The 72089-nt window shown below is 41.0% G+C and overlaps 1 long non-coding RNA gene across 1 annotated transcript; it reads right to left on the bottom strand.

Annotated features, from left to right (window-relative positions):
- Positions 1 to 22790: 22790 nt before the first annotated feature.
- LOC126961130 (uncharacterized) lies at positions 22791 to 43455 on the bottom strand. Its single transcript, XR_007728199.1, has 3 exons — positions 43376 to 43455; positions 32986 to 33085; positions 22791 to 22807 (listed from the first exon to the last, which is right to left on the bottom strand). It is a non-coding gene; the product is annotated as an uncharacterized LOC126961130 (long non-coding RNA).
- Between the last annotated feature and the right edge of the window lie 28634 nt (positions 43456 to 72089).

Raw genomic sequence — 72089 nt, 5'->3', positions numbered from 1 at the left:
AAAAGATGACACTTGGAAAAATCTGAAGTTTCAACTCTGGTTGAGCCAAGTCTTGCTGTGGTGCGACTATTTTCTTTTTGTGGCCGGTTATGATTCTTCCTCGTTGACAGGGGTCCACACATCCGGCTGGAGCTTTCCTCTGACAGGAAGTGATCGGCTTGCTCAGAAGGAGGCGGCTCCTTCAGCTCTTTCCGGGTCTCTGTCGGTCTTCCTGCACGCGCAGCGCTTCTGATGAGCGTGGCAGAGGTTTCCACACGCTTTGGACGTTTCTTTTCTGTTTCAAAGTGGAGAGCTCCCTCCTCAATGGATTTTCTGCAGGGTTGCATTACATGTTCCTCAAGGGGTGCAGGCAGCCTTTGAAGTTTCAGCTGAACCTCTGGACTCTCACTTTCAAGCTGTGAATTTTCAGACTGCAAAGATGCTCGCTGGGTTGGGAGACTTTTCATTTCACCTGCAGGCTCTTGGATCATTTGATTTTCTTCACACCTATGCAGAATATTTTTTAAATATGCCTTATTTATTTCCTTAACATTTTCTTAAAAAATGAATATGCTGTATTCCTAAGAGCAATTTTAGGTTTACAGAAAAGCCGAGCAAAATATCCTCCTTCACCCTAGACCCCTGTTACTAGCGCCCTGCATTGATGAAGCACGTGCCTACACTGATGAGCCTGTATTGATGCGTCATTGCTGCACATACTGTTAAAATGTAGCCAGAAGCGAGGTTTTCAATCTGTGGGTGCTGAGTCTCAGAGGGTCTCCCCAACATGCACAAGGCTGCCTAGTAAGCAATGGCCAAAACTATCTTGCAAATCCAGACCTCTCTGACTCCACAGCCTCTCTGCAGCATTTCCCACCAATCATCAGGAACCCCAGATATGGGGACAAGGAGCCGGCTTATACCAGCTTCTCCAGAGCCTGCTTACTGCTAGGGTTTCATTGAAGCTCTGTGTTCAGTAGTCCCATCTTGGTGGCTTGAATTTGGCCGTAGTGGGGATACGGTTGGCCCTTCATGTCCCTGGCTTCCCAATCCCTGGATCCAACCAACCTGGGATTGAAAAACATTCCCCAGAATAGTTACATCTGCTCTGAACACACACAGTTTTTTTCCATTGCCATTTTTCCCTAAACAACACAGTATGTCAACTCTTTACATATAATTTGCATAATGTATTCAAAGTACTTCAGAGATGATTTACAGTACACAGGAGGGTGTGTGTAGGCTCCATTCAAATATCATGCCATTTTTATATCAGGGATCTGAGCATTTTGGATTTTGGTATTCGAGAAAAGTCCTAGAAACCCTGTCTCATGGATATCGAGGGACACCTCTGTTTGTACCATGAAAACCGACACACACCTCAGAGCAGGGCCTCCCTCCCATTCAGAGCCTGTTACCTGCATGCTTCTGAGAGGAAGACTCAAGGGAAAGGTTTTATTTCCCATGAGGACCAAGAAAGAGGAAAATCTCCATGTGCATAAATTAGGATGTCCAGAAAAGACGAAAAGCACATACTTCTGGAAGGAATATAGATTAGTGGAGTTTTTCCGAAAACCAACAGCATTTGGTATCAATCAGTTCCAGAGTGTAGGAGGGGCCAGAACATTCACATCTGCATGAGGTCCGGCCATCCGTCTTCCACAGTGGAGGTGAGCGAGCTTGGCTCCCACCCCGATGAGGTCCAGCCATCCGTCTTCCACAGTGGAGGTGAGTGAGTTTGGCTCCCACCCTGATGAGGTCTGGCCATCCGTCTTCCACAGTGGAGATGAGCGAGCTTGGCTCCCACCCCATGAGGTCCAGCCACCTGTCTTCCACAGTGGAGGTGAGCGAGTTTGGCTCCCACGCTGATGAGGTCCAGTCATCCGTCTTCCACAGTGGAGGTGAGCGAGTTTGGCTCCCACCCTGATGAGGTCCGGCCGTCCTTCTTCCATAGCAGAGGTGAGCAAGTTTGGCTCCCAAGCCGATGAGGTCTGGCCATCGTCTTCCACAGCAGAGGTGAGCGAGTTTGGCTCCCACGCCAATGAGGTCTGGCCATCCGTCTTCCACAGTGTCTTCCATCCGGTCAGTTTCTCCCAATCTTCCACACAGCAGAGGTGAGCGAGTTTGGTGAGCGAGTTTGGCTCCCACGCTGATGAGATCCGGTCATCTATCTTCCACAGTGGAGGTGAGCGAGTTTGGCTCCCACCCCGATGAGGTCCGGCCACCTGTCCTCTGTAGTAGAGGTGAGCCAGTTTGGCTCCCACCCCATTCCCCAAAGAAACAGCAAGCAGATGGGAATTTCCTCTGTGGATACTCAATGAGTTCTCATCACTTATTTAAGAACTGTGTGCTGTGTGGCACAGGCTGAACCGGGCACAGAGGACAGAAGAGAGAAAGGCTCTGTCCTGCCTTCAAGAACCTGGGGTCTAAGACAAGTGGGAAAGTCTGTGTTAGAATTTAAGTCAAGGTCTGATCAAACCAGGCTCAGATTAGTTAGAAGTTTTGGTATGATATTTAAAAAATAATCTGAAAGAATTTTTGTGTTCAGACGGAACACACATTTCCAGCTGGGACAACTAGGCCTGCCTAGCATTTCCTCTCTCTACCCTTGGTTGCTTCACCTATCAAATTAGGACACTAATTCTGCCTGCCAGTCCCACAGTGCTGTGTGAAGATCAAGTAGGATTGTAAATGCATAGATACAAGTATTTAGTTCTCACACACATAGGCTGCATTCAGGATAATTCCTTTTGAAAGTCATAGTTCTCTTCTTTGGAAAGAGCTTCTATCCAGAGCTAGAGATTTTGTAAGTGCCTGGATTTAATTCATGCTTGTTTTAAGACAACTATCTCAGAATATTGGTTATAATCTCACAATTTCTTTTTGCAATTGAAATAATGAACCAGTGGCTTCTTTTATTTCCTATTTTCCCAACGCAGTGCTTTCCATGGAAGCCATAGCACTACGCCCATTCGTGATTTTAATTCCTGATGCTCTGGCTATCTTGCCTGGGCTTTGTGAAAATTAATGCCTCTTTAGTAATTTAAGTTTGTAATATTATTTGAGTTCCTTTGAGGAAAAGTTTTACATAAATGTCTTATAATGGTTGTAATAATAAGAAAGAAACCGAACGGTAATAAAACAATTAAAGCGAGACAAGGAGAGTCATTTTCTCTGTGAAACCTAAGTACACCAAACAACAAACAAAAAGGAATCCCTGAGGCAAAACCATCTATCGTACCTGAATCTAAAATGCCGCGAGTATCCCAATTCTCTTTCTAGCACAAGGACAACTATATGTTGATTTTATTTTAGGATGAAAAGAACATCAGATAAAGAATATCCATCATATCCACTTTATTTGGAATATGGCTTGTGGGAGAAATGTGTATTGTGAAATAATTGACAACTATGGGGAAATTAGAAAGACGTTATTCTAAGTATCATGTTCAGAGTATATCATGAAAAGTAAGAATTTGTGTGAGTAAAATGAACGTGTTCTTGTGGTCATTTAGTGTCCTTAACCTTGTCCAGAAGCATTTCCCTTGACCTCTCTTTGCCCGTATGCTGAAGGGACGTCGTGCTGACATCCCTCTGCCTAAGCCAGTAACTCCACACTCAGGGGCTCTCTGTGTGCACCGTTTTACTTGTTCCTTCCTGCTTGATTTCCATAAAGATTTGGCTTACTCTGCTACCATCACCAAAGAGTGAACAGTGGACGGATTCAGGGAGAGGCTTGACCCTCTGAAATAGTGCAAGCTGGTGAAAAATGAAGAGAAAAATAAAACACAAACCCTTGAGAGGAAAGATAATAGACACAGAGGACAAAAGATATAAAAAAGATCCATTTTGTCACCATTTTATTTAAATTCCTTATTTAACTTTTTCTCCACGTAAGCCTCACTATTTTTATTCTTTGTACATGTTCCTTCGGTGCCTGTCATTGTGTTTGAGGGAGGTATGGGCGGTTTTATTGCAAAAGTCCACTCTTTAGAGGTCCTCAGACACACACACACTGCCTCAGCACTGCCCCCTAAACACCTCAGGCGAGGAATCGAAAAGTAAAACAAGCTTACTATGAAAGTGTTCCTGAGACTTACCTATGACGGTTGGAAACTCCGTATCCACAGAGGACATAGCTCCCATGGGATGTGGCTCTTCCATCTTGCACAGCCTCTCCCATCCTGCAGGTCTCCATCCGGACGTGCCCTCTTCAGAGAGGTCCCCCTGCCCATCCGAGCCAAGGGATCCTCCTGCCGACCTTCCTTCCTCTCCCTCGCCCGTCCCCCTGTGTGTCCCTCACAGCCGCGTCTCCATCCAGGATTCTGCCTGTTGTCTGTCTTTCCTGCTTGAACAGATGCTGTGCGGTGGAGTGTCATCTTTTCCTTCTGGATCTGGGTGCTTGGTGCATAGTCAGTGTTCAGTAAACATTTAGCTAGTGAATAAAAATCAAGCTTGAGCATCCCAGATGTGATGGTCAATGTAACCAAATTGGTTAGTCTGTGATACCCAGTTTTTGGCCTAATGTCAGTCTAGATGGTCCTGTGGAGGCATTTGGTAAATGAGATTAGCACGGAAATTAATGGCTTTGAGTAAAGCCGACTTTGTGAGGGGCTCTCCGTGATGTGAGTGGCCCTCATCCAATCAGTTGAGGCCTTTACGAGAAAAAGACTGAGGTCCCTGAAGAGAATGTTCTGCTTCTAGCCTGTCTTCAGACGTGAGCTGCAACACCATCTCTGTCCTGGATCTGCCAGCCAGCTGTGCAGATTTTGGACTTGTTAGCCCACACAATTGCATGAATCAGTTCCTTAAAATTGCTGTCTATCTATCTATCTATCTATCTATCTATCTATCTATCTATCTACCTATCTATCTGCCTACCTATCTATCATCTATCTACCTGTCTGTCTGTCTATCTATCTATCTATCTATCTATCTATCTATCTATCTATCTATCTGCCTACTTATCTATCTATCTGCCTACTTATCTATCTGCCTACTTATCTATCTATCTATCTATCTATCATCTATCTTCTACCTATCTATCTGCCTATCAATCTATCTGTCATGTACTTATCTATCAATCATCTATCTACCTATCTGCCTATCTATCTATTATCTATCTACCTATCTGCCTACTTATTTGTCTATCTATCTACCTATCTATCGTCTACCTATCTATCTGCCTATCAATCTGTTATCTATCTATCTATCTATCTATCTATCTATCTATCTATCTCTATCATCTATCTGCCAATCTATCAATCATCTATCTACCTATCTATCTCCCTGTCTATCATCGATCTACCTATCTGCCTATCTATCTATGTGCCAATCTATCAATCATCTATCTACCTATCTATCTGCCTATCATCTATCTACCTATCTGCCTATCTCTCTATCTGCCTATCTATTTATCTACCGTCTAACTATCTATCTTCTACCTATTTGCCTATCTATCCATCTATCTGTCTATATCTATCTACTTGTCTATCTATCTATCTATCTATCTATCTATCTATCTATCTATCCACCTACCTACCTATATCTATATCTATCTACCCATCCATTCCTCAGGTTCTGTTTCTCTGGAGAGCCCTGCCTAATACAGCAGACCACAATGATCTGATCTTCTACTGCTTTTACTTGTTAACTCATTTTGCACTTACTCCACTACTGAGTCATTATCACTAAATATATGACCCACTTTTTCAACTAATCTTTAAGCTCCTAGGGGAAGGGTGTATCTTGGTTTCCTTTTCTATCCCCTGCTAGCCGTCTGCCTGCCTGGCTCTGGCATTTACTGTCAGATATGGACTCTAGGGTAATACCTGACTGCAGGGGTCTTGGAGCCAGCGGGAAGGCAAATCAGTGAATGCAGAAATAACTTTTGGAAAAGTAGCTGAAAAAAGGTTTCTCCAGGATTTTTCCTTATGTTTTAACATGGGGTTTCAGATTCAAAAACAATTTATATTCAAATTGATTAGACATTTTTACTTTAGAAGCAAACATTTTGTGAGGAATCTAAAAAATAAACTTGGGATATACTTTCAAATAATCAAGTTTTTTTCTCAGTCACAACCTCTAATGTTAGTTTATGATTTGATGAAGATTTTGCCATCTGAACTTGACCAATGATGAGTGAAATGTTTGAAATACATCTCCATTAATTGATTATTTTGGAGATAGTTAAAAGTTATATTAAAGTAAATATTCAAATATATTCCCTTCTAATCCTCAAACAGCAGGTGAAGAAAATGACCCAGAGAAAAAGAAATAAAAACTTGACAGAAAATGGTTGTGAAATTTGCTAACCAAGTGCCAATTTTGATCTATGTGAACACAAACCAGTAAAATATATGCAGAAGTTTCCTTAATTAAACACTTCAACAGAAAAAAAAAGAAAACTGCAATGTCTTATTCTTCACACCTCTCAGAGTAGGCTCGGAAAGTTCTAGAATACTCTACTGTTGGAAAATTGGTTAATAAAAAGAATAGATTCCAAAATTAGCTCCATCAGTTTCTCTTTCCAGAGGTGTCACTTAGCTCTTCTCCATCCTCAGTTCCATCTTTTAAAGTGGGATACACAGAACTCCTCACAAAGGTAACCTTCCTAGTGGCATATGCAGATTTGGAGGTGACAGCCCAGAGTTGGTGATGATTCACTGATCAGAACAGATCCGTGACGTGGCTGACGACGAACGCAGGCTGCAAGCAGCCCTGCTATCCTCTCAACTAGATCTGTGCAAGACACTCAATAAATTTCACAACATAAAGTCTTAAAAACATTGTTCTGGGGGAATCGATCTGAAATATTGTCCTCAATCCTCGTAAAGAAAAATGAAGTTATCTTCAAAGAGCATCTCAGGCGAGGTCTCAGGAAGACGCTGATATGTGGTCATCAGATCTGTTTCCTCCTTTTCCTGGGCACAAAGTAAGGGTAAGTTTCCAGCTTATTTAGCAGCCAGACATGGCCCACGGGCTGTGGTCAGAGCCCTGCAGTGGGGCTCCTGTGAGAGGCATCTGGGGCTGGGCCCGTACGCGTTCCTGTGTGACACCTGCATCCTTCCCCACCAGCTGTCTCGTTATTGATCCACAGGCCCCCTTGGAAACATGGGGTAAAGACAGGAAAACCATCAACCAGGGTCCCCCCACAACCACGGAGAGAGGCACCGCCACCCACACATACCAGCACACACATGACTGCAAGTGAGAAACCTTTATCAAGAAGGAATAATTTTTTTATTATTATTACAAATGTTAGCCTTATCTTAGCCAGTACAAGTTTTGGGGTCAGGATCTATCCAGCACGGTGTGGTGAGAGAAACAGAACCACAAAATGATGGATGTGTGCGCAGTTAAGAGGGCTGGTTAACTAGGATACAGGACCTTTAGGCTCCTATTTTTGCATCTGTATCGAAGCTTGAAGTCTGCAGAGCTCCCCGTCAGGGAGGAGAGATGGATCTGCAGTGAGAGAGAATGAGTGCAGATAGGACGGGGCCTTCCATGCATCCCACTTGTAGGATGTGGATATCCGGAAAGAGAAGGGGGTGCTTTCATCCTGGAAGTGAGTACAGGCATCTGGCCTCTGTACTGAAGAAGCAGAGGCAGCATCGGGCGGCGTCTGGGAGCTCAGGGTGCAGCGAGAGCCTCCCATGCTGGATTCAAGGGTGAGACAAAAGATGACCAACACGAAGCACCATGGAGCAGCCATGCCTGGTGCCTGTGCCTCCGCTCCGGCCTCTGAACTTAAAGGCCTGGATTGTATTTCATGTCCACCTTCCAAACACCATGTATTAAGCCTCCATCGCCTCCTGCTAACTCAGAAACTATGGTGTGGTGTTGGATTTCACATGTCAGCTTGGCCGGGCCCTGCTTCCCAACTCTCACTAATCCATAAATGCTCCTCTCAGTTGAGTTGGCTCAGCATAAAGCCCCCACACAGGGCTGCCCCGTCATGACTAGACTTAATACCTGCTAATAGGAACAAATCTCAGGTACTGGAAAAATGAAAGTGGGTCTAACACACATTCATTTTTAATCTCTTCAAATCCTTTTATTTAGCCTCTGGCAGGAATCACACAGGAAACCATACCTTTAAGGATTTGTCAGAATAAGCCTGCTCTGTGTCTACTTAAAAACCAAGTGGATTCGATTCTAATCAGGAATGTGGTCTTTTCTCTTTCCTCCTATAGACTCCAGAAAACATGTCAATACTTGCATAGGTTGAGGAATTGCTGTTCTTAACAGCTGTGTTTTAAAAAGCAGGGCTCTGAAACACAACAGGTTGATATTTTGAATTAGGAATAATTAAAAACAGTAATAATTCATTTCTTATGCTGTTTATAGATAACTTACACATACATAGCACAAGGTAGCATATATTAAAAGAGGAGTTAGAACAGATAAAAGGCAGGAGCTTAATAGCCCTTGGAATACATCTAAAATGCAGGCCACTATGATGTACAAAGTGTTTGAGTTGGCAGCACGTGTGGCTTCCAGGAAGGGTCAGTCAACGTTTCCATGAAGACTTCCCTCCCCACACAAACGCTCATGGTCAGTATCTGACTCAGCACAGCCTTCCTTCCACTCCAGTGTGGACTTAGAATCCCTCGTATCAGGCCGAGGCGGGTGGATTACGAGGTCAGGAGATCGAGACCATCCTGGCTAACACAGTGAAACCCCGTCTCTACTAAACATATAAAAAAATATTAGCCAGGCGAGGTGGCGGCGCCTGTGGTCCCAGCTACTCGGGAGGCTGAGGCAGGAGAATGGCGGGAACCCGGGAAGTGGAGCTTGCAGTGAGCCGAGATCGCGCCACTCACTCCAGCCTGGGCCACAGAGCGAGACTCCGAGTCAAAAAAAAAAAAAGCGAGATGGTGGTTGTGTTTCGGGTCAGCTGCTGCAGACTGCAGTTCTCCTCAGCTGTGTCTAATCTGTGGTTTATCCTATTTCTTGAACTGATTTTAGTTAGCATTTTATATTTCTAACTTACATACATGTTCTTGCTAATCCAATCTGAACAACCTCATCAAAAACTGTGGATTATTTTTATGATGGGATTTTATAGAATTACTACGACCAAAGAAAACATTATTTATTGCAGAAATCATAATATTTAAGATTCTAAATTTAGAAATGATTGTTTGGAATAATACTATTGTATTACATTTCGGAAATAAACTCATTTTCCTGCTTCACAAAATTGTTACTCAGTGTTTTCTGTAAATTTGGGTAAGTATGAAATTCACATAACATTACATAGAAAAATACATGTACAATCTTTTGAGCTCCTACTAAGTGTCAGAACCTATTCTAAAAGTCTCATTGATATTATCTAATTTAATCAAATAGCCATGAAACCAATTCATAGCAAAATTAGATTTAAGGTAATGTGATAAAACACAGAGGCATGCTGATTTCCTATTACACACTTTTATCACTTAAGTCATCATTTACATGTCTGTGTTATTTCAAAAGGGGTCTTGATAGTCATATTCAAGATCAAGCTATGAGACTGAACTTTGAAAGAGAAATGCCGTCCCCCAGCAAGAGTATTTCTGTTTTCCATGCACCCATCTGATCTCTGCATCAACCCTGAGGAAAAAGCTCTGTACTGTGAATAGGGAGACAAATTCATCGATTCTCGCTGTCAAGTAATAAACAGCACGGGGTTTCATGGTACCATCCGAAGCAATTTTTAAAATGTCACTTGGCGGAAGTTTGAAAATAAAGCTATAATTACTGTGGCAATGTCAAGGAAAGGGGCTTAGAGCTGTCAAGATAAGGCAGTGAGCTCTGGGCTGCAGGGGACTGAAGCAGCTTCTGTACGACTCTCAGGCTGCTGACCCGTCCTGGCCTGAGCCACGTCCTGGGCTCGGGGCCAGCGGCGGAGAGATGGCCCTGGCACAAGCAGGGCCTAGGAGTCCTCTTGGTAGAACTCCACTGTCTTCAGACTTTGGACAATCTCTTATATTCGTATGGATGGCATTTTCTATTGACTGCGTTCAGTGCCACTGGGAGGTAATTTCCGTACGAAGACATCACTGCATCAGAAGAGAAACGGTGCTGGAGTTCCCAAGAGAGCCCAAATGAAACCAGTTAAGGTGAAATACAAGCAGGAGTGTTCCTGATGCATATTTTTAGGGCAAGCTTTCCTCCTCAAAACACAATGAGGAATTGTGTTTTATAATTTTGCACTTAAAACTGTTGTTTCATACTGATCTGCTACTAAATATATTTACATTAATATCAGCATCTGCAGGGAAATTGCAATATCATGAACATGAAAAATTCATGACTCATGTCATTGCTAATAAAGAAAGACCCTATAACCACAATGCTGAAAATATTTACAATCGAGAAAATAAATTAATATTTTAATGAAAGCAGAGAGCGGGGGTACATTTGAGATCATGTTATAATCAGTGGTCATGTTTCATGTTTAGGTCGCAAAGTTTACAGTTGTCAAAACTTGCTCAAATAGTAAAGAAATGGATCTAATAATTGAATTTGACAATTTAAACTCAAGTGTAGTATATTAAAAAATTATTTCCAGGGAGGTCTTGAAAGATAGTTTGTGCCTCATAGGAAGGGTAGCATAATTTTAAATGATGGACAGAATACTTTAAAAATTATTATGCATGGGAAAATATTTAAATCACTAGGATTAAGAAACAGGCAGTCGAAATAGAATTTGGTTTAAATTATGGGCACATGAAATTTGAAATGCAAGGAGGGAAAAAGCTCATTTTTTATAGCCTGGTTTCTTAGGAATGGTTTTAAATAAGATTTATAGTCAACGTTTTCATTGTGAAATGTTAATAAAGCATCAGATATTCGAAAGATTTAATAGAAGACAAACGACGTGCCTTGTTTGTTGAGCCCACCAGTTAAAACTTTATGTTATTTCTGTTCGGTAAAGCTTTACGGAGTTCCTACTCTGTATGCAGCTTATGTCGCTGTGAGAATTCAAAGACAAGTGATCAGTTGTTCTCGGCCTCAAATCCCTCATAAGGCAGTGCAGGAGAGGACCCAGAATGGGGGCTGCAGAGGACAGGTGGGCGGACGGGGGCCATGGGCACTGGGAGGGGCACCTGGGGCTGTTGTCCACTGTGGTGGATAAGGGAAGGTGGGTCTCCGGGCATAGGTGATGGTGTGGAAAACCAACCCAATCATTCCATCTGGATACTTCCTTCAGTCCCCCATGGGGAGTCACTGATATTTATTCAAACAATCTGTGTGCCTGCTTCGCATGCCTGCTGTGAACGCTGCAGGTCTGCACACGGCTTGCTAAGAATGTGTGTTCTGCCTCAGAGAGGAGACTCCTTGGCATTGTGGATCGGTGTGCACGTGACTTCTCCACGTCAGCCTCACTCCTTCGCGTGGGGCAGCAGGACCTGGTGTCCAATCCAATCATGATGTTGGCTTTTGGGGGAGATTTAGGACAGAGATTGTGGTGTCAGCTTCATAGACAAAAAGCTGGGGTTCTAGGAGACTGTAGTGACAGAATCAGCATTCAGTAACAGTTTTCTGACCGCCTTTCCACCAATTTGTCCATTTGAGTTATGGAAGTCTGTTAAGGAAAGCATAAAGAAGGAATTGGAATAAAGTTCTCTATTGGAGTCCTGCACCCTTGCTGGTGGATAAACAAGCTTTATACTTTGAAGTGGCTGGAAAGGTAAACTCTCACTTTTGTAAACATTCCGTGTTGTTTTGTTTTGTCTTTTTCTCTCTCCCGCCTGTTACTGCTGTTGTGATCATTAGAACAGTACAACTGTTGCTCATGATCATTTCCCATCAGGAGAAATTTAGTGATGTCTGAACCTGGAAACTCTTGAGAACAAACCTCCAACAGCATGAAGTCTCAGGAAAACAGGCTGCTCTCTGCAAAGATGGAGAGAAGTCCCCCGGGGCTGCCTTGGGACTATGTGTGTCTCCATTCATGAAAACCAGAATGATTTAGAGCCAGAATGCGGGACACCCTCATGTGGCCCTCCCCTTTTGGCCCTGTCACAACCCACAGCCCCTTTGCTGGTTCCCACTGCACTCCTGTGGAAGGTTCCAGAACCCACAGTGCCTTGCCAGCAGTCCCGCCAGTGCCCACGGAGCTTCCTTGCTGCTGTTGCAGGGCTCCCTGGCACTGGCATCTTACCTCCACTGCCCTGCTCCTTCCCTGAAGCGTGCCCCAAATAGAGGCAAGAGGAAGCAGCCTTCCCCTCCACACTCTTACCCCAGCTCAGACCACAGAGGGTTTTGTCCTTTACCAAACACACCAGGATACTTTCTGCCTCTAGACCCCATTTTATCTTCTCTGTCTGTGGGATTTGTTTTCGAAACAGGCCTTTCATATCTGGGCAGCACAACTGTCTGCCTGACTCCGTCCCACCAGGGCGCTTGTCCCAGGAGGGCGCTTGTCCCAGGAGGGCGCTTGTTCCAGGAGGGAGCTTGTCCTAGGAGGGAGCACTTTGCTGGTTCGATGGGGACTGATGTCTCTCCTTCCTCCCAGCTGGGAAGCCACATGAGGGCAGCCTCTGCCGGAACGGGGTGCATTCCCAACGCCCACAACAGCACTGTCCTATGTGCTGGGCTCTGAAATTATTTGTTGAAGACATAGATATTTAAGTCAGATTTTTTTTTTTTTTTTTTTGAGGCGGAGTCTCGCTCTGTCCCCCAGGCTGGAGTGTGGTGGCCGGATCTAAGCTCACTGCAAGCTCCGCCTCCCGGGTTTACGCCATTCTCCTGCCTCAGCCTCCCGAGCCCGCCACCACGCCCAGCTAGTTTTTTGTATTTTTTTAGTAGAGACGGGGTTTCACCATGTTAGCCAGGATGGTCTCGATCTCCTGACCTCGTGATCCGTCCGTCTCGGCCTCCCAAAGTGCTGAGATTACAGGCTTGAGCCACCGAGCCCGGCCTTAAGTCAGATTTTTTAAAATGAAAGCTTAACAGAACACCATGGAGTACACTGTTAAAGTCCTTTAAGTCACCTGTTTAAAAATATGAGGGCCCCACATTGCTGGATGCCAATCCATAAAGACACATAGCACAGAAGTCAACGCAGGACTTTTTGGAGAGCTGCTGGCCTGGCCTCTGTCCTGCTTCCTCCCTCCTTGCCTGCCCGGCTTCTTTAAAGCAGAATGCACTAAATTTACAGACCAAGTGGAGCCCAGCTTCCCTGAAGGAGATTGCACCGAAGTCACAGATCAAGTGATGTCCAGCTTCCATGAAGGTGATTGCATGGAGTTCACAGAACGAGTGGTGCTGATTTCCCTGAGGAGAATGGAAAGAGGTCACAGACTGAAAGGAGCCTGGTTTCTCTGAAGGACATTGCACCAAGTTCACACACCAAGTGGTGCCTGGGTTCTCTGAGTAGATTGCCCCGACCGAGATCACAGACTGAGTGGTGTCCAGCATTTCTGAGTGGAATACACCAAGGTCACAGACCAAGTGGAGCCCGGCTTCCCTGAAGGAGATTACATGGAGTTCACAGAGTGAGTGGTACCCGGCTTCTCTGAGGAGATTGCACCAAGGTCACAGACTGAGTGGTGTCCAGCATTTCTGAGGAGATTGCACTGAGGTCACAGACTAAGTGGTGTCCGGCTTTCCTGAAGGAGACTGCATGGAGTTCACAGAGCGAATGGTACCCGGCTTCTCTGAGGAGAATGCACCGAATTCACACACCGAGAGGTGAGGGCTTCTCTGGGGAGATTGCACTCAGGTCACAGACTGAGTGGTGTCTAGCTTCCATTAAGGAAAATGCACTGAGATCATAGACCAATTGGCGTCTGGCTTTCCTGAAGGAGTTGGCACTGAGGTCACAGAGCGAGTGGTGCCGGCTTCTCTGAGGAGAATGCACCGAATTCATACATGGAGTGGTGCCTGGCTTCACTGAGGAGAATACGCTGAAGTCACAGACCGCATGGTGCTGGGTTCTGCAAGGAGGTTGCACCGAGGTCACAGACCAAGTGGTGTCCGGCTTTCCTGAAGGAGACTGTATGGAGTTCACAGAACAAGTGGTGTCCAGCTTCCCTGAGGAGAATGCACCAAGGTCACACACTGAGTGGAACCTGGCTTCTCTGAAGAGATTGTACCAAAGTCACAGTCCAAGTGGTGACAGCGTCCCTGAGGAGAATGCATGGAGTTCACAGATCAAATGGTGCTGGCTTCCCTGAGGAGATGGTACTGAGGTCACAGACCGAGTGGTGCTCGGCTTCCACGAAGGTGATTGCATGGAGTTCACAGAGTGAGTGGTGCTGGCTTCTCTGAGGAGAATGAACTGAAATCATAGAACCAGTGTTGGCTGACTTCCCTGAAGGAGATTGCACGGAAGTCACAGGCTGAGTGTTGGCTGGCTTCCCTGAGGAGAATGCAGCCAGGTCACAGACCAAGTGGAGCCCAGCTTCTCTGAGGAGAATGCACTGAATTCACCCCAAGTGGTGCCCAGCTTCTCTAAGGAGATTGCACTGAGGTCACAGACACAGTGGTGTCCAGCATTTCTGAGGGGAATGTACCCAGATCATAGACTGAGTGGAACTAGGCTTTCCTGAAGGAGATTACACGGAGTTCACAGAGCGAGTGGTGTCCGGCTTCTCTGAGGAGATTGTACCGAATTCACACAGTGAATGTTGCTGGGCTTCACTGAGGAGATTGCACTGAGGTAACAGACCAAGTGGAGCCCGGCTTCACTGAGGAGATTGCACCGAGGTAACAGACCAAGTGGAGACCAGCTTCACTGAGGAGATCGCACCGAGGTAACAGACCAAGTGGAGCCCGGCTTCACTGAGGAGATTGCACTGAAATCACAGACCGAGTGGTGCCAGCTTCTCTGAGGAGAATGCACCGAGGTCACAGACGGGGTGATGTCTAGCTTCTCTGAAGGAGATTGCTTGGAGTTCACAGACGGAGTTGTGCTGGCTTCTCTGAGGAGAATTCACTGAGGTCACAGACCAAGTGGTGCCGGCTTTTCTAAAGGAGATTGCAGGGAAGTCACAGGCTGAGTGCTGGCTGGCTTCCCTGAGGAAAATGTAACCAGGTCACAGAGGGAGTGGTGTCCAGCTTTCCTGAAAGGGATTGCACCGAGTTCACAGACCGAGTGGTGTCGGGTTCTCTGAGGAGATTCCACAAAAGTCACGGACCTAGTGGTGCACAGCTTGACTGAGGAGACTGCACCGAGGTCACAGACGGAGTGGTACCTAGCTTCCCTGAAGGAGATTGCACCGAAGTCACAGAGCAAGTGGTGTCGGCTTCCCTGAAGGAGATTGTGCTGCGGTCACAGGCTGAGTGATGTTCAGCTTTTCTGAGGAGAGTGCACCGAGGTGATGGACCGAGTGGTGTCCGACTTCCCCTGGGGGAGAATGTGCTGAGTTCACACACTGAGTAGTGTCTGGCTTCTCTGAAGGAGAATGCACCGACGTCACAGACCTAGTGGTGCTTTTCGTATCCCTGTCTGCTGGTGATTCTTCGCCTGTCTGTAGCATTCTCACTGCCCTTTCTGCCTGGCAAACTCCTACTTATTCTCAGCTCATACTCAACTTCTCTGCGGAAGCTTCCAGTTCCTTATCCCTCTGCCAAAGTTACTTGTTCTCTTCTCTGAGCTGTTTTGCACTTTGTTCATGCTCTGGGTGGTAGTTTTGAAGCCGGTCCTCCCATGGTGACTTCTTCAGGGCAGCCTGTGCACCATGTGTTTTTAATTCCATGGTGGTCCGGGTACCCCTAGCGCAGGGGTCCCCAGCCCCCGGAGCCAGGGACCAGTATCAGTCCCTGGCCTATTAGGAGTTGAGTTGCACAGCAGGAGGTGAGCGGTGGAGGGCGAGCAAGTGACGCTTCCTCTGTATTTACGACCGCACCCCATCAATCATATTAACGCCTGAGCTCTGCCTCCTGTCAGATCAGCAGTGACACCAGATTCTGATAGGAGCTCAAACCCTACTGTGAACTATGTATGTACGAGATCCAGATTGTGCACTCCTGATGAGAATCTAATCCCTGATGATCTACCACTGTCCCCCATCACCCCCAGATGATACCATCTAGTTGCAGGAAAACAAGCTCAGAACTCCCACTGATTCTGCTTGACAGTGAGTTGCATAATTATTTTATTATATCTTACAATGTAATAATAATAGAAATAAAGTGCAAAATAAATGTAATATGCTTGAATCATCCTGAAATCATCCCCCATGCCCTGTCCATGAAAAAATGGTCTTCCCCAAAACTGGTCCCAGGTGCCAAAAGGTTGGGGGCCGCTGCCCTTGGGCGTTGTTTGTGAGCTTGTCAACGGTTCGGTGGTGCTGACAAAGGTGACAGTTCCTCACAAACAATCTGTGCACACTGATTACTCTGTAGAGCCCTGGAGGGTCTTTAAGTGGTTTTACGTGTGCTGAATAATAATAATTGCAATGAAAACTTCAGATGGATATTGTAATATTATATTGTACAATATTATATGATGTACCAGCTGAATCAGTGAATTCAGTGCATGCCCAACTTAAAATGCTTTTACTTCTCTTTCATACTCAGAGAAAGATCACGGATATTACATTATTTAGAAAAACGATTAAACATCTAATATAAACCCAATGCATTAAAATAGTTTTTAAAATGTGTTTTGATGATATTTCTCATCATAATACGATTGAATACCTACTCTGTTAAAACAAAGCAAAACGAAACAACAAAAGCAAAAACTACAAAGAAGAGGAAAGAAAGAGACAAAGACAAAAAAAGGAAAAAGGGGAGGAAAGAAAGAAAGAAGTGAGGAAGGGAAAGGGGAAGGAAGGAAAGAAAGAAAGAATTAAAAAAGAAAAGAAAATTAAAGATTTTGGCCTATGCACAGTTCAAAGTTTCATAGATCACTCTGGTTACAAACCACTTACAGAGAAACTTAAGCACCTCTGAATTTTGTGACTAGTCTTTAAAAACTATAATTCGAGAGAAGCATTACCATTTTTGCTGTGCTAGAATTGTGTGCAATCATAATGAAAACATGAAAAAGTAAAATTAAATACTATATTGTATATAATATGTGTGTGTGAGAGTGTGTGAATCAGCCATTAGCTTTAGGAACTTAAAATACTGAATAGAAGCAAACCATGTTGTATTTCATCATACCGAGTAAATCTGTTCTTAAGATGAACAATTGTGATTATGATTTGGTGTCCTATGAAAGCAGATAATTTTTACAAATGCCTAAATTGATTTGTTAATTCTTGATTTTATTTCTTAGGCAATTGAAGCTTAAGTGACTTTGTTTGTGTTGAAGAACACGCTGCAGGATTCTTTCACACAGCACAAAACTCACTTTTTTTTTTTTTTTTTTTTTTGTCCTTGGGTAGTCTTGTGGGTCAATAGATAGGGCTTGCTCTTTATATAAAATGAAATCAGCTCAGACACTCTTAAATACTGCTAATAAGTTACATATTCCACTGTCTTTAATGTTTTACATTAGTATAATCTGGAAGTGACTACAAGTGACTTTTGAAAATAATTCACTAATAAACTCTTTACCTTAGAATAAGATTGTGAATTGTAGCATTTCACTTGGAACTGAATGTTACTGTTTAATTTCTTCAGCAGGCAGATGCTGAACTTTTCTTATTCCAGTCTTCAAATATCTGACCTCTAAAACTCACCAGCTCAGAAAAGATTATCTAGGTATTAAAAGATTTGTTAGCTCGGTTTAAAAGGTCTATTTGCCGTGCTTACTGCATCTGTAAGGCTCCTGGGTAGGGGATTGTAGCTTCAGTGACTCTCTGACCTGCGCCCCTCGCTTCTGCCCTCTGGCTGCGGTCCCACTTTGACTTCATCACGTAGAAAAATTACCACATGACCTGGACACAGAAGGTCATAGAAATGTCCTGTGTTCGACTTATTTTTCTACATCAGTTCTAGCTAAATTCCTTTGCAGTAAATCTTTGAATGACTGCTCTGAGAATTAATAGGGGGCACGTTATATTAAGAGATAGAGTTCTTCCATTTCAGTCTGGTATATTTGTGTACAATTGCTGTTCAGAAGCTTTTGCAAAATGAGGACCGATGAAGCTTCTGTTAGAATGATTTTTTTCCCTTGGGAATCATTAGGATTTAGTATAATTACTATTAATTTTTATTATGTGCTTTGTTAAAAGTAGACAGTTTTAGGCCATGGCCACTTATTTTTTTCTTTAGAAAATATGGGCCGGGCGCTGTGGCTCATGCCTGTAATCCCAGCACTTTGGGAGCCTAAGGTGGGCGGATCTCGAGGTCAGGAGTTAGAGACCAGCCTGGCTAAATGGTGAAACCCCATCTCTCCTAAAAATACACAAATTAGCCGGGCATTGTGGCACACGCCTGTAATCCCAGTTACTAGGGAGGCTGAGGCAGAAGAATCATTTGAACCCGGGAGGCAGAGTTTGAAGTGAGCTGAGAGAGCGCCACTGTACTCCAGCCTGAGCGAGACTCTGTCTCAAAAAAAAGAAAAAGAAAATATGTTAAATACATTCTTAAATTTAATTAAAATGAAAGAGTCGAATTACTCCTTTTTCTCAGTCAAAAAAACAAGCCAATTTGATTAAAGATAGATAGGTAAATGGAGACAGATAGACAGATACAGGTATAGATATGGACACCTTAGCTACATAATCCAGAAACTAGAGAGATTTGGCCAACTCTATTCCCACAGTGTCCTCAGTATGTTTGCAATTAACTAGTGTACTAGGAAGCATTAGAGTATCACTTATACAAAGTTCTACTTTCCAAACCAATAGATTAGATTAGATCTGCGACAGAGTGACAGTAAGACATACTGAAGAACATCGATAACTGAATGGAAAACTCTGAAAACGCGGGTATTAATTCTATGCTTTAAATAAGGTCAATCGACTGAACTCTATTCATCTGTTTTTTCTGGGCTCCTCGGTTTCTGATGCTGTCTTAGTCAGTGTGTAGAGTAATGAGTAAGTTCCACAATGTCTACCTACATTGCACAGAGGAAGACAATTAAACCCAAGAGGACAAGGAAATGTCTGTATGGATGGCTCTCCCCAGGATGAAACGTCAGTGATCAATCCAGGAACCCTTTGTGTATCCAAACCCCACTTGTTCTCATGAGAGGTCATTTGGTGGAGAGAACATTCATCTACCATGTGGGGCACTGAGCACTGACAAGGTCAGAGTGAACAGCACAGGTCACGAACCCAGGAGAATCAACGGGAACAAAGACAGGGATCCCAGCACCCAGAAGGGCCTAAGGTAGATTCGTTTGCTACCTCTAGTTACTCTTCTCGAGTCTCATTTTCCCAGCCATTCTGTTGTCGTTTCTGTTCCTTACACACATCAAGCTTATGTTAGCCTACAAGTCTTTGCACCTATTGTTCCCTATGTCTGGAGTCCACTCTCCAAATATCTATAAATTTAGGCCATTTTCATAATTTAGGTCTTAGTTCAAAGGTTATCTCTTCAGAAAGCTCGTCACTGACCTGGAGGAAGTTCTTCCTGGTCTGCCATCATCACTTCTGCCACAACTTAATCATGGTACCCCAGCGTCATTCCACACTTTTACATCATAAGCAAACAAACACACACATGTAAATGCCAGAGTGGTGTGGTTGAAATATGTATACGAGTGTATATATTTGGAGGAAAAGTATTTTGCAAAAATACCTACTACACATATACTTTGATATATTATGTTCACAAAATGTTTGATCCTATCTCCTTCTAATCTCTTCTGCCATTTCTTTATAACAACAACAGCTGGTTGTGACCCAGTAAGTTGATTCCACAAAACAAAATGGGTCCTATTAATAATCTGAGAACACTACTCTCTCCTGCCGGTATATATTACTTTGTCATACTTTTCAATTTCTTAAGAATTTGTGTTTCCACAGGTGGATATAAGCTCGTGAAGGCATTAACTTTATCTTTTCCTCCTTTATATTCCCAGCATATAAAAAAGTCTGTGACCCAGAGAAGGTAATCAATAAGGTTGGACAAGTAAAAGAATTAATGAATCAATAAAGGAAATATCAGGTGGAAAGTGCATATATAATCTATATAATACTTACTTAAAATGAGTCCTAATTGTAGATAATCTTTTTATCCATACTAGCTTCCTTCATAATCATAAAGAAATGTTGCATAAGAAAGGGCATTTCAATAAAAGGCTTCCCATGTTCTCAGGTTTCTCATTGACCTTCAGTCAACCAGAACCACGTATGGAACTGGAAACATGCATCTCCAGGTCTTAGAGCTCCCAGTGGGGACTCCGTATGGAGGCTTCAACCCAACACTTCCCCTTGGCATTGCCCTAGCAGAGGATGTCTGTGAGGGTTCTGCGTCTGCAGCACGCTTTTGCTTGGGCACCCAGGCTTTCTCATACCTCCCCTGAAATCTAGGTGGAGGCTGCCAAGCATTCTTCTTTCTTGCATTCTGCATACCTACGGGCTTAACACCACATGGAAGTAACCATGCATTCTACAATGTGGCAGCCTGAGCTGCACCTGAGCCCCCTTGAACCTCAGCTAAAGCTGGAGCAATCAGGATGTGGGAAGCAGTGTCCTCAGGCTGCACTGGGCAGCAGGGTCCTGGGCCTGGCCCACAAAACCATTCTCTCCTCTTAGGCCTCTGGAACCCTGATGGGAGGGGCTGCCACGAAGATCTCTGAAATGCCTTCAAGGACTTTTCCCTGTTGTCTTGGATATTAGCAATTGGCTTCCTTTTAGTTATGCAAATTTCTAATGCAAGCGGTGGCTCCACAGCCAGCTTGAATTCCTCTCCCTAAAAAGCTTTTTCTTTCTCTGCCACATGGCCAGACTGCGAATTTTCCAAACCTTTATACTCTGCTTCCCTTTTAAATATAGTTTCCAATGTTGTCACTTATTTGCTCTTGCATCTGAGTGTAAGTTGTAAGAAGCCAGATCACATTTTGAATGCTTCGCTGCTTAGAAATTTATTCCACCAGATACCCTAAGTCATCACTACCTAGTTCAAAGTTCCACAGATCCCAAGGACACAGACACAACACAGCCGAGTTTTTTGGTAAAGCATAACATGCATGACCTTTGCTCCAGTTTCCAGTAAGTTCCTCATTTCCACCTGAGACGCCATTAGCCTGAACTGCGCTGTCCATATCACCATCAGCATTTTGGTCATAAATACTTAACCAGTCTCTAGGATGTGGCAAACTTTCCTTCATCTTCCTCTCTTCTTAACCTTTCAAACTCTTCCAGCCTCTGCCTGTTACCCAGTTCCAAAGCAACTTCCTCATTTTCAGGTATCTTTATAGCAATGCCCCACTCTTTGGTACCAATTTTTTGTATTAGGTTGTTTTTGCATTGCTATAAGAAAAACCTGAGGCTGGGCAGGGTGGCTCACGCCTCTAATCCCAGCACTTTGGGAGGCCCAGGTGGGCGGATCACCTGAGATCAGGAGTTCGAGATCAGCCTGACCAACATGGCAAAACTCCATCTCTACTAAAAAGTACAAAAATTAGCCAGGCGTGGTGTTGTGTGCCTGTAATCCCAGCTACTTGGGAGGCAGAGGCAGGTGAATCTTTTGAATCCAGAAGGTAGACATTGCAGTGAGCCAAGATTGTGCCACTGCACACCAGCCTGGGTGACAGAGTAAGACTCCATCTGAAAAAAAAAAAAAAGAAAGAAAAGAAAAGAAAAGAAAGAAAGAAAGAAGTGCCTAAGCCTGGATAATTTATAAAGAAAAGAGGTTTAATTGGCTCATCAGTCTGCAGGCTTTACAGGAAGCATTGTCCCAACATCTGCTCAGCCTACAGGGAGGCCTCAGGAAGTGTCAATCATGGCAGAAGGTGAAGGGGGAGCAGGCACATCACCTGGCAAAAGCAGGACCGAGAGAGAGAGAGAGAGAGAGAGAGAGAGAGAGAGAGAGAGAGAGAGAGAGAGAGAGAGAGAGAGGAGGGGAGACAGTGTGTTAGCTGAAGGGGAGGTGCTGTGCAGGTTTATATGACTAAATCTCACGATAACTCACTATTGCGAAAACAACCATAAAGAATCCACCCTCATGACCCAACCACCTCCCGCCAGGACCCACCCACAGCTTTGGGGATTACAATTCAACATGAGATTCCGGTGGAGACAAATGTCTTAACTATATCACCACACGTCTCCTCTGCTACACCTTATAGTAAAGTAAAACATGCGCAGTAAAGTAAAACATGCGCATCATTGATTCTTCCCATTGATGGCATCGTAACTAGTCTGTCAGTTCTAAAATCTAGGAGTTGTCTAAGCTATATCTTTGCTTTTTGGCCTCAGCATCTAATCCGTTGACAAGTACTATATGGCTCCATTTTCGCCAGTTCCAACACCAGATCCTGATTCAAGCCATCAGCTTGTCTTCATCAGAATAATGTAAGAATCTCTAATTGTTTAACTTTATTAAACTTTTGTGCATCCTACAATCCTTTCTCTGCATTAAATCCTGAGTGGTCCTTGAGAAATGAAATTAGACCAAGGCATAGCCCTATTTAAAACCTTGCAACAACTCCCCACTGGCTTCCATTGTATTTCCATTTGTTTGTGTGTGTGTGTGTGACATTCTCTCTCCTTCTGATTACTTAGATGTCCCAATGTATTGCCTCGGTCTCAATTTTAAAAACATGTTCATGTTTCTCCCTAATAGAATCATCTCAGTGTCATGCTATTCTCTAACTTCTATGGTTATTTTTCAGAACTTACCTTACTCCACCTCTTTTCTGCAAATGTAACATACAGAGACTCCATTATTTTCGAATATTGCTACTGCTTTTCTTTACTGGTGAGCTTTCCAGTTATCTTCCTTCTCTGCATGCTCCTTCTCCGTCTCTTCTGATTCTTCTCCCCTTCATTCATAAAATGTTTTCAGTGACATTATCCCCTCTAATCACTTCAACAATGGCATATCCACTCTTGCCTCCATCAGAGGTCCCCATTTGAAAGGTTACACATCCTACATCTATGTACCTGGTTCTCTGTGTTAGACCAGCCCCGAACCAGTCTAATTCAGTCATTATATGAAAAGAAGTAGGGTGCTACCTACTATATCAAAAACATAATCAGTGCATCACTAGGAGTGAGAAAATAGATACTATTCTCTGCAAATCAGAGACCTGCATTACACGAGGGTAAAAAATTTGGAAAAAGTTTTATCTCCAGTCACACGGAAGAAAGACCCGATATTTACTGAACTTGTAGCTAGTGAAAATGATGCAAAACAGACTCAGTGTTGTCTTCTATTACTATCTCTTGGCAACTTATTAATATAAAGAGATGCACTCAGGGGTAAACTGATAGAAGAGGGCTACTTTTCTTGTGCTTGTGCAAACGAATTTACATGTTTAAAAATATAGAAATGTAAGAAGAATGGTAAGGGTTGAAATACAGCAGGGGGAGTAAGCAGAGGGAAGGAAGGGAAGACTGGGTGTGAATCACACATTTTCTTATCTAATATAGTGAGGAGACTACAAATGAAACAAGAAATGGAGGTTAAGACAGGCCCATCAAGCTATCTATGTCATCAGTAAAATATCTAACAATGCAATTATTTGTACATCTATCAGGAGAAAAGTGGGTGGATTAAGTTGGGTAAATTCTTTGTCTTTTACAGAGACAATAGATATTTTACAATCAATAAATCAAACATTAGAGGTGAGGCACATTATACTTAAAAGCATGCATCTGCATAAAAGTAAACTGAAAATCGAGACCGAAAACAGTTACTTCAGGAAGAAGGAGGCGTACAATTTTCATTTTATCTCATTCTAAACGTTTTTCTCTAAACACGTGGCAGTTTCTTCATATCTAATTTTGCTCAGATAAAATGAGATCATCTTTCATTTTTATAAATACTGTCTAAGGTAGCATTAGCATATCATTAATGCATTTTTGATTCACACTATTCATATTTGAAAACTAGATATTTTGACTCTGTTCTCCATCTAACTTGGTCTCCAGATCTTGGGCTGTTCTTATTGGCCTTTTAAAAACATATTTAAACTTACTAAATAATATCTCATTAAATAGAAACCCCTATATTGTAGCCCAAGAGATCATTAATTTGGTGGTAAAGCTGCTCACTCCCCACAGCCTCATACTTTCAATGATATTTATAAATTCTCTGCTATAGGCCGGGCGCGGTGGCTCAAGCCTGTAATCCCAGCACTTTGGGAGGCCGAGACGGGCGGATCATGAGGTCAGGAGATCGAGACCATCCTGGCTGACACGGTGAAACCCCGTCTCTACTAAAAAAATACAAAAAACTAGCCGGGCGAGGTGGCGGGCGCCTGTAGTCCCAGATACTCGGGAGGCTGAGGCAGGAGAATGGCGTGAACCCGGGATGTGGAGCTTGCAGTGAGCCGAGATCTGGCCACTGCACTTCAGCCTGGGCGGCAGAGCGAGACTCCGTCTCAAAAAAAAAAAAAAAAAAAAAAAAATTCTCTGCTATATGTGTATCAGTGTCTGAAACACATGCGTAATAAAATGCATAATAAACTATCTTTAGAATCCTGGTGAATGCAAACTACTGATACTTCTGACCATTTTTTTTTCCTGGCTTAATTTTTATATTGCACAAGAAGGATAGAAGGATGGAGTGTGGGATGTGGAAAGACAGTGGGGCTATAATTATACCTCTGTTGCTTACTCACATCCAAAGCATAGCCATGCCAAATGCCAACACTGGACCTGTCTCTTCATTTGCAAAGTGAGGTTAATGGTTCTTAAGGGACTGAGAGAACTGCGTGGGAGGATTATATGAGACCACATATGGATTTAGAAGCAATCAATATATATTAGCTTTTCTTCTTCCTATCTTGACCTAAATTATTTCAAAGTCATGTAATAAGATGCTGTGTTGATAAGATTATTCATAATTCAATGGAAAATACCAATGTGGATTTCAAATCATAAAACTTTTCTTTGCTTGTTAATATGGACAAGATCTATTGAATATCTTATTCTAATATCATATTCTAATATGGGAATATTTCAAAATGTCTTTGGAGAACCATGACTGTAATGCATATTTTAAGTGAAAATGAATTAAGTCTGCTGTGAGAATAAAAATGTGAAGAGTCCATTTGAACAAAAAAAAGACAGTAGGAAATTTTTAAAAAATGAATTATAGAAATAAAAGGAACAGGTAGTGAGTTGGTTTCAGAAGATGCAAGACTATATTTCAGTGAAATTAGAAGAAAATGAAGGCAATTATATACTCATCAGCAAAGGAATGCTCCCTCAAAGAATTCCAAAGTGAATAACACCAGCCACATGTCACTGAACAGGATTTTATATCACCATAAAGCGAGTCCAGAGGTAACAGGTGCTGCACACATCCCTGAGGTGACACCCAGCAGCAGGTACATCCCTAGAGGAATTATCTATCAGATGGGGAGAAAAGTAAGCCCCAGAGCTGTCAGGATAGCTGCAGCCAGTAGAGGTGCATGAAGCAATGCCTGGTGTGTGCTCGTGACACTGGGCAGGCAAGCCCAAAATCGGGGCTCAGCTGGGAGGGTTCTTGGCTTCATCCAGGAAAGAACTCAAGGGTCAGCTAGTGGTGTTGGTAACAACTTTTATTGAAGTGACAGTGCACGACAGCGGCAGAGGTCCTGCTCCTTGCAGAGCAAGGTGACCCCACAGGCCGTGTGCCGAGGGGCAGCTCAGAGGCAGTGCTGCGCTCAGAGGCATGTGCACTCATATTTGTGCTTTTGCTCATATTTCATGTGACTTCACTGAAGAGGGCAATATCTGAATGCGTGGTCCCAGGGCGGCATTAGGATTTCTGATGCTTTACATTAAAATGTTTATTTGCTCTTGATTCATATTTTCAAAACAATTGATGTACTCTGAGACTACTTATTTTGAGCAGAGAATGGACCCAGAAATACTTTTCCCAACATTCAAACTGTCAATTACATGCAAATTAAGGGGTGAATTATGCAGAAATTTCTAGACAAAGGGTGGTAACTTTCAGGTGTTGCCCTGGAACGGGGCAGCAATTTGCAGGTGTCGCCATGGCAACAGCAAACCGAGATGGCACCGGTGGGGTGTCCTATGGAGAGGTGCCTTTGCCTCTTCCCTGTTTCTGGCAGCTTTCAATCTGGTCCAGAGTCCAAGCCCTGCTTTCAGATTCAAGTTCTGCCTTCTACCTCACTAGGAGTTTGATAAATACTAGTTGAATCTTGAATCAGTGGATAGGTGAATTACTACCTCCAAGGCTAAACTTAAGCATTGGGTTAAGGCTTCACATGAGAATATCAGAGGAAAGATTTGTATTGAGTTTAATTAGAAAAACAGAAAACAACAGCCCCATAAATATGTGAGCACTTCCCCAGGGCACAGACAATCTGCAAAAACTAATAATGAAAGCTCTGCCCAGGAAAATTTGCCGTAATTCCTGTAAATTCCTGCCGTAATTCCTGCCGTAATTCCTTACTGTCTCAGGTAAGGCAAGGCCTAATGAATCTTAAGAACTCAAATGGGACACTGAGATGAGGCAGTGCAGGGCGACTCACAGAGCCTGGTGCGCAGCCAGGGTTCTCTTGGGAAGATCAGGCAGATAGATTTGGATATGTAGGTATATAGTTGTAGACAGAGCTATGCTGGTAGCTGTAGATACAGTTATAGAATCGAGTCAGATGTTCAGATAGGGACAGAGATAGAGACACAGATATTTAATAGACACAGATACAGAGACGGAAATAAAATAGAGATGAAGGTACAGGCAGATAGAGATACAGATGTAAATATACATACAGCTATTTATTTTCAGATTCTCTCTCACCAGCTTCCCCTGCTTATACCGTTTTTCGAAGTACGGAAGACAATCTTGGCTTCGTTTCTTCAGGTCCTTTCTTGAACCACATTACAACACCTGAGATAGGCAATTGGAATTCACTCTAGCAATGCCCTGTTGTCTGTTTGTCTCTCTTGTAGAAGCAAAAGGCTGCTGCGTGCTGTTCCAGGCTGGGGCACCTGTCACCTGGACTGGTCTAGCATGTGAAGGACTCATTGTGCTGGAACAATTTCAAAACCTACTTTATAGGTACCAGAAGGCCACAGCCTCAGGTCGTTAATGTGTCCTCAGAGCACAGCAGGCATTGGGAGTTCACAGTGAAGGGTGTACACCTATGTGATGGGGATGTGGCTGCAAGGCACAGAGGCCTGGGGGAGACTCTGGGGACCCCCGAGTTTGTGTGACATAAGGGTCAAAGCTGTGGATTCCTTAGCTGTATAATAAAGACCAGCATTATTATCTCTTGGAATAGTTGTAAACTGAAACAGCATAATTGCTTAGACAGTATTTGAGTGCCAGCTCTTGACTTCTTATCTTACTCCCTGTCCCCAAATGGGCACGAGAGCCTTTGTTATAAAAGAAAATACTGGAGGGGCTGGGCGCAGTGGCTCACATCTCTAATCCCAGCACTCTGGGAGGCAGAGGCGGGCAGATCACTTGAGGTCAGGAGTTCGAAACCCACCTGGCCAACATGGTGAAACCCTGTCTCTACTAAAAATACAAAAATTAGCTGGGCATGGTGGCAGATGCCTGTAATCCCAGCTACTCCTACTCGGGAGGCTGAGGCAAGATAATCGCTTGAGCCTCGGAGGCAGAGGTTGCAGTGAGCTGAGATCATGCTATTGCACTCCAGCCTGGACAACAAAGTGAGACTCTGTCTCAAAAAAAAAAAAAAAAAAAAAAAAAAAAAAAGAAAGAAAGAAAAGGAAAATATCAGAGGGACCACTGTCATTTGGAAATTGAAACACGACTTGTGGAATGATGTTAATGGAGCTTGGAGCCAGGAGAAGAAATGAACAGCGCAAAGGAGGGGAAGAAGAGTACATTCTTGCCAGAGGAACCCGTGTCCTAAAGGGTCTCTCAGGGGAAGGGGCACAAGGTGTTCAGGAAGCACCCAGTGTGTATGACAGGCCGCCTGCCAGGGGGTTGGGGAGTACACAGGCTCCACCACCGACAAGCTTGGCAGGGCCTGGCACCGTGATGCGTTGTGCCCTGCTTAGCAGAGTGACAGGAACTTTAAACCACTTCATAAAATGTAGGAAGCGTTCTGAAATGAGGACCGTTGAGATGAAAGGCATGGAAAAAAAAAAGGCTATTTCTTGTCATATCATTAAAGCTTTCCAAGAGTCTCCAAAATATCAAATTATTTGCATCGTTTACTGAGGGCCATGGTTCACACCTGTACTCCCAGCTTTGGGAGGCTGAGGCAGGAGGATGTCTTGAGCCCAGGAGTTTGAGACCAGCCTGGGCAACATGGTGAGACCCCATCTCTATAAAAAATGCAAAAATTAGCAAGGTTGTGGTAGTATGCACCTGTAGTCCCAGATACTGGGGAAGAAGAGGTGGGAGGATCGCTTGAGCCCAGAAAATCGACGCTGCAGTTAGCCAGGATGACACCACTACACTCCAGCTTGAATGACAGAGTCCCTATCTTCAAAAACAACAAAACAAAACAAAACCAACAAAAGCCCCATATTCTCTGCATTGTTTCTTTTGCCATTAAAAAATATTATACAACACAATTTTATAGTTGGAATACATTTTTAGTTTCTTATAAATATTTCTTATAAATATTTGATTATTTCTGCATTTGATGAATGCAGAAATTTTTTGAGTTTGAGTTTGCAAAATTTTTTGAGGATATTTTGAGTTTGCAACATTGTTTAACACCTTAGCCAGTTTCAGTGTTTTATTTTCCAGGTTACTTGTGTTTTTGCTCATATTTGCTAGTTGAAGAGGGTGACATTTCTACGCATAGTCCCAGGATGGCATTAGGATTTCTGAAGCTTTGTTTTTGTTTTTTGTTTTGTTTTTTTCCCTTAATTCACATTTTCAAAACAATTCATGTGCTGTGAGATTATTTATTTTGAGCAGAGAATGGACCCAGAAAGACTTTTTTCCAACATTTTAACTTGGAATATCTTTGGAATCACCTAAAATCTACCTATTAGTTAGCAATTACTTCCCAAAAGATTAAAGAAAATCCTAGAAAGCATATATTTTCCCAAAACTTTATTGAGAGACTTGCATGTCTTTAGTTTTTAAAAAATAATTCATGAAATCATTTTTTTTCTGTGATTCTATGCATTTTTGCCTTTACCACACATTCATGTGAAATAAACTGGCACTTTTACATAGCCTGCAATCTTAAAAGTATAATGGCAATACAAATTAATCAGTATTTAAGAAATGTATAGCCATATGTATACATGCAACGTTTTTCAAATTTAATAGAAACAGCAGTGATGTTATAAAACATTAGTTAATATTAAAGCATGTCTTGTCTTCTGCTGCTAAATCCTATTACAGGTATTAAAATACTCATCTGATTTATTTAAGAAGGACTATTGATATATGTGTTTTCAAAAGAAATCTTTTTGTCTTGGGAAAATGTCCACGTGGCCTGGCCCAGTCAGTTTGTCACTGTTGAGTGCGACTAGCTGTGTATGGATGGGCAGTGGGGTGTAATTCCATGTCAGGTGCAATGCAGTCTGGGAGATCTGCCTCCGCATTTCAAACCTGTCCTTATAGGTTTGACCAAACAGACGTGCATCGGTGTCTCATCTCGCTCAGCAGTACCAGGATACTCCATGGGTTCCATATCCCCAGGTTGTCCTGGGATGGAGGTGGGGGCCCTGTGGTTCAAGGAGAGCCTGCAGCAGATACAAGCTCCTCTGTCTTCTTCCTGCAGTGGGGGCTGCCCCAGGGGCAGCTCAGTGACTAACCCCTGGAGAAAATTCCTGGACTGTCAGGAAGGGCCTGTCTATAACCACATTTTGAGGGTCTCTTGTGGGGAATGAGTGGCGGTGCAACTTGTCCCTAGGCTTATAAACAGGCGCTTTTGAAATTACAGACATGTTTTCAACCTCTTAGAACATCATCACTATTATTGTTTTTCGATTTTTGCTTCATTGAGTATAAGTTTTCTTTTTGTTTTATAAATTAATACTGCTCTCCAATTTTGTTAATATTCAGACATTCAGATTTTTGTGGATAACATAACAATTTTGTGCACTGCTTATTTTATTTTTGAAAAAATGATTTTGTTCTTAATGGGAAGTTTTGCTTTCCAATATAAAAATAATTTTCTGTGGAAAACAAACGAAATGAAGAAGAATTCCCCAGACATTGTGATGGGAAGTTAAGTTTTATAGAATGAGGACTCTTGGAGCTGATTTCAAGCCACAGAAGCCTGTTGCTTTTGGGCATAGGTGACAGCCGGGGATCTGCTGTTATCTGAAAGGAGAAAAGATTCTTTGGACGTGAGCTGCTTCTCAGGTCTATCTGTTTAAGGAAAATAAACGTTGCATCTCTTGTAATAAATATATGAGTTATGACAGAATAGTGACTTTTATTCATAGCTGTGGTATTTCCTGTAATATAAATAAGCAACAGCACGGCACTGCGGTCTACTTTTTGTAAAATATTTCAATAATGCATCTTCGAACAATCAGTTGGATCAAATTTTAGCATGTATCAGTCTGATCTAATATATTAAACGTGGCTTATGCATTTTTTGTGAAATAATTCCTTTTGATTACATTTTAGAAATGTGTTCCAATCAATCATAGGATTTTAGAAAAAACTCAGTAAATCGTTAAGTCCAACATTCTCATGTGAGAGAGTATGACATTGAGATTTGGGTCCCATAACTATTAATAGAAAATTTCAGATTTAGTAGTTATGTCAAAATTACTTGCCTTCTAATTATGTCGTCTCTTTCCATCAATAATTATGATGTTCTTGAAACACATAAATGTCAACAGTGAACTCATATGATTGAGTCATATTGACTGAGGACATGTAAGGATCTATTTAATTATGAATTATTGATATGAATGAGAAGTTATACTAACAAGAAAACCTGTGTCTTCAGGAAGGGGAACATCACACACCGGGGCCTATTGTGGGGAGGGGGGAGGAGGGAGGGATAGCATTAGGAGACATACCTAATGTAAATGACGAGTTAATGGGTGCAGCACATCAACATGGCACATGTATACATAAGTAACAAACCTGCACATTGTGCACATGTACCCTAGAACTTAAAGTATAATAATAAAAAAAGAGAAAAGAAAATCCGTGTCTTTAAAACCTAAGTGGTTTTGTTTGCTCAGGTATTTTTCAGGCCTGGTCTCCATTTCCATTTTGTTTTAACACACATAATTTCTGTGCTTTAATCATTACACTATAATTTAATCATTAAAACCTTTTTGGTCAAATAAAATTCTTGAATGTTTTCTCATTTAGACTTAGATGAGGAGACTCTCATCCTCATTTAGGATATGTATGTATAAATTCACATATATATTTATAGAATATCCATGTATTTAATGTTATAATATATATCATTTTATCAATATTGTATGTTTCCTTTTGAAAGATTAAAATCATTTCTTCCAAATGAGTACTTTAAAAAAAAAAACCTTATAATTCCTCTGACAGCATTAATTACTCTTTATATTTAAAATTAACCCTTTAATAATACATAAAACATTAGTAACAATATTTGACTTTGAGGAAGTAAACTGGGTGCCCAAATGTCGAGGATAATCGTACATCTTTTGATACTTTTAAATGTTTAATGTGCATTGATTACCTTTTTGAACGAAATTAATTTTTACATTAAAGTGAAATGCTTTTTAAGTAATTCTGTTAATAGCCGGTTCTTTAGTTCCACCCCCTCTATGTCCTCATTTCACAGTTTCACGTGGAGAGAATAATGGCTGTGAGTGGCTGACTCGGGACGCTGCGGGAGAGTGTGGGTGACAGGTTGTGTTAGACACTTCTCAGTGACAGAGCCAAGGGTCCAGGGCCAGGCCCCGGGAGGAAGAGAGGCCTCTGCCGGTGCAGGGGACCAGGCCTCCTCCTTCCCTCTCTCCACCCTGCGCTGTGGAAAACTTACCTGGGGCTCGGGGCATTTGATGATGAGAAAAAGAGGACCCATCACCTCAACACACCTATGGACGGGAACAGGAACCCTGCACAGGACCAGCCGCCTGTGCTCCTTACCACTGGGATCCTCGACACACCTATGGACGGGAACAGGAACCCTGCACAGGACCAGCCGTCTGTGTTCCTTACCACTGGGATCCTCGACACACCTATGGACGGGAACAGGAACCCTGCACAGGACCAGCCGTCTGTGTTCCTTACCACTGGGATCCTCGACACACCTATGGACGGGAACAGGAACCCTGCACAGGACCAGCCGTCTGTGTTCCTTACCGCTGGGAGCCTCGACACACCTATGGACGGGAACAGGAACAGGAACCCTGCACAGGACCAGCCACCTGTGCTCCTTACCACTGGGATCCTCGACACACCTATGGACGGGAACAGGAACCCTGCACAGGACCAGCCGTCTGTGTTCCTTACCACTGGAGCCTCGACACACCTATGGACGGGAACAGGAACCCTGCACAGGACCAGCCGCCTGTGTTCCTTACCACTGGGATCCTCGACACACCTATGGACGGGAATAGGAACCCTGCACAGGACCAGCCGTCTGTGTTCCTTACCACTGGAGCCTCGACACACCTATGGACGGGAACAGGAACCCTGCACAGGACCAGCCGCCTGTGTTCCTTACCACTGGGAGCCTCGACACACCTATGGACGGGAACAGGAACCCTGCACAGGCCCAGCCGCCTGTGTTCCTTACCACTGGGATCCTCGACACACCTATGGACGGGAACAGGAACAGGAACCCTGCACAGGACCAGCCGCCTGTGTTCCTTACCACTGGGAGCCTCAACACACCTATGGACGGGAACAGGAACTCTGCATATTTAAATATTCAAATATTCTGAATATTTTTCTTAACTATCACTATTCCCTTATAAGAATTTTCTGTGTTGATGGTTATGTTTAGAAATACCAAGGCTACTCCTCTTCCTGTGTACTTCTGCATTTATGATTCCTATGTGTTTCTATTTTATATGAATTAATTTACCTCCTTAAAATGCATCCATCTCAGCCTGCAGAGGAAACATGATGTTTACGTACCTTTCATTGCCTATATATCCCTTGCCCCGATCAGAGTTCAGCTGTTGACATGGAGTTACTGTGCAACAGTTCACCTGAATTGCATCTTTAATCTCCTGGACTGCAAAAATACATAAATACATAAATAAATAATATTTCCGTGTAAACTTTTGTTGTTAATACAGCTTCCGGCTACTCAAAGTTATATTGGTGACTTAAAAGAAGTACTGGATGATGAGAAATCACTACACAATACTGTGATTGAAGCTTGTGGCCTGTCAACAACTGCAAGGCACAAAGAAACCTGACTGAGGAGTTCTGAACTGCTGGAGGGTGTTGAGAGTAAAGCAACACTATTAATCATTGCGTGATTCTGAAGTTATTTGAGGCTGGATTGGAAGTGTTCATGTGTTTCGAATGACTTTTGAAATTAAAAAAAAAAAGTTTGTTATCCAGTATTTTAACTCTCCTTTAAGGCATGAAAAATATTTTAATAGAAATAATTTATATATCAAACACCAAGATCCTTTTCAACATTTATAACTTTTAAATACCTTGCAAAATTATAAAATAAGAGTGGGATCAGGAAAAGAGTTAAAGCATTTCTAACTTTGAATCATTTTAAAATATGTTTACTTGGAGATCAATGAGCTCCACAGAAACTCTCTCTAGATATTGAAAGCTTTGAAGATACTATTAGCTATGAGGCACGGTGAAAGTATGCAGTACCTGTTCAATTATGGACTTGGCTCCCCAACAGGTCCTTATTGAAGAATGTTGATTTCATTTTCCAACCCTTACATTCATCTCATACCATCAAAAGGTAGCACCTTCGGCAGCTGCTTTCAGAAAAAACGCCAACAAATGCAAAGCAAATCACAGTTTTGATGAGATTTTATGCAGAAATTCTTAGGGCCTCAAGAAGACCTAGAGTAATTGTGGGTGGCATTTAGCTTTAAAAGTATTTCTTAAAGTGTATGATAATTTTTGCAAAGTAAGCGAAACATTTAGTCTTCAGTTATTACGATAAAATATAAAATATGGGCATAAAATGGAACACCTTCAATCTCACAAATGTGCAATGGTACTGAAAATTGAAATAGAGCTATTAGCATTTAGGATTAGTGATTGTAAACAGTGGTGTGTTTTGACAGTAGTTTTGTTTACCTTTCTCTTTTTAAAAATGTTGCTTGTTTTTGTTCTTTTTTTCTTTTGTCTCTTCAGAATATTTATTCATTTTTCACATAGCATATGAAAGGGAAAGTGACTTGAATTTACAAATGAACGTTTTAGGAATGTTGAAGTCTTTCAGAAGTTACTGAACATGTATTATCTGCTAACTTCTGAAAAACTGAAGTTAAACCACGTATGATCTTTACCACTATATTTCTGTTTCTAGCACACAGACACATATAAATATGCATATGTCTCTCTGTGTATATATATATAAAATCACTTATTTCTTTAAACACTTATGTTTGTATATATGCAATGTGCTGAGCTGGACATTTAAGCAGCTTTACAAATAATGATATATTCAATAGTTCTATATACAAAGAGGTATAAATTATACGAACACATAAAAAGGTTACCTGGCAACCCCTAGAGTGAGCATTCCAACCAAAGATTTATTACGTTAATACAGAAAACTTCTCAAAACAGTGCTATACCTTATTATGTCTTATATAGCAACTATTTTTTCCCCAAAAGCTATTTAGGCACCAGTAACAAAATCTTTCTTCTCTTCCTCTCTTTTACTGTCTTTCTCTCCTCTATCTCTCCCTCAGAGACCCCTCAGTGTACTGTCTCCTGAGATCCAGGGCAAATGAAAGACGGGAAAGCCTCCAAGCCTTCTGGTCCATGTCGAGGCTGCCTCAGGCGTGCAGAAGATACAAGTAAATGCTGTGGCAGGTGCAAGCTCCCCGCCAGGTCTGCTCTGGCATGAACAGAGCAAGGTTCTCAAGAAAGGAACTCTACAAGGATGGAGAAAAATACTGGCTAACACACTTAAGACTTTGGTTCAAAAAGCTCTCACATATTGGAGTTCCTATTGGAGATCTCTAGTCTTCTTGGTTGAGAATAATTTGGTGTTGGGATTGATGCCAGGCCAGTCACTGAGCTGGGTTGTGGGCAGAGCTTTGTTCCAGTGGGATCGGCCCCGATGTGCGTCTATCTGTGCAGTGCTGGAGGCCCCTGCTTGGTCGGATCACGAGATTCCATTTTTCTCTTTCAAGCTACCCTTAGCTTTTAAGACACTGCCTTTCCCCATCAACATCTTGGGCTAAAATGGAATTTACTATTGAAATGTTGGTAGGTAAACACGCATATGTTGTTCTTAAATCAGTGACTTTCTTCATAATGGTTTCCACGTACACAAGAATCTTTTCCTATAAACTACATTTATCCAAAAGGCACGTACAAGTTTTTCTATAAACAGAAATTGGGTCTGAGGTTTTGAAAAAAAAGAAAGAGATGGCCCTTCATCTTTCTTTCATTTCGTGCTTCCAAAAGGACAATCATATCTATGTCTGCCTCATGGCGTCCTGTATTATTAACATCTGTCAGAAGTCATGGCTGTCTGTGTTCCATGCTTTGTCCTTTCGTCTCTTCCACGTCTGCTGGATTCAGCCCACAGTTTATAGGTGCATTCAGGTGCCCCACCCTAACAGTACAGAAACAACAAAATCACCTTCATCTTTCTTAGTGATGCAACATTCTTTCTAGTTAGCATTTTATTCCTCACTTTTAAAATCCAGATTTCTTTAAATAATGGCCAGTTGCCATTGTCTCTATTTTCTCATCATCCCCTAATGTATCAACACACTGAAATCAAGTTTGTTCACTTTAACACGCCACTCAGATTTCCTAATGAATACCCTCAAGACCTCTTAATACAAAATCCAATGGAATGCATTGGATGTTCTTGCATACAATCTTGTTGGAGCATACGACTTTGTAAAGCATCTTTTCTTGAACATTTCTTCTTCCTTGCTTCCAAAGATACAATTCTACTACTTTTGCTACAATTTCTCTGGGTATGATTTTCCTGCCTTTTAAAGTTTCATTGATTTGTAGCAATGGCACAAACATAAAGTATATACCTTTATGAGTTTCTACATATTTATTCACCATACATCCAGAAAATTAACATATTCATCACCCCAAAATTGTTTTCTCATACCCATCTTCCTTCCCCTTCAACCACAGTCTTATTTTCATGAGTAAAGATGTATTTGCATTTTCTAAATCTCATATAAATGCAATTAGACAGTAAGGTGTTCTTTTGTGTCTAGCTTCTACACTGACTCTATTTACTTCTGGGTTTATTTATGTTGTTGAAGATATCAGTAATTTGCTCCTTTTTATTGTTGAATAGTATTCTATTGTATGGATATGTTATGGAATTTTAATCCACTTATTTGTTGACAGATCTTTGGGTTGTTTCCTGGACAGTAACTTTTAAGGCTGTCCTTAATCATTGATCTCGTCTTTGAAAATTTCCCTTATTATTCCTCCTCGTTGACATGGCTCGGCTTGGGTAAGTGATCCTACACTGTAATCCACACTTTTTAATTTGCACATCTGCCACTTTTCTAGACTGGGAATTTCTTTGGTTTAGAAACAAATTGTTATTTATATTTGCAGTACCAGGCTAAGCTGACACTGTCTGCTCCAAAATGTGGATGTCCAATACACGTTTTCTGAATGAATGGATTCCCAGATTGTTGGAATGCCAGAAAAATGACTACACTCACGTGTAAACTACAAAATGAGTGATGGGCTGGCTGGTGACTGGAGCCATATAGGGTTTCTCTGATGGAGTTTTGTACCATCTAATTTAATGTTTCTGGATCTGAAGAAGGATCCCTAGAAGAGAAAAGTAAACAATTCTTTGATGTTTTTGAAATTTTAGAAGCTTTAAGGGCATGTCTCTTTTTAAAAATAGTTTGGAGTGCCTTGTCCTCAATAGACAAAGATCTTGCTGGATCTAGCAGAACTGCCGCTCCCCCAGGCCATAGTTGAGGTGCCCCTGCCAACCCTGAGTCAGCATCTCATCCTCTAGGAATGCTGTGGAAACTCTTACCTATTCCTGAGTCACCAGCCCGTTCCTGAGTCACCAACCTGTTCCTGAGTCACCAACCCGTTCCTGAGTCACCAACTTTTCCTGAGTCACTAACCCATTCCTGAGTCACCAACCCGTTCCTGAGTCACCAACCTTTTCCTGAGTCAGCAACCCGTTCCTGAGTCAGTCACCTGTTCCTGAGTCACCAATTCGTTCCTGAGTCAGCAACCTGTTCCTGAGTCAGCAACCTGTTCCTGAGTCACCAACCCGTTCCTGAGTCACCAACCTTTTCCTGAGTCACCAACCCGTTCCTGAGTTACCAACCCGTTCCTGAGTCAGCAACCTGTTCCTGAGTCACCAACCCGTTCCTGAGTCACCAACCTGTTCCTGAGTCACCAATCCGTTCCTGAGTCACCAACCCGTTCCTGAGTCACCAGCCTTTTCCTGAGTCAGCAACCCGTTCCTGAGTCAGCAACCCGTTCCTGAGTCACCAATCCGTTCCTGAGTCACCAACCCGTTCCTGAGTCAGCAACCTGTTCCTGAGTCAGCAACCCGTTCCTGAGTCAGCAACCCGTTCCTGAGTCACCAGCCTTTTCCTGAGTCACCAACCCGTTCCTGAGTCAGCAACCTGTTCCTGAGTCATCAACCTGTTCCTGAGTCACCAGCCTTTTCCTGAGTCACCAACCCGTTCCTGAGTCAGCAACCCGTTGCTGAGTCACCAGCGTGTTCCTGAGTCAGTCACCCATTCCTGAGTCACCAATTCGTTCCTGAGTCAGCAACCTGTTCCTGAGTCAGCAACCTGTTCCTGAGTCAGCAACCTGTTCCTGAGTCACCAACCCGTTCCGGAGTCAGTAACCTGTTCCTGAGTCACCAACCTTTTCCTGAGTCACCAACCCGTTCCTGAGTCACCAACCTGTTCCTGAGTCAGTCACCTGTTCCTGAGTCACCAATCTGTTCCTAAGTCAGCAACCTGTTCCTGAGTCACCAGCCTTTTCCTGAGTCACCAACCCGTTCCTGAGTCACCAACCTTTTCCTGAGTCACCAACCTGTTCCTGAGTCACCAACCCGTTCCTGAGTCACCAACCTGTTCCTGAGTCAGTCACCTTCCTGAGTCACCAATCTGTTCCTAAGTCAGCAACCTGTTCCTGAGTCACCAGCCTTTTCCTGAGTCACCAACCCGTTCCTGAGTCACCAACCCGTTCCTGAGTCACCAACCCGTTCCTGAGTCACCAACCCGTTCCTGAGTCACCAACCCCTTCCTGAGTCACCAACCCGTTCCTGAGTCACCAACCCGTTCCTGAGTCACCAACCCGTTCCTGAGTCAGCAACCCGTTCCTGAGTCACCAACCCGTTCCTGAGTCAGCAACCCGTTCCTGAGTCACCAGCCTGTTCCTGAGTCAGTCACCCGTTCCTGAGTCACCAATTCGTTCCTGAGTCAGCAACCCGTTCCTGAGTCAGCAACCTGTTCCTGAGTCAGCAACCTGTTCCTGAGTCACCAACCCGTTCCGGAGTCAGTAACCTGTTCCTGAGTCACCAACCTTTTCCTGAGTCAGCAACCCGTTCCTGAGTCACCAATCCGTTCCTGAGTCACCAACCCGTTCCTGAGTCACCAACCTTTTCCTGAGTCAGCAACCCATTCCTGAGTCAGCAATCTTTTCCTGAGTCACCAACCTGTTCCTGAGTCACCATCCTGTTCAGGTTTTACTATTTTTCAGTCACATTGTTGGTGGTCATCCCTGGAAATCCTGCTCTCCAATTCAGAGGGAAAGAAAAAGATTAAACCTTTCAAAGTTCTTCTCTTCATAGTCACAATCTCAAGCCTCCTCCTCCTTTGAGATTTTGTGTTTTCTTCAAAATCTCTATGGTGCGATTTCCCAGTCTCCACCATCCTTCTCACTGGAATTTTTCCCACCCTAATGTTTGTCCCTCTTCCCCCTTCTAGTGCTGCTGGAACATAGCAATGCCCAGATTTGCGTTTACACATTCACATGAATTCATCCAGATCAGCGCCACGGGAGTCTGAAGAGGGGGAGTTTCATCAGAACCATTCAGAGAAATCCTCCGTGAACCAATGGTGCATTAAATGTATTTATTTTTCAGCTCTGAGAATGAATATAATGTCTAAAATTCATCAAGTGTTCTTCATAATATTGAAATTTTTCTTAATGTCTGTTAGGAGTAAACACTCAAAAATGTATAACATTGCCTGGAAAACGGTAGCGTTAATCTATATGTGTAACTAAATTTATTAATGCAAAATGCAGGGGAAGATTTGTGACTCTCTGAAGGCTTCACTCCTTCCTCATCTTACTTCGACAGTCTCAAGAACAGCAGAGAAAGAGCCCACACCGATTTCTTTGCTCATGACAAGCAAAGAAACAATTCTGTTAGTGATGGTAGAGAAATCCAGGAAATTCTGGGAGTTTTGCACAAGTGAAGAACAGAAATACTATGCAAGAAAGTTAAGGGACGACATTATCTGTGAAACTGAATCAAATTTATCAATTTGTTCGAAGATTTTCTTCCTTCAATTCATTGGGTGTGGGCAAGAAATGGGCCATCATATCCAAAGCTGTGAACCTCTGAATCCACCCTCTAAATCCTGATTTAGGACACCAGTTCAACTTTATTGTTGATTCAATAAATGTTTATTGGGTTCCAGTATTTACAGGGCATTGTCCTAGATGTTGGGGCCACAGTGTGAATGAGACAAGGTCCCTATCATGGCACCTACTTGAGAGGCAGAATAAATAAACATCACATGCCGTTATAGACATGGAACATGCTTTCAGCTTGGTGGAAAATTCCATAAAGTAAAATAAAGCTGGGTAAGGAAATAGAGCGTGAAAAGCTTTGGGGTGTGTTGTAAACAATATGGGTGGCTTCCTGTATCTCTATGCCTGTTAAAGTTCTTGCTGGTTGGCTGTTGTCCCTGACATTTCAGAGGTCATCTAGTCCCACAGTAAAGACACTTTGTTAGATTGGGGCGTGGAGACTCTGAAAATATTTAACTGGTCTGTGTTTCTTTCATCTAGAAGAATTTCCAAATCAAGATTGGCCAAGAGCAATTGAATCAGTGGTTTCATATCAGCATCTCCTCAAAAAGATGTTCGGATTATTTCGCGTTTGTAGATAAATTACACAATGTCTCAATTATAAATTTAGCTGCTTAAGTTATGAAGCAGTCATTGAAAGTCACGCTACTTAAGGAACATTAATGGAGTCTAATCAAACACGATGCTACTAGGAGGTGACTCTCACTGTGTTTAGGACCACGGTGTGTGAAGCAGAAACCAGATCAGGCATGTTCAGTAGCCAAGGACACTAGGGACATACACCACCTTAAGAATACTTCTTCAACCTTGTTTTATTTTCTTGCAGTGGTGAATAAAGTACAATTCTCTCATGCTTAGATACAGATCATCTGGTTGTCAGAAAAATGATGAAAATGATTCCTTTTGCTTCATGAATTAACAATGTTAAAAACATGTCAAGTACTTTCTTGTTTTCTATGGGCTTTTTCTTACAGTCCTCACACAGCACAGTAGGACACGGTATCACGGGTTCCGTATCCGTGAGACAGTGACGCTAACAGAAATGGAGCCCTCGTCCAATTTATTTAGCTAAGAAAAGGTAGAGACGACTTTTCCTCAGAAGTAAAAGTAGTACATGCTTGGCAAATATTAATAAATTGATGCTAATAACATCCAAACTGTATTTTCCTAGGATCACAACCATTACCACTGTTGCATGTGTATATTGTTACACTCACTACATTCTATCACAATCATATATTTCATTCCTGAATTCTTTTATAATTCTGTGCATCCTTAGTGTCTAGTCTAATGTTTGGCACAGATAAATGTTTGCTGAGTGATTGTGTGAATGACAGAGACTAAAGACCTCACAGTAAAGTGAACCAGATGTAAAAATAAATAGGTGCAATGCAAAGTGATTCGTGATGTTACAGTGGAATCCTCAGAGTGTGTGTGAGCACTGCTGAATTATCTATTCTATGGACAAGGGCCACAGTGCTTCCTGTAAAACAGAATGGTTTAGGGACTTTAATTCCAATGTGTCCAACCCAGTTCCTCTACTCCCCCTTCCCGGGTGGAGCAAGGCTACTGGAAGGTTCCATTCCCCTCCAAGTCAGAAGTGCAATGTGGTTTTGCAAAAGTTGTTTAGGTTAGAAGAGAAGCAAGACATACTTGAGTTGAGATGACCTGACTTCCATTTTTTTGTAGAGTTATTATCTCAGGCAGATTGCTTAACATTTCCAACCACTGACCACATCTCTCGAATAAGCTTGAATCGTGAATGATAGATTGTCTGGTTAAGTTCATCTTGGGTGTCTTCTATGTGTAATTGATGTAGCATCAATTTATCAGAGCATTGTGTGAGATAAAGCCTGTGAATGCATTTTGTAAACCATGAAGTGATATGTACATACATTAATATTGTTAGAAATTTGTGGGGAAGAATATGAAGAGAGACCTCCAGCCTAGAGTTAAATTATGAAGTTCTAAGATGTAGTCTCTTCATTACACGATTCCAAACTTCTGGAGAGGTGGGGCCGGGTGCTGTCTTATTCTGGGAAAGTAGTCTCAACCCAGACTGCATGTTAGAAAGCTGTAGAAAGCCTGCAAAGGTCCTGATACCTGGGGCCAAACAGAGACCAAGTAATTGAGACTCTTAGGACACAGGGGCACGCGTCCAGAGGATGATCCTGCCTGGCCAAGGTTGCACCCCGCAGAGCTTAGACTATGACTTACCCTGTTCCTGTTTCTCTTTGTTATCCTCGGCCCATTTAACAGTTTGGATTTAAGTAGCAAATTTGTAAAACACAACACCATGCGCTCACTAAATATCAAGTTTTCTTCAAAGATAGACTCACTCAAACTTCCCAGCCAGATTTATAACCAACCACACTTGACCGCAGACAGGCCTTACATAGTCTTCATATGATCTGAAGCAGAGGGTGAGGCTCTTGGGGACAGCTGGAAGTGCATTGTTTTTTTTTAAAGTTTAATACGTTTTGGCTGAGGTTAAGATTGTTAAGACTGTTAAATATTTAAACCAGTCTTTTCAGAAGGACGTTTGCATTAAAAGGAAAATTTGAAAGGTATTTTAATAATTTCAATGTTAGCCTCAGGGTAGAATTTTCTTACATTTAATTATGAATTCCCAGGCTATCTTTTCGACTGATATATTCATAACCACATATTCATATCCATAAAAATAAGCAATTATACTTCCTGCCAATGGCTGCCTGTGCGACTACATGTGGCCTTCTTACTTGATTAAGGATTTCAGCAAATTTAATATAAATACCTCATTTAAGAACATCTGAGAAATGAATGTATTAAAGTATGTTAAATTTGCCATGCAACTGAAACTTAGTAGAAATCTTAGTGGTCAACTAAATTCTACTTTCGATTAGAAAACTTCAGGCAAATCATTATTTAATCCAGAGGTTAACCCTACATCCTAAAATATATACATATATAAAATAACATCTCCTTACCTACTTTTCTGTAAAGTTACACCAAAGCATCATTTAGGAGACCAACACTACAAGCATTCTCTGAATCCTGTGCATATTTTCATTTTCCTTATTAACAGAGATAGTTATAAAAGTATTTTTGTCATATTGCCTACATTGCTTTAAATGCCTTTACCTGTCTCCCTTTAAACATATCCACCCTTTAAATATGACTCAAAATTCACTTACAAAACGCCTTTCCCAATGCCTGACCATTTCATGTTCCCAAGCCTCTCTCTCTAGGCATATGTATGCAACAGGACTTAACATATTTCTGTTTAATTGGTTCTCTATCTGCTCACACTCGTATTCCGTCTCTCTATTTTGTGGCACGTTGGCAATCTCTGTATTTTCGTCATTTTTATAGCCCCAGTGTTCAAATCAGCACAAAACAGATGCCCAAAACCTTCTTAACCTACTTAGAGAAATAACGTAGTACTTCGATGTTTTTCCCTGTTTATGAAGGGGTCTCAGCATTAATTTTCCATGGTCTTGCTGGGTTTCTTCTCAGCTTAGATCTTCTTTTGTATTTTAAATTAGCCAGTCACTTGGCTGAAAAAGCAACCCTGCTGCCCTGAAGGAAATAGCTGTGTCAGGCCACCCATAGGGATCTCAGAAGGACGAAGGGAACGATTGTGTTATTGTTTCAGGGGCAGCGCTGCCAGGACTCCTAATGCCCATTGAGACATTTTACCATGAGGATTCTGAAAACATAAAATGCATCTCATATAAACCATCTCCTTTGTGGTACGTGCTTCCCAGAGATGTATAGGTCATGTAATAAAGAATTACCTGCTGGCACTTACATTATGTTGTTGGCAGAAAAGTGTCTTCTAAAGAGGGACCATTTTTACAGTGTAATATCCATGGGGTCCCTCGGGAGCCCGTCCGAAAATGAGGCTATTTCACTATTGGGCATGCTGGCTTCTTGGCAGGTCAGCTGAGTTGGCGATGTGAAGTGCTAATTGCTGATTTCCAAGACTTGGCCTGTCTTTCTGTTATGCAATGGGCTGAGAACACCGCCTTCCCACAGGCTGTTTATGACGAATCCACAGTTCCTTATTAGATAGACAGGGCTGGCTCCTAAGGGCCACCTAGATGTGAAAAACTCACATTCTCCTGCTAATTCTCTAAGTTAGCAAGTTCTCCAAGAGCAAGCTCCAGCTAAGTCTGCTTAAGCTGGTCTTCCTCTTCCTCAGCTGATTACAGCATTAGAACTTGTGCCAGCAGCACAGATTAAGGGTAGCATGAAAGGCAATGAAAACATCCTATTTTATAGCTGTCAGGATACATATCAAAATAAGATATTAAATTTAAAAATATGAATAATAGGCTAAATAGTTCTTCCCTGAATATAGTGGGAATTTTACCATTTTTATCACATGACCTCAGGGACGCACGCAAGGAGCTGTGTCTTTGTATTTCACCCCGAGGGTGTCTCCCGCCTTGGGTAAATACTCTGTTCTTAAGGGTCTGTCTCACTCTTCAGGCCCAGAATTCACTGCTCATTCACACTCTCTCTGTCTTCCTCGAAGGGTCACGTTTGCAGAAGAGCTCCACTGTAGGGCAGGGAAAGAAAATTCTTTCTCTTTCTTTTCTCCGACAGCCCTATCTCAGCTGTCATTCTTCAGGGATCTCTGCTGGGGACTAAATTCCTTAAGGCCATGCCTGTACTTGCAAATGCTTCTTAAGCATCTTCAAATGTGTTAGAAACAAAATCCTCACCTGCTGCTCCTAGAAGAGACCCCTGCTAAGTTACAAATGAGTTTCTGCAGCCCAGGAGCGCCTGTCTACTTGGGGGGCTTAACCAGGAGTATGTGCAGCCTGCGCAACTGTTCAGCGCCTAGCGCGGATGGATGGTTCTTTTGTTATGAAAACCAAAGAACTGCCTCCAGCAACCTTCTGGCCCCAAGTGCACGTGTCCCACTCAGCAGGGTATCGTAACACGTGAGCGGGAAAGAGAGGCAGTTCAGGGGATGTGTGTGTGGACAGGGAATTAAAGGGCCTGTCAGTACAAGAATCTTTTATTTGCTTCCACACTGCCCCCTATCTTTGAGGAACGTATCCTCCCCAGTCCTTGGTATCCATGATTTTCAGGTGGGTGACCAGGCCACACCACCTGCAGCAACACCAGGCATCCTAACGTGTAACGTGAATGAGCTGACATTTTTTGGATCCTTTGCAAGCTCCGAATCTTGAGCCCCCCAGCCTGCGGGGCTGCAATGTAACCGTGCCTGTTTCACATAGGAAACTGGGGCACAGGAACCTAAATGACCTACCTAATATTACTTGTAGCAGGAAGATGATTCTTGTGATGGGAGATTCTAACATGCGAGTTCTACGGCACAGAATAAGACGGAAAGCCCTGCCTAGCAGGTACTCTGTGCGCTTGTTTCCGTTCATGCTTGTACAATTGAATGGGAGAAATGCTTAACTGGACTTTCAAATGTTGTGAATGATCAGCTTCTGTGCTGTGACAGATTGTGCTAACTCTAGAGATTTCACGTCCGAGTGTCTCCAACACGCCTGTCAGGGTCAGACTCACCCCTAAGCGTGCAATCGCACACATACTCGTGAGCACTCTTCAGGTTGACCAGGTGCCAGCCGTGTGACAGGCATGATGGAACCATCATATCCACCAGCCTAGGAGTTATTTACTTGGAATCTCCTACGCCCAAACACTGACAGGGAAGCGCAGGTTTAAAGCACAAAGCTAATTATTCAATTATTCCAGTGATGTGTGGAGGCAGGATTTGAACCCAGACCTGTCTTCATCTCAGCACAGCTCTTTACTGTGGTGCCCCAGGGTTACCGCATCCCCCTTTACTGTGGTGCCCCAGGGTTACCGCATCCCCCAGCCAGGGCTCTCCATGGCCTTTCAAAGAAGACAAACGCACACCGTGTACCAGTCAAGGTCCCGCTCAGGGTGCAGCTGTCTGCAGGGCACCCTCCGCACAGCCCAGGCAGGGGCATGGGCGGTGAACACACGCCTTTCAAATCAGGCGTCCCACCGGCTGCCAGTGCTACCACCGCAAACCACCGAACTCTATTTTTACCATGTAAATAGTTAAGCACAGGACCTATAGTTTCTTTCTTAAAAACAAAACACAACAAAAAACAAAACAATGCTTTCTGAAAGGGATACACATTTTGAAATACGACTAATCTTTTCCTTTTTCTTTATCAAACAACTCTGTCCTTATGTTAATTTCATTCCCTAGAACTTTATGTTCTTGGTCCCAAGTAACTAAAATACTTGGTCCTAATTTTTGAAATGCTAGCTTTGGTTTCAATGTATTATAACACAGATAGAGGCAAGGAATTACAAAATCAGCCTATCCGAGGAGGCTTGCTCTGAAATGCTGGAGTTCTTCTGCCCCACTTCATGGACAGTTGTGGAGGGCGCTGCGTTTAACATCAAATCTGGATCAGAGGCAGGGCCGTCTGAGTCCCTCTGCTCACACCTGATAAACAGGCAAAATGGTGCTCCCTCTTCAAAGCCTTATAATCAAGAGGTTATATACATACAATTACTAGAACATATTTCATTATATAAATTAATATTTTATAGAAGTGTAAAATATATAGTATAATAGATGACAAATGAAAATAAATATATACAGTCTCCTCGTTAGTGAAGGCCTGCTGTACATAAAATTTAATATGTATAATAAAACATATGGAATAAAGTATGCATTATATATATATATCTTACACTGTCTAACCCACCGTGGGTGCCTAGGAGATGTAACTGTCTGTATTAAACCAATGTGCTTAGAAAGACTTTTAGAAAAAAAGACAACAGAAATGTTCAGACAGGCAAACTGAGAGGCGGAAATCGGCAGGTCTGATTTAAAATATGATGGCGATATGATCACATGGCTTCAAAGTGTTAGGGTCCCACAAACTCGCTTATGACCATAAGGGATGACGTTTCCATCTCCCGCTTACCCAGGGTCCTGTTGTGTCCTGGAAGCCCTGTGTGGACCCTGAAAAAAACCTCTTTTCCACTTAGACAAAGCCCAGGAGGAGCCTTGGATAGGGAGCCTTGGATAATGGTCAAGAAAAGTACCCAGGTTATCTCAGAGGACCTGGAATGACCCATTTCTTAGCACTGACCAAATCGTTCTTTGCCAGATCAACATGTTCCTCTGGGGCACTGAGTCTCAGTGACCTCCAGCGGGGCTCACACCAAAAGGGGCTGCTCGGAGACGCAGGGCATGGCTACAGCTTCGCTCAGTGGCCCCGAGGGTCCCTGTTCATTCGGGGAACCTTCCTGCCAGCCACACATTGCTAAGCTGGCAGGAACATGGTGTCAAGGCTACCGGGTTGGTTTCATCTTGGTTAATACTTGGTGAATTCTGTAATTGCGAGTCTTATTATAAAGAAGTTTAAAATTCACAAATACATCATGTTACTACGCTAAGAACACGTATTATGAATATGCACATATATAACACAAACACACACAGTAGTCCTGTTTTAATTTTATTCCAACTGTGTGCATTCTGGGTCTACATTTACTAAAGGACCATTTTGACTGTTTAATATTTTAGTATTCTCTAATTTACATGCTACTCCTTAGGTTTGAATAACAGTCACTATTTATTTTTAGGAATTTAAAAACTCAAAAAAATTAATCAATTGACTTTACTTACCATTATTTATGTCCATGGTAATATTCTGCTAAGAGCCAATTTAGCTATGCAAATATATGCACACTTTATGTCTAGAAATCCCATTTAATTTTAATAAGTTAGTAGACAAAAATCATATATTGTTGAATTAAAAAGATTATGAATAAAGAACAAAACTGACTATCCCACTGGAGGAATTTTTATTATTCAATAACTTAGTTATGAATTAAAATGAGACCTGTAATGAAAAATTGAGTATGTCCAATCAAATCACATACTTCAGGAGCAAAATTCTTACCATTAATTTGCTAAGAAGACCACAGGAAACAACATGGAAACCACATTCTCCAGAACTTAGAAAATGACCCCCATGAAGGCTCATTACATGATTGCTAAATCCAGTTACAGTAACTGTTAATTCTAATCCTGTGACATAACCATACAGTAGTTTTGGAAATTCAAGCTACCTAAAAAGGTTCTTAATTACTGTTTTTTTTTTTTTTTAATGAGTATTACTTAAAAGCTCTTTAAGTATAAAGCATTTAATTTAAAGCCTATAGAACATATTTTTCCCCACATTTGCCAAGTTTTAAGTGAAAACCATTGAAAAAACCATTCCAGACTATGAAATGCATAATTCAATTAGATGCAAGTTTTCAAAGCAAAAACATGCTGGAGCAGGAGCGATCCCCAGGCCGGGGTGCAGGGCTGTGGGTGCCCAGCCTGTGCTGGGAATGGCAGGTGAATCTTCTGCTCCAAGACCTGCTTGTGGATGGCATCTCTTTGGTAGTTTCTCAATGAACTTGCATTGCAGCTCAGTGCCAATGATGGCTAATGGCCAACACAGCTCATTCTCATCTTCACTCATGATGATAGTTGTCTTGTGAAAGAGAAGCCTGGGGAAGCCACTGTGTACTAACGTTCTGTCAGCTTTAGGAATCCACCCAGAATCTGGTCTAGATTGGGTTCAGTACATGTCAATGTGGTGCTCCCTTTTCTTTTTGTCATGGAAGCAGTATTTATGTCACTTCCATTTTCTAGGATGAGCTTTATTGTCTGGTTCATTTTGTTTTGTAGTTGAAAACAGCTGGTATTTAAAAGTATGGAGATGGTATTTATTTACTTATACTGTTTTGACAGGATTCTCCATAGTCAACATTAAGGCACAAATTCATGTTAAATATTCCAACATGGGAAGGAAAGTCTCTCACTGTGGTCTCTGATTCCCATACGCCACTCTACCTAAAGCTTAAGCTACACTAATTTCCCAAAGTGCACTACCCTTTTCTCCCAGCATGCAGTTCTGCTGAAACTGGTTTTCCTGAATTGCTTTCGCTGTTTAAGTCTTACATGTTTTCCTGAGGAGAAAATTTAATCCCCTCTCCTGTATGTGCCTTCTGTAATTATGTTTCCTGGGAGTAAACCAATCCATTCTTCATTCCCAAGGCTCCTATAGCAGGGAGTTCTCATGCCTATGATTGTGGCTAATGATTTATCTTATTTATCACATAATGTGTTCACATTGCATTCTAATGTCACCTCTTACTACAGTACCTAAATAACTCCCCCTAAAATGCTAAGCTGAACAATATTAAATAATTTTACTGGTAAAAACCGTCAAATATGTATAATTATATAGCTCTAAACTATTATCAATAACTATTCATTATAAATAAAATAAGCATACAATGATACATAAATGCAATATAATATAATAAATATAAATTAACAGAATATATAATGTGTGTTTTATATTATTTATGATATGACAGTGTACACATACTGAGTGTTACATAAATGAACTATTATATAGCATACATATTACACAGCACATGTAACATATAAAGGTTAAATATTATACATGAAAATACAGGTTGAGTGTCCCTTAGGCAAAATGCTTGAGACTAGAAATGTTTCAGATTTGGATGTTTTTGGATTTTAGAATACTTGTGTATGTATACATAATGAGATAACTTGGGGATGGCACCCAGGTCTAAACATGAAATTCATTTATGTTTCATATTCACTGTATACAGATAGCCTAAAGGTAATTTTATAAAATATTTAAACAACTTTGTGTATGAAGCAAAGTTTGTATCCATTGAACCATCAGAAAGCAAAGATGTCAGGTGTGGAATTTTTCACTTGTGACCTCATGTTGGCACTTTCAGATTTTGGAACATTTTTGATTTTTGATTTTTGAATTACAGATATTCAACCTGTATACAGACAGGTTACAAAGAACATATTTTCTTTGTAAAATATGTTCATAATTGTGTAAAATAATGAAATATAATAAATTTCTCTAATTTATTGATAACTTAAACAACTGGAAACTCAACTACTTCAGAAATCATTTGAATATCAGCTTAGACCTAGAGTTTTGTTTTTTAAGTTTTAAAATAAATGATCAGGTGGCACATGGTAAGTAAAAGATAAACGTGAGTTAAATTAATATACACAATAATATATATGTTTGTTGAGCACGAAATTATATCATTTTCCCAGTTATTTAATTATTGAATTAATTGCATACAGTTTTGTTCCAACAATTATTCAAGATGGCTTACAAAATACACATAGCACAAACAAATAAAAACAACAGAGGTTATATGAGGTTATATGAGTAAAGGGAGAATGAAGAAAACATTAGCAAAGTCAAAGTAAGTTGTCACACGGTTGATTCTGTGGATTTCATTCAAGCTTCCTAAGTGGCAGGGAAAAGGGAAAGCATGAGACCTAAATGATTCACAATCTCTCCAGGACAAAATTACATTTATGACTATCTAAGAGTCAATTTATTTCCTTAACCGAACCTAAAAATGAACAAACCAATCACTTCTACTTTGGTGCCCCATTAAAATATAGCTCCATGAATATCTCTGCTCTCTTCAAACAGCATCCGCATACCAGGTGCAATAAATTTTTTCATTGTGTGTGTGTGTGTGTGTGTGTTTTAGACAAGAGTCTCCCTCCGTTGCCCAGGCTGGCGTGCAGTGGAGCAACGTTGGCTCACTGCAACATCGGCCACCAGGGCTGGAGCGATTCCCGGCCTCACGTAGCTGGGATTACAGGAGCGCACCACCATGCCTGGTCAATTTCTGTAGTTTTTGTAGAGACAAGGGTTTCACCATGATGGCCAGGCTGGTCTTGAACTCCTGGGCTCAAGTGATTCCCTCGCCTCGGCCTTCCAAGGTGCTGGGATTACAGGCATAAACCACCACACTTGGCCCTAATTGTGTGTTATTTTAAATACCCACCACTATAAATTGTTGAAATCTCAAAGCACACTGAATTTTAAATAAAATGCAAGTGTTATGGTCCAAATATGTGGTTGTAAGTTACCTTGCTTAATTAAAGACAAATTATAGAAGAGACAGAGGAATCAACGGTGGTTAACATCAGTTAAGGTTTTGAATCAGAAAATCCATGTTCGGTACTAGTTCTGGGCAAAGTTTATTTATCTAACAATCTGCTTAGCCATTTGTTAAACAAAAATAAAAATACTTTTCTCATGGGACTTGCTGTGAGTTTTAAATCGGATTATGAATACAAAAAACTTTAGTTCAGCAAACTTCAAAAATGTTCGCCTTCACTATTATGTAGCAGGTGGCAAGGACTCACTGAATGGAAGCCACATTTTTATATGTTCTGCTTCCCAAAGACTATTTTAAATGTATACAAGAGCAGAGGCAAATGATTTTCTAGGCAAATAGAGTTTAGCGTTTTTATAACTGATAGGATAAAATGGATATATGGTATTTTATTTATCTATAAAAGATTTGCATAAGCAAATAATATTAATTTGTAAAATATACACTTAAAATTTTCATTAAAGCAAATACAAATTATTTAGGTTTACGCTTAGATTGAAGAGTTCTAATTGGGCAAATGAGCTTTGAAAGTGGACATAGTGATAACAGGGGTCACTTGGTAATTGCTCAATCAACACCAAATATGTTTGATCGTTTGAGCAATGTCTAGAGGAAGATATTACTTATTCTGCCCACATCTGGGATTCACAGAGAAATAACAAAGACTTGAAAAATATGAATTCTAAGCACTCATTGAAGGTAGCAACACCTATGACCCGATTTTCAGGTAAGATAGTAGAGTGAAGTGTGCAAAGAACAGGGAGAGGTGGTATCATAATCTGGAATGCTTTCTAATTTGCAGTGAGCTTTTTCAGCTCATGAACACGAGTATTCTGGAAATGCATAGGAGGTACTTCCAAAGGCAATGGTTATAAGGGAGAAGCAAAACAATGACCCGGCTCCAGCATGGGAATAAATCCCAAGCAGGGACACGCCCGGGGAAGGCTGTCAATTTCTCCACTGCCCTCTGCTCCTGTCTTCCCTTTCCTGCTGATTCGCTCATTGCTCCTTTACTTCTTTGCCTTCTGTAGTCGGGTGAGCCTTGCATTCTTTCCATCTGGATAAGCCACGGCCACATTGTGGTAGGGACAGCGAGGACCCTAATCTTCAGTATGTCCAAAGCCTCCGAATGAAGGCTTCCGTTTTCGCTGCAGCCCCCCAAAATTACACTCCATTCTCTCTATCCTCAGCAGCCGGGCGGCTGACATCATGCTTCACTACCTTCAGGGTTACTGCCACAAATAGGAGCTGAGGCCAGCTTCTCCCACTCCAGCTGCCCAGATGCTTGAATCAAGAGTTGTCTTCCTAGAACAACAGACTCACCCTGTCTCTTCCACAGTCACAGGAAAAAGTGCCAACTACTCAAACCAACACAAGAACCCTCGAATTTCTGGCCCCAACAAATTCACATCTTCAAACTCAGTATGTATTGAGTGTATTCACAAAATATGTATTCACAAAAGTGCGAATATTACAAACTCAATATGTAATATTCACACTTTATCCAATGTATTGCCATTGATCAAACACAATACGTTTTTTACAACTCCACCATTCTTCCAAACGTACTTGCCTGTCTCTTTGAAGTGGCCCTGTTTCTTTAGCTGACTGAGCTTCATTCATTAGGCCCAGTGTGAGGATCACAGTGCCCTGGTCAAGGCAGCGCTAGTGTCTTTCTTTATGTTCCTTCCAGGCTGTCTTATGGCAACTCTCTCAACTTGCCCATTTGTGTACGATAAATGTTTTAAACGAGTTAGTGAATAAACAAATGGGTTAAACATTCAATCTTGAAAACAACGTTTGAGTTCCTTAATTAAGAAAGTAAAATAGTTGGCCGGGCGAGGTGGCTCATGCCTGTAATCCCAGCACTTTGGGAGGCAGAGATGGGCGGATCACGAGGTCAGGAGATCGAGACCATCCTGGCTAACACGGCGAAATCGTGTCTCTACTAAAAACACAAAAAATTAGCTGGGCATGGTGGCGGCGCCTGTAGTCACAGCTACTTGGGAGGCTGAACCAGGAGAATGGCATGAACCCGGGAGGCGGAGCTTGCAGTGAGCCGAGATGGCGACACTGCACTCCAGCCTGGGTGGCAGAGCGAGACTCCATCTCAAAAGAAAAAAAGAAAGAAAGCAAAATAGTTGAGGAAAATAATAGCAATAAATTTTCTCTGTCTATAATCTTGTGACAAACACTAGTCTTGGTCTATTTTAGAATTTCACATCTATGAACTTTTCTTTCTGTGTTGTTCAGGTTCAGGGTCACTATAGAAACCGTTAGACATTTCTCCCAACAACTCAGAAAGTTATTAAAGTGAAAAAAGTTATTGAAAACTGAAAGTTATTCTGTAAGCACTGTGCATACTGATCGTAACATCACTGAAAGGAAAACTGAAAACATGTTTGTATTTTGAGCTTGATTAAAAAAAAAAAAACAAAAACTGAACAGAATACCAGGTTATGTGTGACAAGGTTAAGTAACTATTTCACAAATCATTTTTCTCACCTATACTAAACACCACTGAAAAGAAAAGGAGATCGATTACAACTTCAGATACCGCAAAGCATCTTTGTGACTTTTCCCTGACATGTAAGTCCTCAGAGAGGAGCCTGTATCATTTCATGTTTTATGTGCAAACCACAGCCCATCCACCAACTTCACAAAATGAAAATAGAGGAAATGTTTTTTTCCGTTGGGTGTTCTCTGTTTTTTCAGTATATGTTTCTTCTCATCATCTAAGCTTAACTACAGACTCTGGGTTAGGGCTTTCTGTCTAGATGTATGCCAGGCATGGCCCTAGCAAATTCATGGTATCTCCCTGGGGCTCAGCTTCATGATCTGAAAAGTGGGGAAAAGAGAGATAGAGAGAGAGAAAAAGCAGTGTCTGATAGCATGTTTTCTTACTTCTGATATTCTTTTAATCCCTAAAAGTTGGATAACCTAGGAATAAAATCAACTATTTAAATTAAAAAAAAATAAGTTTTAAAGTCAGTTTCAAAATACAGCATCACTCAGAAGAATAGAGTGTTAGATTCTTCTAGTAAATTAAATTGATAAACTCATGAAAGGTATGATAAAGGGTAAAATTAAATATTTTGAATTTTCCTTAAATAATAATTATGGCATACACAGGAAATGGTTGTCTCTCTTGAAAAATAAGAAATTCATGGAAACTATGCATTTAGTAAGATAATTGTATGATTTTCATTTTACAGATAATGGAAATAAAGACAGAGAAAGGGGTGTTCTAGGATGAAGTCATTTTCTTGATTTAGACTCAGATGGTAAGAAGGATATTTCTGGTTATGTGGTTCTGACTGGATTCAGGTGTTTGAAATGTCTTTATTGTTTCAGGATTTATTGTCCACAGTACATGTGGTGTTTAAAATACATAGATCCCTGGGGATGTTGGCATTGAGTGTAAGTCAGTCTGTAAATCCATGATGTTAAATAAGTTGAAGGATTCCCACCTAGAGTGCCTCAGAGTCATCTATGAGACTTTAAAACCATGTGTTTTAGTCCATTTTGTGCTGCTGTAACAGAATGCCTGAGACTGGGAAATTTATAAAGAAATGAGGTTTACTTGGCTTATGATTCTGGTGGCTGAAACGTCCAAGACTGGTCACGTGCTGCTTCAACTCATGGCAGAAAACAGGACAGAAAGTGAGCGTATGCAAAAGGAACAGAGTGAGAAGGAGCAACCTACTCTCTCAATAACTAGTCCAGTCCTGTGAGTGCTGTTCATGAGGGATCTGTCCCCACAGCCCAAACACTGCCCACTTGGCCCTACTCTCAACAGTGTCACATGGGAAACAAATTTCGGTGCTAGTTTTGATGGGAACAAGCCGCGTCTGACCTCGTACATGCCTCGCTCCTCAGTGGAAATTCTGATGTGTCCCACTCCCTTCCTATTCCAGTGGACGTCCCACTCCCTTCCTATCCCAGTGGACTCAGCATCTGATAGGGGAAACCACAAATGAACTGATGTAAATTATAGAAGTATCACATTCTCTTATATTGTCAAAGAAATTAAAGCTGAAAATTACAACTAACTTATGTGTTCCAAATCTTTTCTCACTGTTACATCAAATGCAGAAAATATTTAATTTTTCTACTCAAAGTGCTATAATAGCATCCTTCCATAGCCTAATTTCTAGAAATTAGACTGACACAAAAAATCTCTTAGCTTTTCTTCAAAAGTTTGCTTCACCTTAACTCACAAAACAGCACGTCAAGACATCAGATCACCATGGAAGCTGACACCAAGACTCCAGTCACAATGCAGACTTCTGCTGCCTAGGTCCTCCCCCTCTTGTCCAGCTGGAGAAGGAAGGGTGGGAGAACAGCTTTTCCCTTACCCTGTGATCCATTGGGCCACAGAGACCCTTTGTTTATGTTGAGACTTGTAACAAATCTCTCAAGATCAACAACAAAGATCCCACAACCACAAACCAAAATAGAATTTTCAATGATGTCTCCTCATTTCTATCTCTCCTCTGACCATAGGAACCAAACCCCACACAGATGTGCCCTCACAGACACCAACTCTCCTCTCGCCGGGCCTTTTATCCTCAACCTAAACCTTTGTCTCTCATAACGATGAAACAAAAGCTACTACAAATACCAATAAAAGTAAATATTCTTCAGGGAGGAGAATGGGAGTAATTGTGAGTATGCAAGAACATTGAGTCATTGCCCAGGCTAAGCACTTTCTCAGAGTTCCAGCTCAGCCAACCAGATCTATTCTCATCAGAGATCAAGATCTTGTCTATTAAATTGCTTTTCAGCCACAGTTGTCAAATGTGTTCTCATTGTTGATCCTGATGTCTCATTAGAGTTGTCAGAAAGCACAGATTTATGAGGCAAGCATTGAAATCTATACCGTCTCTGATTTAAACTTCAAGAAATGTGACTTCATTAATATACATGGGCTTTTCATCAATTATTTATTTTCCTAAGCAATTTCTGAAGAAATATTCAAAATTCAGAGTTTCACAGATGAATGTTGAAAGAAGCAGAAGATGCATTAGAAAATAATTTTCTAAAATTTCTATTCTTTAGTAGAAGAAGGAACACTGTCGAAGATAAAGAAAATAATGGAATTAATCAAATCCAAATGATTTACATCCCTCAGATATCAATCATTGCTCGTTTATAATGAGGATACTGAAAGAGTATCTCTTTACATCATATTTCTGTTCAAAGATCAATTTTCATAAGCATGCCATGAATTATTTGATGGCATAACATTCTCATAGCTCTGACTAGTTTTAGTATTGTTTTCTTTCATTGCTCTAAGTGCAGATATGATTTGCACTTTCAAACTTAAAGGAGCTTGACCTTGCAGAAAGAAAATAAAAGCACGTCTTCAACTCTACACATTCTAAGTCCGCAATCAAAGCAGACTTTCAATAGTCTACAAAATTTTCAGTAATATATGAAGTTTTTGTTTATGCCTTAGCTCAGTCTGCCTGATACAAAAATAGTATCCTTACCTGTTTATGTAGTGGTCTAAGTAAAGCCACATTTCAAAAAATAATATTAATGAAGCATTTGCCAAATAAATCAAGATACTATTCCACGTCCTTGACCAAGGTCTTTAATTTTATGCTATCCTCATATCTCATCTTATTAGTAGATACTGATCTTTCTGGCTTTTTAAATATAAAAATTCCCTGCAAATGAATTTCTTCATTTGCTTGATTTAGACTTCATTTGTTGAATGTACACTTTGTTGTTTATAACTAGATAAAATTTTTAAAAACTGATTTTTCTTATGTTTCTAAATTTCCATTCTAATTTCCAGGATGGCTAAAATTGATAGCTTACTTTCAGGTATGGATCTACATAAATCATAATATGAGTCCACATGTCAAATAGTCCCTAATTCTCTCATACTGCCCCTTTTCTATTAATCATTTTTGCTTTCTTCAATCTGACTAGTGTTTTAAAGATACAGTTTAATTATAAGGTACTTTAAACACAAGGAAGAGAATGGTATGATGGATATCCCGTTATCTATTATTCAATTTGAAAAATTATCAGTCCCATTTCATTTACACCCCTCTATCTCCACCCATACTCTGACCCACACTGAATTATGATTTTTCAGTTGCGGTACAAATGGAAAATTTTAGGTGCTGATATTCAGAGATTTCTGACACTCTCATTACCTCGAACACCACAACCCACAATACTGATACTGGAGTTATGAAGAAATTACTTAGGCGCATAGTAAGGGTAGGGGAGTCCTTGGTAAGGCTTTTCTTTTTAATGAAAAGCAGCCCCAAATCATTTTCTAAAAAGAGCAGCCTGCAAAGTCGAGCGGTAGACACAGACAGGGAAGCTGGGAGCTTGCACGAGTGAGTTCCGGCAGGAAGCAGGGGACTAGCCATGTTCAAGGTGGCAGCTCCATCTTCCCTTCTCTGCCAGGCACGCTGCAGTAAGAAGCAGACAAGACGGCACCAATTAATTGGAAAGCCTATTTGCTTAATAAGATTAGGGTGGGGGTGACCAGCTTTCCCAGCCATCAGGTATGACACTCCAGGAAATTTCCTCAAGCCCCTTCAGTGGCAATGCCCCAGGGATTCTCTAATGCCTATCACCACAGATATGTTTGTTTGTTTGTTTTCTTTTTTTTTTTTTTTTTTTTTTTTTTTTTTGAGACAGAGTCTCACTCTGTCGCCCAGGCTGGAGTGCAGTGGTGCGATCTCGGCTCACTGCAACCTCCACCTCCCGGGTTCAAGCGTTTCTCCTGCCTCAGCCTCCCAAGTAGCTGGGACTACATGCACCCGCCACCTCGCCCAGCTAATTTTTGTGTATGTTTTTATAGAAACGGGGTTGCACCATATTGGCCAGGCTGGTCTCGAACTCCTAACCTTGTGATCCACCCGCCTTGGCCTCCCAAAGTGCTGGGATTACAGGCGTGAGCCACCTCGCCCGGCCCACAGATAAGTTTTGTTGGTTTGGGGGCTTGTGTCAGTGGGATTCCACAGTATTCCTTTGTAAATCATGAAGTTGCTTTGTCGTTAGTTTATTCCTTTTTACTGCAGGGTTACTTCCATCCAATGACTATCAGAATGTGCTTATCGATCTTCTGTGAATGGAATTTGGGTTGTTTCTAGTTTGGGGCTTCATCAGTAAGTCTGCTACAAACATTCTTGTGCAAATATTTTGTGAACATATATATATATATTTTTCGTTTCTCTTGGTTAAATATCCAGGAGCAATATTGGTTGGTTCAAAGGCATGTGCTTATTTAAATTGGTAAGAAACTGCCAGCAAGTTCTGCACAGGTGTTTTCCACACTGTGCTGCATGAACAGCACTGCCTAACAGGCTCGGCTCTTCCACATCTTTGTCAACATAGGTATTGTGTTTATTCAAAATGATTACTTTTTGAAGGAAGTACAACAGGATTCAGAATTAATTGTTAAATATAAATATCTAATTTTTATTGAACCATTTGTTTAACAAAATATTTTATTTCATCATTTAATTGATTGAGCCTCTTGGTCAAAAATTAGTTAACCATATAAATATGTGAATCTATTTTTATCTTATTTCTCTTTCTCTTTTTGTTCTTTCTCTCTTTCCCTCTTTTTTCTTACCTTCTTTCTTTTTCTTTGTCTTTCTTTCCCTTCCCTCCTTTCCCCCCTTCCTTTTTTCCTTCCTTCCTTTTATTTTTCTCTCTCTCTCTCCTCCTTTTTTGGTATTGTCTTTTTCTGATCTTGGTATTTGTTTTCTGAAGACATTGTTTAGAATTTGTGTTAATTCTTGTTCAGTTTTCTTACATCTTTGCTAATCTTATGTCAAGTTTTACATCTTTTTTGAGAACGGTGTTGAAGTCTCCCATTACAATTGTACACTTCCATGTTTTATCCTTTCAATACTATTATGTTTTGCTTCAAATATTTTGCAGCTTGTTGTTCGTTGCATATGTATTTCAGATAGCTATGCCTTCTTAATGAATTGCCATTTTTATTATAAAGTATTTCTCTTTAGCTCTGGTAAACAGAGACTTTCTCTGAAGTCTATTTGATATTAATACAGCCACTACTGTATATTTTTTATTAATGTTTACATTATATATTATCCATCCTTTTAATTTCAAAATATATTTAAAGTTTGTTTTATAGACAACATATAATTGGATTATATTTTGTAAGTCACTGTACCAATCTTTTAATTGGTGTAATTAGATCTTTCACTTTTAATGTAATTTTTGATATTTTAGAGCTTAAGCATGCCAATTCATTTTGTATGTTTATTTTTCTATTTTTGCTTCTCTATTTTTCTACCTTCCTGTAGGTTACATGAATATATTGTAGAATTTCATTTTTATTTATCTGTGGAGTTTTGATTATATCTCTATAGCATTTTTAGTGGTTTCCTTAGATATTACATTTTATACATAATCTATGACAGACTTTTGGGATTATAATTTTCCCTACTTCATTCCAGTGAAGTATAGAAACTTTTAAGCTTCGCTTTATGTCTCTTTACCATCTTTCATTGGTAATGTAATTATCATAAATTTTTTTTTTCTGTATCTATTTAGGACTACATGAAGTAATTTGTACTTCAAGCATTAAACATAATTTAGAAAACTCGAGAAGAGGAAAAATCTATTGTTTTGTCTTCTTTTTGCTCACTTTGTTCTTCCTGCTGTTCAAACATTCCTTCTTTTACCATTTACTTCATTTACTTCCTGTTTGGAGAAAGTCCTTTTAGCTATTTCTTTTTAAAAATAGATCTATTGGCTTGATTCAACTGCAATTTGATGGGAATAGTTTTGCTGGATATAGAATTTTGGGTTGATATTTTCTTTTTTTTTTTATTTCTTCTAATATGTATAAAATGCTATGCCACTTCCTTCTGTACTCTGTGGTTTTTGATGAAAAATTCATTTTCATTCAAACTGCTTTTCCCCGTTGGTCATTTCTCTCTCACTACTTTCAATATTTTTTTCATTATATTTAGTTTTCAGAAGATTGATAAGGATGTGTATTAGTTAGATTTCTTTTGAGTTACCCTGCTTAGTGTTCATTTAATTTATTGAATATATAGGTTTGTATCTTTTTACCCAATGTGAGAAGGTTTTAGTCATTTTTAGTACATTTTTAGCCCCACCCTATTTCTTTTCTTTTAGAACTCATTAACATAACTGTTGGATTTTTGTGTCATCTCAGAATTCCCTGACTGTTCATTTTTTTCCTCCAGTCTGTTTCTTCTCTGTTATTCACATTCCAAAATTTATATTGCTCTGACTTTATGTTCACTGATTCTTTTATATACCCTGCATTCTGCTGTTGTACTCAACCACTGGGTTTTTAGAAAAAACATAGTAGTATAATTTATATAAAAAACTACACGTTTGATGAGTTTGGACACATGTATACAACCATGATACCATTACTGGAATCAAGGTAATAAACATATTCATTACCTCCAAAATCTTTTTTTTCATACCTTCATGGGTGTTTTGGTTTGTTTGTTTTTTTGTAGTAAAAATTACTTAACATGAGATCTACCCTCTTAACACACTTTTAAGTAAATGATATAATACGGTTAACTATAAGGCACTATGTTGTGCAAAAGATCACTAGAACTTATTCATCTTGCATAACAGAACCTTTATACCCATTAAGCAACAACTCTCTACTTTTATTTCTCCACAGACCCTGGAAACCACCGTTCTATTCTCATTTTCTATGAGCTTGACTACTTTAAATACTTCATATAGGTGCAGTCATGAAGCATTTGTTCTGAGGCTGGGTTGATTCAGTTCGCAAAACACCCTCCAGGTTCATTCATGTCCTCACAAATGACAGGGCTTCTCTCTTATAAGGCTGAAAAATACTCCATTGTGGGTATATACAACATTTTCTTTATCCATTCACCCACAGACAAATACCTGGTTTTGTTTCCACCTTCGGCATTGTGAATAATGCTGCAGTCAGCATGGATGTGCAAATATCCCTGGGATCCTCATTTCAATGCCTTTGCCTATGTAAGTGAGACTGCTGGATCACATGGTAATTCTAATTGTTTGAGGAAACTCCATACTGTTTTCCATAGCGGTGGCACCATTTCCCATTTCCACTAACAATGTACAAGGATTCCATTTTCTCCATATCTTTACCAGCATGCTTAGTTTTTAATTATTTTATAATAATCTTCATGAGAGGTGTGAAGTGATATAATTCATTGTGATTTTAGTTGTCATTTCCCTGAGGATTAGTGATATTGAGTATGTTTTCATATACCTGTTGCCATTTGTATGTCTTCTTTTAAAAAATGTCTATTCAGGTCCTTTGCTCATTTTTTATGTGGGTTATGTGTTTTCCTGACATTGAGTTGAGCCCTTATATATTTGGGATAATAACCCCTTATCAGATATTTGTTTTATAAGTAGCTTATCCTATTCTATAGGTTATCTCATTGCTCAGCTGACTGCTTCCCTTGTTGGGCAGAAGCTTCTCAGACTGAGGTAGTCCCATGTATGTATTTTTGCTTTTGTTGCTTGTTCTTTTGGTGTCATATCCAAGAAATTATTGTCACAACCGATGTCAAGCAGCTTTTTCTCTAGAAATTTTACAGTTTCACACCTTACATTTAAGTCTTTAATCCATTTTGAGTTGACTTTTGTTTATGGTGTAAGATAGGGGGCCAATCTTCTTCTTTTGCATGTAAATATAATTTCCCAATATCAAAAAACATGTTTTTATACAAAAACAATAAACTAGCCAAAAGGGAAATTAAATAATAGTCCTATTTAAAGTAGCATCCCAATGAATAAAATGCCCAGGAATAAACTCAACTAAGGAGATGAAATATTTGTAAACTAAAAACATTAATGAAAGAAGTTAAAGAGGACACAACTAGAAGGACATCCCATGTTCATGGGTTGAAAGACTTAATATTGCTTGAGGTGAAGTAGCATTACATCCTTTAACAAGAGTGTGTCAAGTAAATGAGTCCACAGAAAGCCCTAAGCCTGTCACTAAGGTGAAATAACAAGGAATAACGGTAAGAAGCCAGCAAAGCAGATGAAATGAAATTATAAAAATAATACTCAACCCCAAAGAAAGCAGACAGAGGAAAACAGGAAACAAAGACTAGATGAGACTCAGAGAAAATAAAAATCAAACAAGTACCTCTTGGGGATGATGGATATTTGTATCATGTTGTACATTTTAAACCTGCAAACCTTAGGTCAAAGCACCTCAATAAAGCTCTTTCACAAATTAACTAGCTCCGGTTAGTTTTGAGTACTGTACCATGTAGCCGCAGCCTTACATCAGCTCCCTGTGGTCAGACTAGGATCTGGAAGCCAACGCCTGCCCCCACACCTCTTTTCTCCTTACTCTGCAGCATCACGCCTGGTGGTTTTCTTTGTCCAGGTGCCGAGGCACCTGTGCCATGGGGTTAACCTCCTCTGCGACGCTGTCAGTTCTTGGTGCAATGTGTAATTGTTATGTTATCTTACCTTCTTCTTTCCAAGACCCCCGTCTCCTCCCCACAATGATTTTATGAAGGCAGAGATCAGAACAGAAAGGCGCAGAGGCCGGGTGGAGGATTTGGAAGGCAAGGGGAGAAAGCAGCTTGGGTGGGGTGATGACATGTCGGGAAATTTGCCTTTGACAAAGACCACTCTCCTCGGTGTTTACAAGCATGTGGGGAAAGCACGAAGCCCAATCCAAGGAGACAAGTCCCGAGACCATCACAGATGAGCGGGAGGAGAGCGCAGGTGCACTTCCGCTCCCTGCTCTGCCATGGCATTCACAGCGTCTGGCGTTCTGGACAGGCAGCCACCAGGTGATGGCAGCTGCAGCCACACAGGCAGCTGGGCCCATGAGACTCTGAGGCAAATTCCTGGCTGCAGTGTATCCACACCTATCCCGGGTGTATAGTGACCCCGACCTATCCCGGGTGTATAGTGACCCCGACCTATCCCGGGTGTGTAGTGACCCCGACCTATCCCGGGTGTGTAGTGACCCCGACCTATCCCGGGTGTGTAGTGACCCCGACCTATCCCGGGTGTGTAGTGACCCCGACCTATCCCGGGTGTGTAGTGACCCTGACCTATCCCGGGTGTATAGTGACCCCGACCTATCCCGGGTGTATAGTGACCCCGACCTGAACACGGAGCCTAACTAAGCTTGCAGGAAACTATGATACTAAGGGTGTTTGTGACTAGAAGATGAATGTGTTGTAGCCATACATATTACATTCGTATGCAAAAAATGTAACTAATCTTGATGGTAAATGCTATCATATGTATGAAACAATTTAGGAAGGTTGGGTAACAAAAAATAAAAAAGTACATTGATGTAACTTTTGGTCCCACTTTCCAGCATATTCAACTATCAACATTTCTGTACCTTTTATTTTTAAAACACACGTGCAAATAGATGTGGAGGTAATTCTTAAAAACCATGTCAGTTAAATAGCATTCTGTGTATGTTATGTACTACAATTTAGATCAGTTTAGAGATCATTGTTGTTAAATAGTATATGTCAGAATTGATTATTGAAAATATGAAATAGGCTGGGCGCGGTGGCTCACGCCTGTAATCCCAGCACTTTGGGAGGCCGAGGCGGGCGGATCACAAGGTCAGGAGATCGAGACCACGGTGAAACCCCGTCTCTACTAAAAATACAAAAAATTAGCCAGGTGCGGTGGCAGGTGCCTGTAGTCCCAGCTACTCGGGAGGCTGAGGGAGGAGAATGGCGTGAACCTGGGAGGCGGAGCTTGCAGTGAGCTGAGATCCGGCCACTGCACTCCAGCCTGGGCGACACAGTGAGATTCCGTCTAAAAAAAAAAAAAAAAAAAAAAAAAAAAAAAAAAGAAATAAAAGGGACAGAAGAATACAAACCAAGAGTCTTAAAACATGCAAATCAATAAAAACAGGATAATAGCTTCTCAGTTATGAGCCATGTTTATGTTGAGGGAGATGTTAATATTTGTTCTAAATGGAATCACATGGCCTATAACTTCTAAGTAAGTAGGGCATGTGAAATAAACTCCAGTCTGTCAGTAAGATTCAAATGCATAAAAGTTCAAACAAAAAGTTCTTATTACTGGATCAGAATTTTGTACTACAAACATGTGCACTGAAAGAGCAATCCCAGGGTGAATAAATGAAGATATAAAGGGAGAGGAAAAGTAAAGAACTTTAGGAACCTTTCTTGCCATCCATGGCTTATACACCTATGCATGAAATCCACATTTTCCTGACTAGCCAAAAGTCTCTCCGAGTCATTTCATATTTAACTTGAGGGGCATTTTGTGTAGTTTTTGATGTGTAAAAGAAGTTGAGAGCAAAGATTTTCAAACCTGGAATAAAAAAAAGAAGAATCTGATTTATTTCCAGCATACTTACAAAATCCTTCAGAAAAACGTTTCTTTCCCATATGAGTTAGAACAGTATTTTGCATTTTAAGATTTTTATATATAAAACACACTTCACATACCGGTAAAGTTTTCCTTTTGTTTATTTTCAGCTGACTTTCAGTAGCAAAACGTCTATGCATCCCTATAAACTGCATTCTAAATTATCCAGAGCAGCCATGAAACGTGGAAGCCAAAGAGACGTTCGACTCCATGATGAGGGGCTATTTGGTATTCAGAAACCTTCAAGGCTGTCAGGGGATTCTGCTGACACCTCTCAAAAGCCTCAAGTATGAAACCATTGTCTTGTTTGCCTCTTTAATTCAGCGGTCAAATAGGTATAAAGGCATTGCTCCTGCATAGTTTGCAAATAGGAACTTGAGTTTCAGATACTCTACAGTTAACTTTCTCTTCGTTGTACTTCATATTCCAATTTGCGGTTGTTGATTTTCACTCTTTCAGATCAGATGATTGAATTTAAGGTGAAAGAGAAGGTCATAGGTGTTTTCATACAATGTCTACTAATTTGGAAAGCAGTACACAGAACTCAAGAAAAAATAAACTTCTCTAAGAGAGTGAGGAGTTGGTGGAAATCCCTGTGCAATATAGCACAGATCCTTATGTGGAGGGCACATCACTGGACCGGTCCAGACATTTCTACCAATGTGTTGGGAGTTCAGAGAGAGAACACTCTTGATTGGCCATTGCAGGATCAGAGTAGGAGACAGCCATGGGTAACAGCGGACCAGTGAGGGCAGGCCAGGGTAGCCCGTAGGAGAAATCGTTCCAAGAGTCTCAGGGAGGCCGTACACAAAGGTTTGCTTCTCACACTCCGTAAGTTCAATCTGGTACTAGTTGACTTCTCAGGAAAATGCACTCTCACAAGGTGGGCCAGCAGCCCTGTCTGATCTGGGCTCTGACAGGTTTTTCACCTGTGCCATCTGATACTCATTGCCTTTTTGGTCCTCTGCACAGGAAGAAAGGACGGGAAAGTCCAGCAGCAGCAATTCAGCTTTGTAACGACTTCTCTACACATAGCTTTGGCTAGAACATGTCCCATAGTCATGTCCACGTTTAAGGTCCTGGAGAGGAGAACAATCCTCTATGGACTCCAAAATGCAGAAGAACCATCAGCAATGTCTGCCCTGGTGGGCGGGCGGGGGTTCCCTTTGTCTTGCCTGCTATGTTTGTTTCCTTCCCTTCTGTTGGTCTCACCACTTACACCTGCGGTTCACCAGTTGCCCTGCTTGCCGCAGCACCAAAGTTTGCTTTAAATGGTTTCAGAAAGGGAGTACGTGGTACATTTGTCATGAAGCTATGACCGGGAGAATTCAAAAGGAGCCTGTTCACTCACCACTCACAGAGCCGTCTTCCCACACACACTCGTAAACACGGATACAAAACATTTACTGACTCCACACCACCTGCAGTAAGGTTCTCTAAGTGTGGCCCTGGTACCATCAGCCTCTCCATCACTTCAGATTTCTTGTGAAAAATGGAAAGTACTGGGCCTGGAAACACATGTGATCAAGATCTCTGTCGTTTGGGTCCAGGAAGGTGTGTCATAGTTTCAAAATAGTCCGAGTGATTATTCATTTATATTTGTGCCTTAGCGATGTGTCCCCTGGGCTCAGGGAGAACAACGACCTTTGTATCGGTTCTGTCTCCCCAGGGTGAGGTAGAGACTTCGCGAGTTCCGTTAAGTGCTCATTGACCTGAATTATAAGAGCTGCCTGGGGAGGAACTGCCTGCCACAAACGTACAAATCACTTGGTATGTAATTGCCAGCGTCTGGGAGGAAGGCATTTAGAGGACAGGACATCTTTGGAGCTCCCTTAAATGCTACCATTCAGGCAACAATAGCTGTTGTCTATGGAGGTGAACACCCCCAAAGGCCAGACCCAGTGTGAGTGTTGGCAAACTTTACTCCATGTTCCAGAGCTGCACAGCCTGCCTTGCTACCCAAGCCAGGGTCTGCTCAGATGAGGGGCCTCACAGCTGAGACACAAAATGCGTTCTCCAAATCAGGGTCTTTTTGGAGTTGCTAAAATGATACATTAGGTTTCTGAGACAGCATCCATACCTGAAATTGTCTGAGACAAAAGGATGAACAGTCACCCTGTCATTAGAAACAAATGCCACCTCTCCTTACAAACCTAGTGAGTGAGAGGAAGAAGGAATGGGTAGAGAGAGATGTGCTTCCTAAAAACTCATCATCCCACATAGTGTCATCTGTTTCAAAATTAGTTTTATGAATTGTATGTTTATAGGTTTTATTTCTGTTAAACTGAATGCAACTCTACGGCATAAACTTTCTACCTTTTTTTTTTTTAATTGTAGAGACAAAAATAGACAAAGCAGTTGGAAGAATGAGTCACACTGTGCATTGTATAGGGTGGTCTGTCTGTAGAGAACAATGCCCTCCAACTCCCAGGTCCAGGCACCCTGGAGGGCAGAGACCTATCACTCAGGACTGCTGGGAGGTGTGGAAGAAATTGCATGATATTTGCTGTCAGGTTTATATTTTCTTTAAAAATTTAGTTGAATAAATGTTCTTATTTAAAATTTCTAATGCAATTACAATATTACTTTGATGCATTCTCAGGATTTGTTAAAAACATGTATTTTTTAAGCCTCTTCTAAATAAAAATGATCAACATTAACCTGCCTAGAGAAATAGACATTTGGCTTGAAAATAATTTTATACACCAGCTTAGAGGCAGGTGACAGTAGTATCCTTCACTAGCAGAAGGAGAGGCATTCCTCTTTGAAGAATTCCTTATTAACAGCTAGCACAAAGGCAATCTGCAGCTCCTAATCAGATAATATCGAAGGTAATAAGCACGACATCATTAGGTTTGCATAAAGCTATCTTGAGCACATTGCCCTGAGTGGGGGTAATTTCCCATCTGCAGGATATAATGAGTACAGAGAGGCTTAATCAGAACCACGGTGCTTAATAAAATCCTAGAAATTCAGTAATAAAATTGATTTGCATGTGATAGAATGTAAATTACACAATGCCAGTAGTACAACCCGTTGACATTGGAATTTGTCAATATTGAAACAAAAATTGCTTTTAATGTTGTTATTGAGTAATTATATAGAGTAGTAAATTGTGGCAGGGTTCCACAGACATTTGGTTTTCTCAGGTTACTGTGTTTAGTCATGCCTTAACAAATGAGATAAGCAAGACAGAAATTGTACTTAATGTCACAGAGCAGGAAACTGAGACAGAAGACCTGTGTAATGTGAGCCGATGTTAGACTGCTGCATCTCCATTCTGTCATCCATTCAAGAGACACTCTTAAAACGAGCAGGTAACATCTTTGAGGGCCTAATGGAAAGAAATATGAGTATCTACTGTGTCCAAGGATTTTAGATGAACCTCTACAGGGCATTTCTCCACCCATATAATTTCAATTTTAAAGCTGACATTCTGTTTGTGAATAGTTACTTGACAGTTCATTGAACGAGCACCTCTGGGTGGCATCCCTAATTTAAAATATTGACGTTTCCAGATGAATTAAAGAAATAATGTCTTTTGTGTGCATGTGTGTGTCTTAAACTAGCATGATTAGTTGTTTAACACTGCAGATTGCAAAAAAGGCAACGAATTGGCACTTCTGTATCAAAGGTGCAGTGACAATATTTATAGATTTTTAAAATTTGTAAGTGCCTTTTATATCAAAGAAAGAAACATTTAACTGCCTACAATTGTACTCAGATGTGTTATAACTTATCAAATATAAAACATTGGCAGTATTTATAGAAGCAAAATTAAACAGGCTCCTTATTAAACCAAGAGAATTCAATCTCCAAATACTCAAGGAAACTTCTACTTCATTTCACTTATTGAGTTGAACATTGGATTACATTTTCTTTAAGAAGGATACGGCTTCTCCAATTATAGCTTTGGTCCATTTGCGCAAAACGTGGTATGAAGTTATTTAAAAGAGTAGCTAAGTCTGACTGTTCTTTAATGTTTTATTTACCTGCTTAATAATTTTGAAATGACCTAAGAAAGGGGAACTCCAGTTATTGAAAACATTCTGAATTACTTACAAGTCCCAGGAATCATTGCCAAAAACAATGATTTGGATGATTTTTGGCTAATCAAGGAAATGGGAATTCATTTTCTTTCAAGAATTTTTCAAGTAATCAAACTATGAAGAAACTTTTCTTCATGCTATTGAAAAAATATATCTCAATAGTCATCCAGTCGCCCATAAACCAATGAATTAGGAGATGCCCTTATGATATAGATTTACGTACATTTCTTAGTTTAAGTCAGTGCCTTTGAGTCTGTTTCTTCAAAAAGCTTGAGTAGAAAATGGTGCCATGTTTTAATACCACATAAAACCTTTCTGAAGGTTAAGTGATTCCTATCTTTTCAATTTCGATTTCCAGGGGGAATAAAAAATTTTGAGGTTGGTAAGCTTATACAACAGGCAAAATGTCCTGAAGGCTAAAGCACCTCCAGGAATAACACAGGATTATTCTGTGTTATTCTGAGAAGGATTCTGAGCTGTGAATGGGTGCTGGCCGTCAGAGGAGAGCCATCCTAACCAAGATGGAGGACAAATGATATAACTTCAGACTAGTTTATCTTACATGAAACCTTCTGATAACAACAAGTTCTGCGGTATTTGAATGACCTTATACAGTTGTGAACAGTTTATCATATTTAATTTTATCTACCTAGCTGCTTCAAATTGGGTTCAAATTTGACATTTATCATTTTTAAAAAAGTAAATATAACTGGTAATTTGTCATGACTAAGTCAATGAAATCTATACAAAGACAGCACTTAACACGATATTTATTTTCTTAAAAATGTTACAATGCTATTGTAATGGTACAATTCTCTAAAATAAGAGAAATTTACATCATCTTCATTTTATCTAAGGAAATAAAATAACTTCTTGAGAACACTGAAAAATAAAACTGCCTACCAAACTTTGTTTGCTACTATTACTTCCCGATTTCCACTATCTAAAAGAGGAAGGATTACTATAAACATATTTTTATTGGTTGCCTACTATAGACAGTTGAAATTCATGCAGGTTTGGTTATAACAATAATTTACTGTATCAACCCCAAAGATTTCATAATGTAACACATGTAACACAAATGGGGACCAAAAGTGCTTTATGCATGTGCATGCAGGAGTAAAATGGGCTTTTTAGGTATCTGTGTTAGTAAGGGTCTGATAGATAGGTAGGTAGGTAGATAGATAGAAAGATAGATAGATACAGACAGATGGCTGGCTGGCTGGATAAAGATAGATGGATAGATAGATAGATAGATGGATAGATAGATAGATAGATATAGACAGATAGATGGCTGGCTGGCTGGATAGAGATAGATGGATAGATAGATAGACAGATGGGTGAAGAGATAATACATAAATACACGAATGGATGAATGAATGGATGGATAGGCAGATAGATAGATACATGGATAGATAGATAGATGGATAGAGGGATGGATGGATCAATGAATGGATGGACGGATGGGTACATAGATGAGAGTATAGTTAGATACATAGATACATGGATGGATGGATAGACAAATTGATACATACATGGATAGATAGATGGATAGATAGATGGATGATACATAGGTGGATTGTTAGATACATAGATACATGGATGGATGGATGGATGGATGGATTAATGGATAGATAAATAGATGGATAGAAAGATACAAGGATAGATGGATAGAGATTGATTGATAGATAATACATATATGGGTGGATAGTTAGATACATATATACATGGATGGATGAATAGACAAATAGATACATCCATGGATGGATGGATGGATGGATGGATGGATGGATGGATGGATAGATAGATAGATAGATAGATAGATACAAACAAAGATAGATACAGAGATGGATAGATGAATAGACAGATAGATACATGGATAGGTGGAGAAATAAAGAGAATGCATAGATGGGTAGATAGATACATAGATACATGGATGAATACACAAATACATACATGGAGGCATAGATACATACATACATATATACATACATACATAGATACATAGATGGATGAATGGACAGATAGATGGATAGAAAGATGAATAGATAGATACGTGAGAAAGAGAGAGATTTTTAAGAAATTGGCTCCTGAGGTTTTGAGATTAAGTGTGAAATTTGCAGGGCAGGCCAGCAGGCTGAAAGGCCAGGGGAGAGCTGAAGTTGAAGTCTTGAATCTGAAAGCAAAGCTCCCTCTTCCTTGGGGCACCTCAGTCTTTTTGTCATAAGGCCTTCAACGGATTGGATGAAGCCCACTCACCTTATGAGTCGTCACCTGCTTTACTCAAAGTCTACCAACTTAAGTGTTAATCACTCCTAAGAAAGACCTTCGCATCAACATCCAGGCTAGGGTTTGACCAAACAACTGGGTGCCAAGGCCCAGTCTAGTCAATACGTGACATGGACCGTTTCAATGTCTGAGTTAGAGGTCTGAGTTATTAAAGATAGTGCAACAAAAACACAAGGAGGTAAGGTCAGTGTGTCGTTCCCTACTGTGTCCCCCTCACCCAAGAGAAAGGGAACTTCTGAGAATAACGGGCTTTAGTGATGTTTGCACAACTCTGCACATTTATTAAAAGCATATTGAGTTGTATCCTTACAGTGGGCAAATTTTATGGTATATAAGTTACAACTTAATAAAGCAGCTATATATATGTGCACGTAATATAAGCATAGAGTTCTGTTACAACACTAGATTGAAGGTGGTATTACACTGTTTATATAATTAACTAGGGCTATTCAAGCCTTAGATAAAATGAGAAATGAACAGATATGGTGTAGGGGAAATAACGTGAGCATCGGTTAGAGTTCTGTATAGCATTAGTCAGCCTTCCTCAATGAAAGCCAGTTAACGTTAAATGTCTGACCCCTTAAATGGAAGTCAGACAAGCAATTAGACGTGCTTGGATGATCACATGGGTTGTTGTAAATCAGTTTTAGTGTAACCTGAGACTAGAAAATCAATACGTAAAGAGAAGGAGACATCAAGATGGCCCAATCTGCAGAAACAAAGGAGCATTTCACCTTGATGTCCTGGCATCCAGAAACAGAACTCAGCTGCCGGCTCTCAAGTATCCTGTTTGGTTTTCTACAACCTGAACACAATCTACTGTTTTGGCCGTTGTAGGATGCAAAGCCCCCATCGTCCCTTTCATTATCTGCAGGGAGGGCTGGTTAAACGGCTGCCTTGGCCTTCCTGGGTTGCAAAGCCCCCATCACCCTTTTACTGTCTGCAGGAAGGGCTGCCGAAACACCCTCTTGGGTAGCAAGTGATCGCACCCCCATGGACCAGCTCAGCAGGTTGAGCCCCCATGGAGAGCACCAAGCCCACTACCAAGGAGGTGTCCTCTCCTCTAAGCCTGAGGGGACTAAGAAATAGCAGGCACAACCAGAATCAGAAAATTGCAGCCAGACTCCAGATCCCTTCTATAATACCTGTTTCTCTGCACTCACCAGCTTACCATTCCCTTCATTGCCATCAGAAAGGCGGGCAGTGCCCAGGGAGCTCTGGCCATCTGCTTACTACACAACATTTAGATTTTTAAGAGAAGCTGCTAACAGCTCCATGTTCTCTTCTGAGTACAGCCAAGAAAGGCACACCGTTTACTTGTGAAATCCGATAGATCAAACGCTTGATAGAAATTGTACCTAAAACCTGGTTGGTCTTTCCAAATCCCACCTTGCATAGCTTGGCTCCTGTACTGAATGAATATTATGGAGCTAAAAGCAGTTATCAATTAATAGCTTCAAGCTCTTCTAGTTGCTTATAACTTCGATGATATTGCATTAATGCGTTAAATATTTATTCTGTTTTAAATACATCCTCTTTAAAGTATACTGGGAGAGAGAGACATCAATTTTTATAGCAAGTGTTCAATTTGGAATCTTTAAATTGTGTGTGTGTGTTTCTGGGTATGTGTTTGCACGCATGAGAGAGAAACAGAGAGATTTACATAAATACATGTCAGTCTGTCTCCTTCATAATTTTTAGGAAACATTTATCTTTGCTTACTCATTCCCTAAACCTGCTCTCTTCATCCTGGTTATGAATAAGAATCGTTTG

The sequence above is a fragment of the Macaca thibetana genome, chromosome 8 (genome assembly GCF_024542745.1).
Source record: "Macaca thibetana thibetana isolate TM-01 chromosome 8, ASM2454274v1, whole genome shotgun sequence".
Classification (NCBI taxonomy): domain Eukaryota; kingdom Metazoa; phylum Chordata; class Mammalia; order Primates; family Cercopithecidae; genus Macaca; species Macaca thibetana.
This window is presented reverse-complemented; position numbering and strand designations above follow the sequence as displayed.